At 43.8% G+C, this 72,089-nt stretch overlaps 1 protein-coding gene across 1 annotated transcript; it reads right to left on the bottom strand.

Annotated features, from left to right (window-relative positions):
- Nucleotides 1-12,095: 12,095 nt before the first annotated feature.
- Nucleotides 12,096-52,871, bottom strand: Eif4e3 (eukaryotic translation initiation factor 4E family member 3). The gene is made up of 7 exons (XM_051203465.1): nt 52,701-52,871; nt 36,979-37,051; nt 27,222-27,316; nt 25,814-25,874; nt 22,841-22,907; nt 18,796-18,951; nt 12,096-13,904 (listed from the first exon to the last, which is right to left on the bottom strand). The coding sequence occupies exons 1-7, from the start codon at nt 52,823-52,825 to the stop codon at nt 13,858-13,860; spliced, it is 624 nt and encodes a 207-aa protein (XP_051059422.1). The 5' UTR covers nt 52,826-52,871; the 3' UTR covers nt 12,096-13,857.
- Between the last annotated feature and the right edge of the window lie 19,218 nt (nt 52,872-72,089).

Genomic DNA, 72,089 nt, shown 5'->3' on the forward strand with positions numbered 1-72,089 from the left:
TAGGGCCACTGAGCCTCTCCCATCCCATGAGCAAAGAGACACAACAGCCTATTTAGCAGAACAAAAAGGGAGAGAGAGTGTGTGTGAGAGTGAGAGAGAAATCGAAGCTATTAACTCCCATTTTTCTACTCTTGGAATCTGACACATACTCAAGACCAAGCAAAAACTCCCTAATGTACCACTCTGCCACATCGACACAAAAATCAGAGGCCACTCTGTAGGACATGGGACAACATCAATAGGACTTCCCCAGGCTAAGCCTACTAGCCTCCAGCGAAGCTTCAGGAGCCACAGATTTCTGAACTTTGGTGGGAAGATGAAGAATGTGCCCTTATAAGGATGCTGGGTGACTTCATTACTCACAGGTGGAGCCTGGTCAGCCTTCTGGGTGTTTGGGACACCCCCACTTCCCGACAGGAAACAAATGGCTACCTTTCCAGTAAAGGATACCTCAAACACAGGGAGGAGACAGGTGTTGCTGAGCAACTATGTCTGCAGTCTCACTGGGACAAGGCTTCATCACCACCTCAGCCTAGTCCTTTATATTTATTCATTTTTGTCTTTAGTGTTTCCTCCTGCATCTCTTGCCTCACCCTGGCCCTTCCACATCTTTACAAATTCACAGGACTTGTTGCTTTCTATGAGTATCACTTGGTTTTAATTTTTTTTTCAATCTATTCTGATTTTTGAGCCATGATCTCCTCCTAGGTAGCCCAGATTGGCCTTGAACTTTCCACCCTCCTGCCTCAGTCTTCTGAACACTTGAATTTCAGTCACATAGATTGCAAGGGTCTAGGAATTAATTTTAACATGGGGGTGAGGTGGGGGAGTAAATGTGGTGCTAGCCATGGTTATGGATTACAATTGAGGAAACACACGAGTATGGTTCTTGCCCTCAAATAAGAATTTTTGCCAGAGAAGGGCCCTTCTGCTTCAAAATATGAGTTTAAAATAACAAGTTAAGAGGCTGGAGAGATGGCTCAGCAGTTAAGACCACTAGCTGCTCTTCCAGAGGTCCTGAGTTCAATTTGCAGCAACCATATGGTAGCTCACAACCATCTACAGTAGGATCTGATGCCCTCTTCTGGAATAAAGTCGATAGAGCACACATATCTTTAAAAAAATAAAAATAAAATAACCAGTCAAGTTGCTAATATGTAGGTAGACTGTGACCAGAGAACCAAGGTTTTGAATCTGAGACTTGCATGGCCATCTCAAAGGGGTTGGTTTAAGGGCTTCATGGGTTTAGTTAATTCTTCTCACCTTCCATAATGGCAATATTCCTTGTTCTTCATACAGATGGGTAAGTTGAGGCTTGGGAAGCCAGGCAGCATACCCCAGCCCTGGTCACACACCCTACAAGATAGGTTCTGGAGGAGATGGGAGGAACTGATCTCCTCAGTAGCTCAGTACTCTGCTTGCCTGGATGGGTTTCTCAAAGTAGATCTCTGAGGAGCTTGGGGAAGAAAGCTGGTACCTCTGTTCACCATCATCTAGCTCTGTGAAGAGCTGAGGATGAGCAGGACTGTGACTAAGGCCTGGGAACAATATGCTCAGGATCACATTGACAAAGTCATATACATTATGTAGAATAGGTCCGAGGCCTTGGTGGAGGCCACAGGAAATCCCAAGCTCCCTGTATTGTATGAAAGGAAAGATGCTTCCCGTTAGAAAGTGCAGGACAGGCTTGTTGTAAGAAGTTCTTGACTCTCCCCAGGATCTCCTTAAGGGCACACCGGGGTAGGGGTGGGATCCAGGCCAGGTGTCCAGAGGGACACAGGGCTTGGGGGGAGGGGTCACAGCACAGAGCACACATGTCAGAGAACCAGGCAAGATGGTGCTGGAGGAGTTCACAGGGAGAAGGAAGCAGAATCCATGTATTCTGTTCTTTGTTCGAATCTAAAACACAGCTTTAAGTTATTAAGTTTCATGGAATGGCACAAGCATTTTGGGCACTGCAGTCAGGAGCAGAAAGATACTTGGGGTTAGGATCTTCAAGATAAATGTCAGGAATGAAATGAGAAACAACAGATCTCTGTGGCCTCACTGCCTGCTTCAGGGTTCTCAGCCACCCATGGAGTGTCCCTGCAGTACTGCTGGTGCCTGCCCCTGGCAATGGTTTGGCTGCCCTCAAGTCAGTCCTACACAACAGGAACCCACCGTTACACAAACCAGTGCATTCTACCTGCTTATTAAAGGGACCATCTATGAAATCTTCACTGCCATGTGACATGAAGGTAGGAACCCCTTTTGCTAAAGTCTTTTGGGAAAGGGTATAAAGCACCCCCAGAACAGTCAGGGGACCATATTCTGTGCAGCAGCAATTCTTCTAAATATAGAACACAGAGCAATCACACGAAGGAGGCAAGAGATGTCCTTGGATGCTCCACAGAACAGGCGGATGGCAAAGCTGCTCAGAGGGTTTTGCGTTGAAATCCTGTGCTCCCCGATTTAGCAGAAGGCTTCCCTCTGCTCCCTCACGTGAGTGGGCTGCGATGATTGCATTCTGAGGCTTACCACTTCACCTTGTCCCAGGCCTGCCTTCACAGGTACATAAATAATCCCCTGGACTCTGGGAGTTTCTTTTTTTAACCCCCATGGAAGTAAATTTACTTATCCAAACTTGAGCTATCTCTAACATTTGCCAGATCTCCCAGGCCGATTTCTTTTCTTTTTTTAAACTCATCTTCACTGCAGGAACATAAAAGGGGGCGATCCATAAACATTTCAGACGCTTAATATACTGCTTCCTCTAGGTTGCTTGAAGCGGAAACACTGCTCTTGAGATGAGGTGGGCATCTCTCAGAGTCATCATGAGGGCTCGCCATGCACTTGGCCACAGCTGAAATGTGTTTTAACAAGGCCCTTCTCCTTTACAAGCCCTGGTGCCTTTCAGCTCCAGCCCTCAGCTCAGGCAGGGAGGAAGATGGCTCTCAGATATCCTTTTGTTACTCTAATAGGAGCCAGAAGGGCCGTATTGACTTTCGGGCCGTGGGGAGTTGTAGCTCTTTAGTACCTATCTCATCCAAGAAATCAAGTTTGATTAATTTGTCATCAAGCAAAATGTGTGACCCGCTCAGAGCCGAGCCTTTGAAGTGGAAGGACAGAGTTGGGCTAGAGGCCCAGGTCAGGAGGCGACTCAGCAGTGGTGTCCCCGGGAACAGTGCATGCATGTGGGCACAGCAACCCGCTCACACACACTGCTGCTTTTACTTTCAAAACCTTCTCTCGCAAGTGTTCTAAGTGGGCTCCTCCCTGGCTACACTCTATTTTAACAAAGATCAGGGCTAAAGAGCATGGGAGGCCTAGCAAACGTTAAGCCCCTTCACAAAGCCTTGGGGTAGGAGGATGTGACCTCCCGCCTCTCTGCAAAGCTGAGAGCTGAGGGCTGGAGAGCCACAGTGCCTAACTGGTATCAGCCCCTGCTTCCGGAATGAATATGGAAGGGGTCTCCCACTGGGTCATGTGGCAGATGCTCATTTATGATGCTCTGGTCTTGTTAACCCGCACTTAGCGGAGTTCCTGATTTGCTGAAAATGCCCTGAGATACTTCAGCCTGGACTTAGTGTCATATTTCTTGTTCAGATGCTATGTATGGTTTATAAGGAGTTATGGGGCTTTTACAAATTACAGAGTAAGCCATCTTGATACATTCCACAGTGTACGAACCCCACAGTTAACATGCTGGTGCATGGGCCCCTTTTATGACTGTTACCCCTCAGGTGTGTGCATGAAGACCTAGTGAATTAGGGAGCAAAAGTCAGGGGCTTGCTCGGGCTTTTAAAGAGGCCTGGGAAGTGCCAACAAATTACAAACAGCCTTTGTGGTTACTGACTCCAGTGTCTAAACTGTTATTAGAGAATTTTAAAATAATAAGGGGCTTAGTGAATTCCCTTGGCTCTAGAGAGCTAAGGATATTCTGATTGAAAACAAAAGTAAACTTTGCTTACTTATGACACCATTCAAACGTTGCAATGAGTCTGTACTGTGGGCCACATATGGGGAACACAAAGATGTCTGAGTTAATTGCTTCCCCCTTTTAGGCCCTATTTTAATAGTTTGTCTAAATTCTAAGCTCCATGAAGTAGCTAGGAGGATGTGCTATTTATGTTTGTGTCTTCTGGGCAGAGCACACTATAGCTAATCAGCAATTCCTTGATGGGAGAATGAGTCAATAGAGCATATAGAAATACACTATAGAAATACCCTTCAGCTTTCCTTTTAGCTGTTAGTGACTAAAATAAATACATGTGGGAGCCTGGGGATAGGTGGCTCAGTTGACAAAATACTTGTCATACATGCTTTCAGACCTCAGTTCCATCTCCGAGACGCACAACAAAGCCACATGTGGGAGTAGTTCATGTTGGGCAGGCAACAACTGGCATGTCCATGGGACTCACTGGCCAGTCTCATGTCCCAGTAAAAGACTCTGTCTCCCAAACACAAGGTGGACAGTTCCTGAGAACCACCCAAGGTGGTCATCTAACCTCCATATGCATACACACATACTCTCTCTCTCTCTCTCTCTCTCTCTCTCTCTCACACACACACACACACACACACACACAGATGATGATAATAAAACATTCACATAATACAAAGAACTCTTGAGCCTATCCAACAGTTATCTCACAGTTACACTGCTGGGTGTCTCTGATTCACAGTGGACAATGCCAGGCTTACATTTCAACCATGAATTTGTCCAGCCTAGAAAACCTTTTCATATAAACTGAACTTCCTCTGCATATTCCCAAGAAATGCCAATAATATTGTTGGAAAACAATTAATTAGAAAGTTCACAGGTCCATAGACTCTCATGGAACCCTAACCAGGTAAGCTGGGTCAGCACCTCCAATATCAAGTGAAGGGTCTCCCTGTATCAGCCACGCTGTACCACAGGAAAAAAAACCAGAGAAGTGTCTGCTGCTAATTCTCTACCCGATGCAAAGTTCCCAGCTGCACCCTTCCTATGTTGTTTTGAAGCAGCTGACTTCTCCCTCCTAATGATGAGGAAATTGTGACTCAGAGCAGTTGAGTAACTTGCTCTAGGCACCAGCTAATAGGATTTGAACCCAATAATTAAGCTCCCTGCATTACACCCAGTTTGCCTCTCTACCGTTCACAACTAAGGCACAACTAAGTTGTGCATCCCAGGTGGGTTCAATTCAGAGTGTCTCCTACAATCATCCTGTTGCCTCAAGTGGAAAAATTGCTAAAACTTTAATCAGGACACTGGGACTCTGGTCCAGCCGTAGTGTCTCCGTTCTTCTTTCCAGGCTCTGAGAGAAGCATTCACAAACACAAACAGCTAAAGGTCACCAGCAAGCAGTGGGAGAGTGAGTTTTGTCTAATCCATCTGTGCTGGGATAATCCAGAGTTGGCCGTGAATATGTTTAAGGGCCTACACGCTACAGCAGTAAATTCTTTTTCACCTGCCATCCCCAGCAGTCAAACGTGTTATTCTTGTACATTCTCCGGAGAAGAGTGTTAGGCATGTGTGTCTACAGATTGGGCACTCAATAAGTGAGACAGAACAGCAAGCTTCAAATGTAAGTGTTTTTAATTCCCCGTTAAAACCTTGAGAAAATAAGCAAGTGCATGGAGGGGGCCTGGGATGGAAACTATTTTCAAGACTGACTTGCTCACAGGATCTGCTGCTTAAAAAGCAGGTGAGAAAAATGTGTACTCTTTAGGGGTAAGGCTTCACTGCAAAGGCTGGGCCCTTGCTTTTCCGGCAGAAGGTTTGGGGATCCAGTTGTGACCCTTCCACAGACTACTTTACTTGTGTGACCTCCAGCAGGCAGAAGCTTCATGCCTCTGGGTCATTGCCCCTTCTGTAATGTGAATATTTTGGATGAGGCCAGCAATGTTCCATCTTTTTCTTAAAGCTACAGATCCTTAAAAATAAATAAAAAAAAAATAAGGGTTCATAAGCAATTTGCAACTTCTAGCCTTTGGAAATTTTCAATTTCTATCAGGCCCTCGAATTAGAACAAGCCAGACCCATAGTAACACAGGAGAATAAAAAAGCTCTGCAATGGACTCACTGTGTGACCTTGGGCAAGTTCCCTTGCCTGTCTTAGCTTCTGTTTCCACATACAGCAAATGGCAGTGATAACACATTGAAGTCATCTATGCGCTAAGATGGGCATGCTACTCAATACTTGTTAATATTACTATTGGCACTATGGTTATGAGCATAGGGACACAGCCACACTATAGTCAAAGCATGATGAACTTTGCCCAGACACTGACACACGGGATCAGCCAAGACTTGCAAGATACAAGCAGAATTTTGGGTGCAGTGTCTGAAAGAGCTGCCATTGAGTCAACCTCCTAGAACTTGCTCTTCAAAGCCCATAAACCTCTGCTAGCATTTTAGACCCTATGATGCTGGGTTTTTGTTTGTTTTAAGAAGACACGCTCACAATCCCAGCACCCTGTCCTTTGTAACTAGGGGGCTTTGGGGGAGTGAATCTTCACTCTCATCCCTCTTCGGTAGGAAAGGAGGATCATGTTAAACCTTGCTCTGGGTCCAAACTTTATAGAATCCTGTATGTGCAGTAAAACAAATGGTTTCAGTTCCCCAAGCTGCACAGGAAATTGGGGAGTAGGAGCCTGTCCACATCCTCACCATGGGGAGGGGTACAGAGTCAGCCACACCATCTGTACAAACTGTGCAGAGTTCACCATGCTTACAGTTAGAAAGGCTTATGATTTATGCTTGCTAGTTAAATATGCTTATGATTTAAACTTATTTTCTCTGGCAAGAAATAAGCCAGTCAAGCACAGTCGCCTAGCCAGATGATGGGAAATAGAAATATATTGCAATGATATATATTTGAACTTGCTGAGCCTTGTAAAAGCTACTGTTTTCTTTTCTTCCTATAACAAAAGGCCTATCAGCCTGTAGGATTCCAGAAATTTTTTAGTGCATTCACTAGCGAAAGCACTTAAAAGTTTCTTTTGTTTTGTTCTGTTTTCTTAACAGTAATCATCACATGGAAAGAATCACTGAGAAAGAAAAGGCATGCATGCATGGTCTTAGCCTCCCAAACAATGTACAGGAGGTGGGAAGGCAGAGCCTGGGCTAACAAAACAACCAACAGCACGTTCCAAAAGCACCTCAGTACCCACTAAATGATAACATCAACAGAGCATGCCTAACCACGGGAATCGAACTCCAATATAAGGATGCAGTATGACATTTTAAATTCTTCTGTGGCATGCCCTGCCCCCTCACAGATTTCATTAAAATCTGCTGTGTTAAAATTAATTGGGCATCACACTCATAATTTTGAATTGCTTGCTCCTACAGTAAGACAGGAAACCATAGAGATCAATGGAAGACACAAGAGTTTTCAGGTGTTTCTGTTTGCTCTGAGGGGATGTATTATGAGACCAGAAAGGAAGAATCAATTCATGTTGCTTGGTTAGGTGGGGGCAATTGAACCACATGGACACACTGTAGCACTCAAAGAGAAACGAAAGTAGTAGATGTAATGTACTTAAGCTATTCTGAATAAAAGGTTAAAAAAAGGAATTTGAATATGCAAAATGTTTTCCATGAAGCCAAGATGAGTCCTATGGCAACTGCATTCATTCCATAAACCAGAAACAAGCAGTCACATAGACCCTGCTACACTCCGGGCACTGTGAAGGAGCCCATGCACATTAGAGCCCTTTGGTAGAGAGTTGTGCTGTGTGTTGTGCTAGAATGAACTGGGTTACGACAACCACCATATATATTTGAAACATGCAGTTACAATTAAGATAATGCAACTGCATGAAACTTTAAACCCAGAAGATGAAAAAGTTTTTTTTTTTTTTTTAATGACATGAACCCAAATCCAGAGTTAGAATTAGTGGCGACAGACGAGCAAAGATCTCAAAATCAAGTCCTGAGAAACAGTAACTCTTAAGCACATTCTAAATGTTTTTCTTGAAAAAAAAAAAAGGAGGAATATAATAAATTCATAGCAATTGAGTCCCAGATGCAAAAACAGCAAAGACTCTGGTATGAATAAACATTTGCACCAAACATATAAATCACTACATTTCTGAATGAGAAGAACACAGGCTTGACTTACCTTATTGCTGCAAAAGGCTGGAATAAAAATTACTGGCTTATAGGAGCAACTTTCACATGTATCTGAACATCAAACACACACAGATATAAAATCAAAAATAACTAGAACAGAAAAAGTTTCCAGTCTGACCTTAAAAATACTGAGCAAATCACTAGATGAGACCAGATCAAAAGGAAGGGCATTGCACCAGCTTGTAGCCAGATGTGAAGGGGTCCCAGACTGCACAGGGCACAGATGGTATAAAATTGGGTGGTGGGGGAGGGGAGAGGGATGCAAGTACATCTGAAACATGAGGCAAGCAAACCTGGTTTGGCTTACACAGGTAAGAGGGCTTGAAAGAATGAATCACTTTCAAACCAACGTGGGACAAATGTTGCTTAGATGCCACCAGCTGAAGTGTGTGCAATGAGTTTAAATTTGAAATTCTCTTGGGTACTAATTCAGTGGAAACAGACAGACGCTCCCAGAGGGTACGTGCAAGGTCATGGTGACTTAGGGTTAGCGAACACCAAGGAGCCAGCCTCAACAGGGCTTAAACATACACACAGTGGATTAAAACCCCATTTCCTGGTTACCGTCAGAGAAATTTGAAAGGGATTTAATATTTGCTCACAAAACATCTCCACTTGAGAATAGCATGTTATATGTGTATTAACATTTTCAAAGTCAATAGTTCTCATTCATTCTATAATAATAAAAATCACACTCTGCTTTTCCTTTTCCACTTTTAGTTAAAAACTGCTTCTTTGCATGTAACAAAACAACAGATACATTAATTACCCACCAGAAACCCTGAAGCTTGATTTCAGTATCATTTTTGTAACACAGACATTGCCAGTTTAACAAATCCCAAATAAAACACTTCTTCCCAAACAGTTGTTCAAAAAAAAAAAAAAATCAAATCTTAATGTTCAGAGTTCAAACAGAAATTTGTTTCAGTAAATAAGTCAACTGTTTTTTGTTGTTGTTGTGGCAGCAACCGAAACTGTAACATGTAACACACATTCCTGCAAACCCATGATTTCAGAAGGACACAGAGCATAGAATATCCAAAGGACAGCTTATTGGATATTCTAATAAGCACATCTGACACACACAGATACAATGACACTATAAATTTCAGTAGCAATGATGGATGAAGAAGTATTGACTTCATGATGACCTTTGCTTACCATCCACATGCTTTGGGGAATGCCTGTTTGATTCTTTTTAACACTTGTATTAAAGACTCCCTCCAGTTTAGTAACAGCCTGGCTAAGCTACGTTTGGAAAGTGACAATTAATTTTAGTGGAAACTCATTCCCCGGCTACTCTGATAGTCCTCCGAACAGTTTTGAGGTATTTTACATGCGCTTTTATAGCTCTGTAACATTCATTTAATCTTGTTCAATGATGCTGAACCCCAGACGCCATAAGACATTATAGAAAAGTAGTTACTGCACATATGGAGTAGCTACTCTTTTCTGAACATTAATTTTTCTTCTCTTAACAGGCTGGAATGTTATTTAGAAAAGAGAAAAGCCATGGTTCTATATTAAAGGTTTATACTATGGACTTCCAGAAATGGGCTGCTTATGACTGCCGTGGTACTAGCCATAAACTTCTCTGTCTGAGCATATTCTATTTAAGTAGTAATGGTTTGCCCCAAGATTGTTGGTGTTCACCTTACCAGGGTATCTGGGATAGCTTGGGTTCCTCACCAGGCATATGTAGAAGTTGGACATAATCAGAGGTTCTCAAAGTGGGGTTTAAAGACCTGCATGGTGCTAGTTCAAAATGCAGATGCCCAAAGCTCCAAGGTGCAGCTGTGCAATGTGCTTGATAAGCTAGCGCCCCAGTGGTCCTTCTGTGTGCTAACCAGTCAGACACACCGCTGAATGATCTCGAAGGTCCCTTCCACTCTCAGATTCCATGTCTTTGGGTTTTCTTTTAAATCTTGAGTACTGTCAGCACCAGGAAGGATAATGACTTCTGGTCTCAGCAGATTAACTAAATGTAAGAAGTCTTCATAAAAACCAAACCAAACCAAAACAAAACAAAACAAAATACCCAGAAAGTCTAGTTAGATGGTTAAAGAATCCGTTCAGGTTTTTTTCCTTGAGGAAACCCATCTTACTTGCCCTAGCAGCTCATTTTTCAAGGGAATTTTTTCAATCATTCCCCTTTCCCACTTTTACTCTGTGACTCTTCCTGGCTCTTGAGATGCCCATCCAGGCTTTGCACAGCCCTGAGCCACCAAACTCTCAAGAGTAAGTTGAGGTGATCTCAATATTAAGAAATAAACCACATACATTCATGTAATACAGGGAAGGGGAAGGGAAGATTTGCATTCCTCAAAGAATTCTGTAATTATCTAAAAAGAAAGTAATCCTAATAGTTTGTCATCATTAGCCTTGCTAATCAAATATTGATAAAAAACTCCCTGTATTCTTATGTTTATTTTTTCTCTTCATAACTACTTAAAAGGCCAAGGAGAGGCTAGGAGCTGAGATTTTTAAATGCATGTCTGGAGCATTCTGTCTGTGATTCGTTTTTATTAGGTGTGTGAGAATTAAATGCCTATCGCTAAATATGATTTGTATGTAAAGGAAGTTTTTGTAATGTCCTTATAGCAGTATGCAGCAAGGTCTTACAGTAATCCCACACACATAGCAAGACTCATTCTGCCTCTGGTCCTGAAGAGTGGGCTGGAAGGCAGCGCCACCATGTGGTTATTGTGAGTGCTGTCAGCTTAGTGTAAGTAGCAAAGTTGGGGAGTGGAGCCTCTGACAGTAGAAATCCACTTCCTGTCACACTACAATGGTGTCTAGACCCCAAGTCTAATGTCATTCAGTCAGCAGAGTGAGTGGGAATAAATAAGTAGCTGTTGACATGGGAATGTCTGAGTTTATGTTGTTATTATAGCTAGAGTGGGTCAGAGGCTCAAACTGATCAGGGTGACTTGTTGGGAAGGATAGGCTGGCAGACACTATTGCCTCCCCTACATGGAAACCTGTGTAGATTATAGTTCACAGACTTCACTGCCCAGCTGTCCTGATGACTATATCTCCATCCTTCAAACTGGGATAAGTTCAGTCAAGGCTCAGCTACTATATTATATTTATCTGAAGTTTATGATTGTGTACAGTGTAGACATGCTAAAGCAAAGGAGAATCTAGAGAACTTAACCTTATGGTTTCTCAGAGTCTTGTTTTCCTTCTCATGTTTGTCCTCTGTCATGGGAATCATGAATTAAATTACAGCATTGTAGGTTTGCTGGGTCAATTCAGAAACAAGGGATAGATGAAGTGAAAGAACAAATCTTAAAAACATTCAGAAAATGTTTACACGTCATGGAAATGCTTTAAGGATGAGTCTTTCTTGGCTACTATGTGTCCTGATTCAGTGGGTGCATCTTTCCCAATGTAAGCAAGAGCCTTTAATACGGCAATTTAGGGGATAATGGGATGGTGAAGAAAACAGACCAGTTTTAACCAGATTTCCTGGCTCTGCCTCACGGACTGAAGGATTACTGGATACGGAAGCAAGCCTCTTGGCTTCTGTGTGGCTCTCTGCAGAGCAGACAGGGCTATACCTGGAGGACTTGGTTAAAGGACCAAGATTCTACTGGAATGACACTTGCCCCAGCAGTGGCCTGCATGGCTGAACTGCTCTGACACCAAGTCACATGTCCCCAAATGTTGCCTCTATCTCCCCAGAGCATCAAGTTCTTTAAGGAGGTAACTAAAGGCTTTAAACTGCTTAAGTCAGCTTAGTTCTCACAAAGTCAATTATGAGTAAATATTCAATTAAAACCATTTCCAAAGCAAAATTTGACAAAATCCACTCAAAGCAATCCAGATGACAGGTTCTGAACATTAGGCAGGCTAAATACTGCTCTTGTTTAGTGTTTTCCAAAGAGAAATAGTTGCAGAAGTTCACTGGGCTGAAAATCCACTTTGTGTGCTTGTCATGTTTCATGTTCATAAGCAATAGAAACTCGAAAGCATTAACATGAGCCTAACATTCCTATTTATTTTATTTTATTATTTTTACTCAAAAGCTACATACATGCAAAAAATTAAACATGTCACCACAAATGCTTTAAATAAAGTTCAAAAATAAAAATTCCTCAAAATTTATTTACTTAAGGAAATATATATATGACAATTATAATAAGGAAGTCAATTATATCCTTTTTGTTAATTTATAAGAAAATACTTATATTATAAAAAAAGGAATTTCAATTCATGTCCAGAATAAGTTTTAAATCCTTGAGTTATACTTTTTAAACAAGTTTAGAAATTGTTCAGAGAAGAACACGTCATTTAGACAAACACATCCTGGGATTTTTCTAGAAGTATCCAATCCCCTGATGAGTGAAACTGTTGAGGGACTTACGTTCAGAGAAATACCTCCTAAACATTGAGAGCTAAGTGTTTTGGCTGAGTGCTTACAAACAGATGCTACTGAGAGCCATTTGAAGTGTCTGAATGGAGAATTTTATTTACAAATCCATGTGGGAGGGTTAGAGAAGCCCCATCTCTCCACTGGACAGCAGTGCAAGGATAATGACAACTTCGCCATTTTGAGAAATACAGAAACCGCAATGGTCCTAGGCTCTACACCCAAGCCAAGGGAAGGCAGGGCCTCTCCCAGGGAACATTAATTACCAAGCGGGGGAGAGAGGGAGAGAGGAGCATTTGCCAGGAGTTGCAATACTCTGAAATGTTTTCTTCTACTGAAACCAGTATTTCTTTGGTAGTATAATCCAAGATCTAATAGCACAGTTATGCTCAAGTTCAACTGTGTGAGCGCCTGGGTGCTTCTTGCAACAGTGTGCAAATGACAGGAAAAGACAACCTCTGCTGGAAGGCCATCGATTTTCAGAAAGGACATATGACAGGGGCTGGAAAAAGGGATGGACCACTTAACACAAGGGGTGAGAATTGATGCGGAGAGTGGGTAAACCTGTGGGAACTTAGGAAGACGCTTCATTCTACACAATAAACATGGCCTCCTCTCTAAATCAGAAATAGCAGCTTTCCTCTCTGGACAAATCATGGGCTTCTGTCAAAAGGTTACATTGGGATTCTGATTCAAAATACTTGCACAGTGGGCCCCCAAATCCTAGAGTTTGATTTTGAGCCTGACACTCAATTGTGATTAAAGTTTTCATGCTAGGCAAACCAACAATTTCTTTTCCTCACACTGCTTTTTAAGAAGGTCTTAAGATGTGTGTGCTGTCAATGGGTATGGTTTCAATGGAGCACACACACAAAGGAAACAATGCCCGGCTCACAGTATGTAGGCAAGTGTCACAACAATTTATCAGAAAGGGGGTTTGGCTAGGCTAGGCTTCCTCCTGGTGCCCTGTGGCTTCACAGGCAGTCCTGTGGCAGGTGTCCCTTAACAAGGTACAGTGGAGCCACTGAAGGGGAAACCCCGTTCTTATGCCTCAGTGAAAGGGTGTGCAGAAAACAATAATTACTCCAAATCAGGAATCTTATGGGGAGGGGGAAGAGTGCAAAGAACAGAGAATTTAGAAGGCTAAAAAAAAAGAAAAAAAATCTTAAAAATCCCCAAGTGATATGATGGCAGAAACCCACACACTCTCCCCCAACTCCACCTGCCACTTGGAGTCCTAATGGCCCCGTCTGTAAGGACAGAAACCCACTCTAAATGGACCAGCATCGGGCTTCGGCAAGTCTTCTCTTCACTCTCCCTCCTGTTAAGACCGTTTCCAAAACCAATCAGCAAAGGATAAAGAATTCTTTACAGAGTGCAATTAGTGTTTTCCACGTCCACCTTCAAAAGCATGATGCTCTTCATGGGCTAAAGGACAGAAAAAAACAAAAAGGAAAAGAAGGAAAGAAAACTTTAAGCAAAGGATGGGCCAACCCCCCTCTAGGCATCTCATTCAGCTTCCCCAGATGTTGGCAAGAACTCAATTACCTTTTTTTTTTTTTTCTTTAATATTTATTTATTTATTTATTTATTTTGCCAGTAACTGTTAGCTAAGGCGTGCATTTCCTGAGAAACGTAATAATGAAAATTAAAATGAGGATAAACAAGCTATGGGCATGCTTCCTGCTTCTCCTTGCTGTGCCTTGGGGGGATGACTCATCCACACAAGTTGATGAGGAGAGGATGTTGGGCTCTAGGCAAATGCTACAGGGAAAATGAGCCTCACAAAAATGCATGGGAAGGGGGGAACCTATGACCCAAGATGAGCCATTCACAAGCCCACCTTCAAGAATAAAATAACACAAAACAAAACAGAACCACACGGGGTGTATATTATGCCCCCTGCTTCTCAACACCTGTGGAAAATGATGTTTCATAAAATGGATGGTTCTATTATTTTCTCCAACCCTCACCCACACTTCAGGGGTTTCCTAGTTTGTCTTGTAGAATTACTAACTAGGAAACTGACAACTGCTTTTTGAAGACTTAAACTGGAAGACAGGAAACGGAAATGTGCAATATTAGCTGCAATTCAAAGGGCCAAGTTTGAGTTGGGGGGTTTCTAGATGTCACTATGAGGCAAGGTCTAATATAGCCAGGGCTATTCAGCCCAAGTCCACTTACTCCTCCAGACAGTAACGGGAGACAGAGTTGAACACTCCACTCCCATATCCCCTCCTATTCTTGGGAGGACACCTGGGTTAGCTGTCCTTCAAGATCATCTCAGTTAGCTAATCCAAGCACCAGTTCATCTAGAGAAAACCACTGGGAAAGATGCACCTTGTAACTCCCAGGGTGACAGAATTGATGACCTAATATCTGCCCAAGTTTAACTACACATCTCTCATCACTTCAATTTCCTAAGTATTTAATTTTTACAACATTTTCTTTATTTGGGTATGTGTAGGTAAACATGCATGTGTAGGAAGTAGTGTACATGTGTGGGGGAGGGAAAAGGGAAGGAGGGAGAGGGGGGAGGGAGGTAGACTGTCAGGATGGGGGGGCAGAGAATAATCTCTGTTGTTCCCTGATGCTTTTTATCTTATGTTTTGAGACAGGATCTCTCACTGCCCTGGCCAGCAAGGCCCAGAGATCACCTGCCTCTACCTCCTCAGTGCTGGGATTGTAAGTAGATACCACCACACTCCGCTTTCTGTATGTGTAACTGTGTGTGTGTGTGTGTGTGTGTGTGTGTGTATCGTGCCTATGTGTGTGTTATGTACATGTATATGCTGTGTGTGGTACGTGTACATGCTGTATGTACCCCAGATTGTATTGGTGCATGTAACTATGCCTCATGTCTAGAGGCTGAGGAAGGACACTGGGTGTCCTGCTTTGTCACTTCTAACATACTCCTTTGAGGCAAGCTTTCTCACTGAACTTGGGACAGGCTTAGGGTCAGAAAGTATTGGTGAGCCTCCTGTTTCTGCCTGTATAATGCTGGGGTTACAGTGTGTATGGCAATGCTGAGCTTTTTACACAGATGCAGGGATATGAACTCAGGTCATCAGGCTTATGTAGCAAGGGCTGTTACCAACTGAGTCATCTCTCCAGCCCTAGCTATTTTCTTTAGCAATTGACTTTTCAATTATATGTATTTATATGGTGGTATGTACATGAGTGTGGGTACCTATAGAGTCCAGAACTGAGAGTCAGATTTCCTAGATCTGGCGTTGTTTCATACAGTTGTAAACTGCCTGTCATGGTGTTGGGAACTGAACTTAGATCGTTTGCAAGAGTACTGTACCATCCTGACTGCTGAGCCTCTCCTCAGGCCCTACTCCAAGCTATTTTTAAATGTGAATTTTGGGGATTGAATGCAGGTTCCCTTGCTGAGCTAGATCCCCAACCCTAGTTCCTATTTTTAACAAAGATGTTATAGGGCAGACCCCAAATAATGTATAGATTAGTCTTCAGTGACATATACTATGTTTCAGGGCCAATTTAAGGAGCCATAAAATGACAGCAATGCTGATATGGAAATTATAAGTTCAAAGACAGTGATGATATCAAGATTTTCCTTATCTCTAGGTGTGCTCAGTCACGGCAGCAACAACTGTTCCACTGAAGTGTCAGGTGTCAGAAGTTAACAGCAGATACACTGCACTACTGTGACAAGCTGGGCACTAAGGGTCATTTGTCACTGGGGAGATGGACTTCTCAGATCTGGGAGCCAGCAGACGTTTTAGCAGTAACCCATGCAATCCCTGATTACTGAAGAATCTACAGAAAACATGGACACAAATGAGTGCTTCTTTATGCAACCAAGCTACTGAAACTTGGTATGATAGAACTTTCATGTGTCACAGTACAGGTTTGCCTCTTCCCAATCGTGAAGATGTAAGGACTGCTCTCTGCTTCACTCACATGGAATGACTGAGGTGGGGGTGGGGGCGAGAGGCTGGCTAAGCTTCAGTTCCCGGCTTTCCTATCCCGGTTCTACACAGTGCTCACGCCAGATAAAGGCCTTTGCCTTTCAGCTTCCCAAGGAACTTATTGGAACCAGGGAGGGTATGTGTAAATCTTGTTTCTCCTTTAAATCTTCAATCTTGGCTAGAAATCACATTAAGTGCCAATGTCCAGTTCCTCGTCAGCCCACTGGAGGCCAGGACTGGATGTACTGGATTCTTCTGGCATTCCAGTCATCTAGCCAGCTAGCTTCTACAAACTCCAGAGCACCAGGATCCCATTAAGACAAAGGTGGCGTGAAAAGGCCACTTCCAGCCTCGCTCACCCAGGACCGTCCCTCACCCTGAGAACTAGTTTCCGTCCAGACCTCATCTTTTTCCAGATCACTTCTATAACTTGGCAACAGTGCCAAGTAACGGACAGCCCGCTTCATGTCAAATACTGGGGATTCCAATTTTTAAACCGCACACTCTGAGCTTTTAAATGGTACAGTGTGTCATTAAAGAGCAGTTTTCTGCTTACAGCTGTAGCTAGTTACTACTCACACACCTGACAATGTCAACTACCTTCAGGGCGTCTGTTCAGCTTTCACTCAGTCTGGGTGCCCTTCCTTTCTCCTGGCTCGGTGTATCCCCACTTCCCCCCAACCTTGCCTCCTGCCATCCACTCTAACAGCTAAGCAGTGAATCCCCTACTCTTGGTCATTCTTATGTGGCTATGCCTTGGCCCTAAAGCTGGAGCCTAGTTACCTAAGTTGATACTGACTTCATGCTGAGCTGCTGACCAGTTTGTCACCTGTCAATTTGTTCACGGAATTGTAAAGAAGAAGGAACCTTGGAGATCATTTGAGACCAACCTTCTGGACACAAGTGAGAAAGTGAGACTGCTAAGGGTCACACTGGTGAAGTGTGGTCAAAACCCAATGACTCTCAACCACTTTCTCCTCCTCGGAGTCAAGGGTTGGGCAGACTCAAGTTCGAGCCCACTTGAACTTGGCACTAAATCACATTTCCTTTTGTAGATTTTTCTAGTTATTCTTATGACTGGGAATGAGAAAACACTTTGGAGACCTTTTGATATCTTGAGTGAACTACAGTTGACATGTCCCTGTGGAACATTAATGGTATCCGTATGCCTGTCCTGTCTCCACACTGCGCAGCCAAGCTCTTCAGGGTGCATTTTCAGGCTCTTTCATCTTGAGCTTTCTATTATAATTCAGAGGATCAGCACCCCCTAAGTCCACAGAGTGAGGGATCCCTTTCCCTGTGTGGACCCTGATTCTTTGATGATGGCTACAGGACTCTTCTCGGGAGGCCTGAGTTTTCATATATGCTCTAACACAAGGGCAATCACACAATTTGAATTTGTTTAGCCTCTTGACAAGGACCAGGACTAGTGAGACAATGATGGAGTATATTTCAGAGATTCTAAGATGCCCCCTGCTCTGCCCCTGCAAATCTCAAAACCTCTAGAGTCAACAATGCATCCTGGTTTAATTGAAAACCTTTTCTTATTTTTTTTTTTCTTCCTTTAAATACTATGATACTAGGGTGTTCTACGTTCAAGAGCACCTTAGAGACAATGAAATATAATAGTAAGAAAAAATGGTGAGTGACTCCCTGAATGGTTTGGGACATAGAAAGTCCATCACCAATGTATGTGGGACTGTCAATCATTTCCTTTAACTCACTCCTGAATGTGTAACCCACCATTTGAACTATCAAACACCAGTTCAAAGGTGTTAAGATGCTTTAATTATGAAAAAGATGACTGGTTTATAGAGAGCACACAAGAACAACAAACACAAAATCACAATGGAAACAATGGGTCCACACACCTGTTCACACCAAGAGATGTATGTACCACTGCATGTAAATTCTTGGTGACTCTGCCACAGTCACCATAATGAGGGAGTGGAAGCATTTTAGTAGAACTGTCAATCATACCTGAACTCCCCCATAAGTCCAGATGTTAGACATTATAAATTTCTGTGTAGGAAGGATTGATTGACCATCTGCCTGGCAGCTCACTGATTTTTTGTTTGTTATTATTATTTTCAATAGAATATAATTTTCTCTGACAAATTTAAGTTTAAATTTGTGAAATAACAAATACAATGTGTATTTGCTTTTCTGATCCATGTACTTAGGAAAGAGAAAAAATCTCATTTTAATTTCTGAAACTAAACTTGATTTAAAAAAAAACACTTAAAAGGAGTATTGTGTCGAATTGTTTTCTGCATTAATAGAGTTTCGAGTAATTCTGCCTTCATCTCATTTGCAACGTGCTTCTATCTCTACAAGTCCGATAAAAGAACCTTGAAAACAGTGATTGGAAATGAAGCACTCACGTTTATAAAACACGGCTTTAAAAGATACGTGGGGCAGGAGTTCATGGATCTTCTGCAGCACAGTAGCTTCACTCACTAATGAGGCATTGACATTCCAGACCTGGATGACATCCTCTCGGTCCCGAACGCTCACACTGACCCCTATCACTTCGTCATCTGAAGGGAACAGGAGGAAAAGGTAAGAATGAGGAAGCCACAAGCCAGCCTGGCCACATCTAAGCACTATCACTTTAGCTGAGAGTCACTCGCGACATGGGGACTTGTGACTGCTTCTGTGGGAGACTGATGGGGAAAGTCAAGTCGGCACAGATGCCGTGAGACCACAAGAACTGCATCACTTTTAGCCAGAGACTCGATAAACAGAGTGTTCAAGCCAAATGAATTTTCCAGATAAGTAATTTTACCCTTTTTTAACATGTTACTCAAAGCTTTCTGTCAATTTCTGACTCTGTTTTGATGAGACTTTTTCTAAAATAGGTTGCATAATTCTCTGCCCTCTGAAAGCCAAGTGAACTCGGATGAACTTTTTTTTTTTTCTTTTCTTCTTTTTTTTTTTTTTTTTTTTTTTTTTTTTTTTTTGCTTGAAGCTTGGCCCTCTCTATTAAGAGCAGTAAGACTTATTGTGACTTCCTGCTAAGCCTTTGGAGGCCTTAGGGCTGTTAGTGCCATTTGATCTGAAACCTGCAGGACCCAGACTCTGTGTGTCCAGTGGCTCCTCTACTTTGCATGATTTGTCTGTCTGCTCTCTTCCTATTCTCTCTGCCCTCTGGTGATTCATTCTAGCAATCACAACCCCCCCACCATGGGTTGAACCATGGGTTAAAGAGCTCACAGCCACCTGTTAACACTACAAAGTAAAGTCAGAGTGTCTCCCCAGTGACACTCCACCATGGCCACCAATGAATGGTCAATAGGATCAACCTACACTGATTACTGTAGACTCTCTCCAACATGGGGTTGGCATGGAAACACTGGGGCATGGTGGCTGGATGATGGGCCTATTGCACCATTGGTCCCATGCAATAATCACTCTGTCCACACTAACTGGCAGCAAAATGAGAGAAGTGGCAGCTTTTGATGCCAGATTTTGCATGTTCATGACACATTCATGAAGCAGAGTCATTTCTCTGTACTTATATGCTCTGTGACAATAAGCAACACGAAAGGGAGAGGCATTGCAGCAGTTAGAGAGTCTTATGTTAGCTCATACATGCTGCTAATTTGCCATCCCCTGAAAGTTGAAACGTTCAAGCCATCGATTTTTCTACTTGTCCCCTGGACATTTGAACATGTTGGTATTTAATGTGGTTTATATAGTGGCATACCCAGTCTACCTAAAGAAATCATTTTCTGTGAAATAATTCCCCCCTCTCCTCCATTTCCTTCTTCCCTTCCTTCCTCTCTGCCTGTTTTCCTTTATGAATGAACTTGATCATGGCTATGGGTGCATGATCTGAAACCTTGTGAACATGGATGTAACTGTTCAAAACTGGCAAAATGAAACCATGGTGCTCAAAGTTGCATTGACAGCATCCTATGAAGAAGAGAAAAAAGCCTTCTTGCCAACCAACCTTCTCTCATTTTTCTTCATGAGAGAAGGTTGGTTGGCAAGAAGGCTTTTATGTCCTGCTTCTTAATTTATAATCTCACTAAAGGGACATGTTCACTTTGTGACTTGTTGCCAGGCTCCACGGCTGTAATGTTGGGATTTTTCTGCACATGCATCACATTGAAACACAAGTTAAAACAAAAGCAAGACTGCATCTTCTCATGTAGTCTCAGAATCTCTCATTTCAAGAAAAGTACTGCTCCATTTTTTGTTCATGGATTTAAAATAATATAGTTGTCAGAACTCAATGATAAATTTCATGTAAAAAATAAAATTACTGCACAAAGAAAGAGATGGTTCAGCATTTCACCCTCAAGAAGGGTCAGGACACTATGAACCCAGTTTGTGGGGAGATATGAGTGTCCTCAATCTCTTGGGATTATCCTTTCTACACTACTGGTAGTTGGTAAGATGCCAAACAGGGCAGCAGTCACTGTTCCGGTTTGGCTTGGCTTTTGGCAGACAGGAATAGCTGAGCATAGCCCTTTTGCCCACAGCTCTTAGGAGAAGGCAGGTCCATGGTGAAATACACAAAGCTCACATGGAGAATCAGCCAGCAACACCTGCACTGTGGCAGAGCCCTGGCAGCAGAAGACAGTGGGGCCAGGAGAAGCCATTGTTTAAAGATGTTCTCTAAGTGAGGCTGAGAAAGACGAGCTGGTTGCCTCAAGTGACAGAGCTGGTTAACAGAAGTGCTGAACGTTAATAGTGAATAGTATCCTCCCTTCTGGTCAGGCGCAGAATTGGCCTTCTTTGCTCACTATTGGGTATTTGCTATCACTTATCAACTGTTCAGGGACTTCTGTGTTTACAGCTCTCACAGGGCACACTGTGGGCTGTGCAGTATAAAGCGGTTGGTTAGCTTTCCTCCACCAGAACAGAAGAAACCTGCACTTGTACAACCATTTCATCTTAGCACACATTTTGCTTGAAGTGAGCAAAGGTGGTGTGACAGGCAGTACAGAATGGCAGAATGACCGAGCACATCCCTCCCCCTGCTGAAGTGAATGTGAGATTGGTCATAGGAGTGTCAAGGTGACAAGAGCTCTCAGAGACAGCCTAAGTCTGATCCAACACAGTTCACAAAAACACAATAACAAAGCAGCAAATAAAACCCAGAGCCAAAAGTAGCATGGAAGAAAAAAAGAAACCATAAAACAAAAACAACAATAACAAACCCCCAAATCAGTAACAACAAAATAAAAAAAATTTTTAAAAAGAACCCACAACACTTTAATTTAAATGTATCCTCAGAAGTTTTGGGGAAGAGTGTCCCAGGAAGAAAAGAGATCCTGATAGAAGCAGTGAACCCCTCTCTGAATGGTGAACTAAGAAGGCTCACAGAGGGGAGGAGGTGTGGCTGTGGCGTAGCTCACGGCTAGATGCATAAAGTTCAGGGTTCCAGTCGTAACACACACACACACACACACACACACACACACACACACACAATCACTGTGCTCAGAGGGGTTCTCTGAAAGCCACTCAGCATGTCAAAGCCTTCTCCAAAGGTAAGTCCCTGAAGCTCTTGTTTCAACCTTAGCTGAGAGATTGTGGGCAGGAACAGTGAGACAGCTTTGCCTCCCATTGTCTGTCTTTCTGAACAAGGGAAGGGAATAAGCTGAGAGAGAAGGAAAGGACTGTCCCTATCCACCTATAGCTTCCACTAGGCATGGCAGACACTTTCCCTCTACAGGAGATGAGGCAGCCACAGGAAACCTACTACAAATCATACTGGTCCATTGATGAAGATTTTTCTTTTCTTTCTGACTATTTATAATGAATGAATGGCTATAACTGTCCTTTTACATATATGCCTACATTATTTCATAGATACATATATTCACATGTATTTTTATAGATGCAATATATATCTAGCCCTTGATATTTATGAAGGATAAGTTCTTGACCCCCTCCATACCATGGATGCTTAAGTTTTTTATGTAATAGGTCATTCGCATGTAATATTTAGGCATTTATTTTGCAGCAGTTTTTTTTTGTTTGTTTGTTTTTACACACCAGATAGTGTTCTACCCAGAGGGATACTGCCAGGCCAAACTTACTTTCAATCATCTCTTTTTTACTTGTAACTTGCAAATACTGTGCAAGTTGTTTGCATTACATTATTTCTTGAATAACAAGGGGGAATGTATATATTGTTTTGTTCATGCTTTCTACTATTTTTGATCTGTGAACCCATGGATGCAAGATCTGAGAACAGGAAGGACTGACTGTACACACATGTAAATATGCAATGTGCTTAAATACACAAAGCCCACACCAAACATCATTCACAAGTCTAAATGACATCACAACTACAAAATCAACACCCTGCAGGCAGGTAGAAAGATTAACACATGAAGACAGAGTTCCGTGAGCAGCAAACAGGAACCAAGCATACCAGGGTGTGGATAAACTGGGCTGTGGCCTCCTTACCTGCTGCCACAGAGTCTGTGAACTGCTCTCCAATGGTCGCTAACAACAACTCTTTCCAAACTATGGACTGAGGTAGGAGAGAATAGAAATAAAAACAAGACAATGTTTAGGCAGTTACCATCAGGTGTGAAAGAAACACAAGCTCCCCACCCACATCTGGAACCTACAAACACCCCCAGATTACAAAAGTGAACATGTGCAATCATGCAGGTATGGGAGCAGCCTGCAGATGACTGCCCACACGAATAACAAGTGTTCCGGGGGCTCGACTACTAGTGAAGTCCCCATGAACTCCAGGGGAACTGGGGTGGGGGGGAACACCACCTTCAACTCACCTCATTGCCTGGTGTCTTTAACTCTTACTGATTGAGAGTGTACCAACCCATTACATTTGAGTGCTGTTAGTACAATCCTTGTTTCTCTCTCACAGTTGATGGAGTACTTAAAATGTAACCACTTAAGATGTTACTCAAGTCAAGAATGTTAATAAACATTGTTATTTACTGAATGCTAGAGACTTGCAAAATTCCATCGGCTGCTGACAGGTTGTTTGCACGGAATGATAAATTTATGTATTATTGTACACACACACAATTTCCCTGGAAGTAATGATTAGCCTGAATGACAATCTGCCTCCTTCCCATGGGAAGTGCCAGAGCTCCTTCTATAGGGCAAGTACTAATGCTGTCAAGTAGATAGAATCCACTCACAGGACACTGAAGACACAATGGCTCTCCAGTTTTTTTCCTGGAAAAGATCTAGGCTCCCCCTTGACATGGTTCCTAGGCTTTGAAGCTTCCCAGAGTCCAGTCTGAATGCCCACTTCACTCTTTGTGACCTGGGCCATCAGCTTCTCTAGTTCCCATCTTGGAGGGGATAACTGATCTCATGGGGTTGTTGCAAGTATAGCATTTGTCAATAATTGCAAGAGGGCTCAAGATTTAAGACAGCACCATAAACAGCTGCATGCATCATATGCCAGGCGCTCAGTACACATTAACTGTAACAATGCTTATTATTGCGTTCTAATGAGCTTGTAGCAGCTGCTTTCCTTTCGATCAAGGCAACAGCATTTACGGAGGGAGCTGAAAGTGAACGCTTACTTCTAGAAAGGATGGTGTCTTGGTGTCTTCTTTCCTAGCCCCTCCCTTCTATCTGTCCATGGGTGGTGACGCTGGGGAGGGAGAGGACAGCAGGGCAACGGAGCCTTTGTGCTTCTGTTTTGAACACAGGCAGCTCTAGCCTTTCAGACTTTTAGTAGGGGACTGAGACATACGAGCCCAGGCACCTGTCCAAACAAGAAAATGTAATGGGGCCTAAATTCAGCCAAGTGAGCCCACAAGGTAGGATGGGACAATTATATGGGTGTGGGCATCATGAGGGCTTCCACTACAGTTCTGAGTCTAGGGTGATTCCTAGTCTAATTCCAAATAATGCACATGAATCAAAAGTAAGCAAGCAAATAAGTGCAGTAACATACATGAAAGGGGGAAACATTCTTGAAACTGAATAAAATCTTTCCTATTTGCTGCTTGTTCTCTCTTAGCAGAGCAGAGGGGTTCATACACATCATCTGGCTCCCACTTAGCTGTGTATCTCTCTCTGTGTGTGTGTCTCTGTCTCTCTCTCTCTCTCTCTCTCTCTCTCTCTCTCTCTCTGTGTGTGTGTGTGTGTGTGTGTGTGTGTGTGTGTGTGTGTGTGAGAGAGAGAGAGAGAGAGAGAGAGAGAGAGAGAGAGATGGTAGCCAGAGGTTGATCTCTGGTATCTTCTTTAATCATGCCTCTACTTTATTTTTTGAGAGTAAGGAGAGCTTTTCTTTTATCTTTTTTGGCTTTTCAAGATGGGGTCTCTGTGTGTAACAGCCCTGGCTGTGTGTGGACCAGGCTGGCCTCGGATTCACAGAGATCCACCTGCCTCTGCCACCACCTGACTGAGTGAGGGTCTTTTCATTGAACTGGGGGCTCACTGTCTTGGTTAGACCAGCTGGCTGGAAAGCCCAAAGACTCCTTCTATTTCTGCCTCCCAGGGCTCCATGACAGGTGTGCACAGCCACTTTTTTCACATGGGCTTGGGGATTGGAACCCAGGTCCCTATGCTTCCAGGGCAAGCACTTTACCAACTGAGCTATCTTCCCTGGCCCCCATTTTGTTTTTTATCACAAGGTCTCACTGAAAAACATAGGTAAGACTTGAACTCATGAATCTCCTACCTCTATTTTTAGCCTCTGAGATCCCAGGGATGCCTTTCCATTTTGTTTATTTCCAAAGGAGTTTTGTGTTTCCCAGGGCTTAATGTATGTATGGTAACTTTTAAGTCTTACACATGAACGTAAGTGGTAAGAGTCTAGACTGCTGAAACTTACTCAGCTCCATGAACCCCAATAAATGGGGAACCCTGATGTTTCCCATTTACCATGTCATGGTCCTTCTGGAGGTTCCTCTGGAGGCAGAAGGACAGAGTCTTTGGTGGGAAGGACCCTGATCTCCTGTGGAAGATCAGCTTGCATATGTCAGGCATGTCTGATGAGGAAATAGCTACCATGAAGATCTTTGGTTTTGTTCTAAAGTTTATAGGCTCTAGACCTCATGGCTACATAATACAGGGATAATATTGCATGAACTTTTGTAGAGTCACAATTACACATTTCCTTTCTTTCTTTTGTTCTATCTTTCTTCCTTCTTTTCTTTTCTTTTCTTTTTTGAGAGAGAGGTTTCTCTTTGTAGCCCTGATTGTCATGGAACTCACTCTGTAGATCAGGCCTAGAACTCAAAGAGATCCTCCTGCCTCTGCCTCCTGAGTACTGAGATGAAAGGTATGCACCACAATATCCAGCATTTTCAATTATACATCTTAAGTGACTATCACTAATGATGGAAATGGATTTCTTAAACCAGCGCTGCTGCCAGCAGACTTCTTCTGTAAAGCACAACACGCTCAACCCCATTCCCAGACAGATGTTCAGCAGAGACATACCGTGCTGTCCTTGGGAACTTTCATCTTCCACACGCCACCCTTTGCATTACTCTCCTCCTCCCTAAATCAAAGAACAACATTTAAAGTTTCACTCCATGATGAAGGGGCACTCCTCTTTCCATTTAACAATAGCTGACATGAAAAACAAAAGTACACAGGTATTTTTCAGTAAATATTCACCAGCCCTATGATTGGGAACAAAAGCAGAAGACTGAAAAAGGGAGGGAATGGAAGTGAGAGGGAGCAACTTGGAATTAGCTGTGATGGGGATGAGGATGGGTGCAGGGTTCTCATTCTCAAGGAAGTGGTACCCAGGGGCTCCCTAACTCTCTGAGGATGGACAACTGATACACCAACTTTGCAAGTGGGAAGACCTATACATTCCAAAGCATATTCCAGATACTGTCTCATTTAATTAACATGTAACTTGGATCACAGATTTAACAAGTGTTGCTGTGGTGGACCATGATTTAATAGCCACTTCCCAATTTCCCTGTAAAAGGCATTCTTGTAGGCCTGATTCCATATCCACACTCACATCTCAGGTTTGTTTATGAGACCATTTCTTCCTCATCTCTTGATTGCCCAGGCCTAGAAAGCTGATCCAAGGTGAGCCAATGGTGGTGAGTCCTAGATTTTTTTTTTTTTTTTTTTTTTTTTTTTTTTTTGCCAGACAGGGTTTCTTTGTATAGCTTCATAGACCGGGCTGGCCTCAAACTCACAGAGCTGCACTTGCCTCTGTCTCCCCGAGTGCTGGGATTAAAGGCATGTGCCACCACCACCAGGCTGAGCCCCAGCTATTTAGGAGACTGAAGCAGAGGAATGGCAAGTTTAAGGTTTACCGAGTTTAAAAAGTGAGTTCACGGCCAGACTGAGCAACTCTGTCCAACCTTGTTTCAAAAAAAAAAAAAAAAAAAAAAAAAAAAAAAAAGGGGGTGGGTGGGAGATGGTTTGGGTGTGGCAAGGATGTGGCTGTAGCTCTATGGTAGGATGTTTGCCTAGCTTGTGGAACTTGAGAGATCTATTTTCCAAGTCCTAACTGTGGGTGCCTTATCACAGGCTCCAGCAAAATTCAACGTTGTTTTTCTTCAATTTACATTTCTCCCATTCACTGAGAAATGAGCTGAGACAGACTTTTATTTTATTTGTGAGTAAGTAACTGTGAAAGTTTAATGGATATAAAGATTTACTGGTATTAGAGGCCCAGCCCAGGCAAACTAACTGTCAAATACCCTCACTACTATACCAAGTGATTAAGGAAGCTAAATCAGGCTCCTCTGAGGACCTGGGCCTGGATAAGCAGGGCACACTTTTTGGTAAGAGGCACGCCACAGGTGACTAGAGTCCTCATGAGGTTCACAGGTGTTTCCCGCCCACCTTGACCTCCAAGTGAACCATACACACTTACCAAAGTGGTCGCCTCTCCCCTCTCATTAAGTGATAACTACATCTCAAAGGCAGGCTGGTCACAGGAGGGATGTTATTGTACACACTCCAGAATATCTTTAAAAGAAAAACACTTTGTTTAATATACCCAGTATTGATTAACAATGTCAGTACATTTTATAATTAATGTGTTAAAGAAAAATATTGATTTGCATTGAGTCCTAGCCATTTGAAGTAGATTTTTCTCTCATTAGCTCTTCAAAAATTTTAATGCAGTACATTAAAACATTGTTCCTTATAGATGTAGGTTCTATTTCTTCTTTTTTTAAAAAGAAAGTTATTGTTATGAAGGAAGTATTACTAAGCAACATGTATCATAAAACCAGAAAGGTAATAATGTACACTTCCAGGACTGGAGTTAATGTTTTCACATTGATCTTCTTTTGTGTACTATGACTCTTTTACTATGCATGTATGTATGCCTGGTGCCTGCAGCAGTCAGAAGTAGGTGTCAGATCCCCTGGAATTGAAGTTATGAATGTCTGAGCCACCATGTGGGTGCAGGAGCAACAAGTGCTCTTAACGACTAAGCCATCGCTCTAGCCAAGGACTGATGCTGATAAAAGTTGATTTTCAATAGGAAATTTTGTCAAATGTGTAGATTTCAGTGGCTCTTGTCACAAGAGCATGCGAGATGGATGTGTTAATTCACTAACCTTAATATATATATGGGGCCAAGACCTTTTGTTTTTTGAAGATTTGATTAGAAAGATTACAGAAAAACCATGCTTTGTGTTTTACATTTCAACATAATCTTATCCTAAGACCCTCATTACGGTGTTGGAGAAATAGCTCAGTGGCTAAGAACACTTGCTACTCTTGCACAGGACCTGGGTTCTGTTCCCAGCACCCATATCAGGTGGCTCACAGTGACCTGTGACTTTAGTTTCAGGGGTTCTGATACCCTCTGTGACCTCTGTGGACATGTGAATACACATGGTGCATAAACAGACAGGCAGGAGTGCACATATACACATGCACAAAATAAATTAAAAGATCCCCACCAGTTCTGATTTCATCACCAGTAGAGACTCATCATAAACAAGTTGGCCCTGTAAAACTCGGTATCTTGAAACTGTGGGTCATGACCTCATATAGGAGTTGCAAAGCAACTGGTAGCAGGACAAGGTTTCTAATAGGCAGCAACAAAATTAATTCAAAATTAAATAAGTAATCAATCCGGGGTGTTTCTTGAAGCATTTGCCTGTGTTGCTCATGTAACTTCTCTACAGTCTTGTTTCTGAACACACAACAAGTGCACTTTGCACTGGACTTTCTGTCACAAATGCAACACTAGTGAGCATGCCTGGGACACATCCACTCAGATTTGGGAAGACTGCATGCTATCGATGCAGTATTTTTACTGTACATATGAAACAGTCTGTTACAATAGAAGCATAATGTTTAACTATTGACTTTTAACCCTTTCCTACCACCATTCCTCAACATGTAAGTATTAAGTTAGTATATACTTGGATTGGATAAGAAAGTTTGCCTTGAGGGCTAGAGAAAGAGAGCTTAGTTAAGAGCACTTGATGATTTTATAGAGGACCCAGGTTCAATTCCTAGCACCTATATGGCAGCTCACAACCACCCCAACTTCAGTTCCACAGGATATGATGCCCTCTCCTCTGACCTCTGTGGATGCCAGGTACATATATGATATACACGAAGACAAACAAAACAAAACACCACATACCCAGAAATAAAAAATGTTATAATGTTAATTTTTAAAAATTACTATTTGAATTGCTTGCTTATATTTCACTGGGAAAAAAAGCAAAATGAATTATGACTTGGAATCGATTAGGACAGAATTTCCAATGACTTTTGAAATGGCTGTAAAAACACTTTTGCCATTTTGTGGTACATGTTTATATAAAGTGACATTCTCAGCATTATTATAAAATCAAATGTCTATGAACTCTGAAACATGTTGAACACTCTATGTTCTGCAATATCAAATATTCAGCTAAGGTATATTCCTTTAGATAAAAATTAAGCATTTCCATCTCATTAGTATGTACATGTCCTTTTGTCTTTAATAAATGATACACACATACATACACATGTGCCAAATAATTGTTTTAAGATAAATAGTCTTATGGTCCATTATCAGTAAATTTTTTAATGTACATACTTAGTTTATATTCCTATATACCAGGTCCACATAAAACTCTTGTTAGATACAAAGGTTCAAGGGTGGAGACAGTTCTAGAAACCCTGTTCTAAAGCACACACATTCGCAAGCAAAAGGATCTGGCTAACAGATACTCTACAGGCATGGTTTAGCAGAACCTTTAGAGTGATTACCAAATCACATTTCCTTTAGCAGACTCTTCCAGAAAGAAGTCTGTGGTGCTTTGCCTGGGGCTGAGGGCGGAAAGGAAGGCAGGAGGAGGCACATTAGATCCTACTGCCCTCCCTTGCTCTTCCTAATGGGATCAGAGAACAGCTCAGCAGCCAGGCCATAAGGTACCAAGATGCAGTATATATGGACTTCGGAACTGTGTCTTGTTCAAGGCAGTCCTCTGGCCTTCATACACATGCACGCAAGACACAGCTGGATGGACTGCAGAGATGGTAATGATGGACTGAAAGAAAATCAAAGGCCATATATAAAGTATGCATTGGCAGACTACTTATCAGTGGGGAATCTACTTCAAAAATTTTCTACTTAAGTGGTGCTAATTTGGGCAATCACAACATTAGCACGGCATGGCAGTAGATCCTCTTACAGATGTGTGTCCCTGTGGAGGGGCTGATGCCCTCTCTGTTAGTGCAAACAGTAAGATCTCTGCAATACTTCAGTTTCCGTCTGTGCTGCTACTGTGAGTAGGCAGAGCTGGAACTTGATCCCCACGCCCTTAATCTTTAAAAACTACTAACCTATTTTCTTTGATGATACCACTATAAGTTTTGTGCATATCTTTTTCCAGTTTTAGAAGTCACAGACAAGTCATGTGTAGTTAGAGTCACAGAAGGAGGGGCACCTGTTGACATCTTCCAACTGGGCAGATACCCTTACCTCCACTTAATTCTAGCCCAAGACTTGGCTATGGCATGGCAATGATCTCTGCAGAATCCATGGATAAAATGATGCAAAACCAAAAAGCCCTGTCTAAGGGAAAGCCAGGAGGATGCTGTTGATAGCAAACTTCAGCTCTGAAGGTCAACCCTCTCAAAGCTCCTCCCCTGACACCCCCGCCAGTCTTCCACAGCCCTGACCTTTTGTATAGCATTTGAAGTACTTAGAGAATGACACACAGCACACATTTGTCTTATCTCAAAACTGAGAAAAGGCCAAAGGACCCTGTTCAGGGTTGTAGCCTTAGAAGAATAAAAACAAGAACATCCCGGAGCTTGTTTACTTTGATAAACCTGGCAGGAAGAAGACAGACCAGCAAGATGCAATGGTGGCCTGAACCGGAAAGTTGTTTATCACTGCACGCACTTGTGCTTGAACACAGAATGGGAGCAAAAGATCCAGGTGTGCCAGTGGGAAGGGACCCGTTCAGAAAGCATATGGCACTGAACTGCTGTTTCTGTGTTGCTGCAAACCTCCCTCCTCTGTTGTCTACTTGTCAGTATGTCTGGATAGAAAAGGAGCCTGAGGGAGGAACTAGCATTGGACACTCCTGGAACCCTGCTCTTCCCTGCAGGACACAAAGGGCTGACATAGGGCAAGCTCAATGATTCACGATGACTGTTTCAGTAACACCTAAATGTTACTACAGCTTCAACTTTGCAAGTACATTTCCAGAGGCATCAGGCTTATAATTAATCCTCTTTGGCCTTCAACAGAGCACTGAATACAGCTAAGCCTGATGCTTCTTAATGATAGTTAAGTGCTCCCCGACCCTACAAAGCCTCAATGATTACCCAAGGGCCAGCACAGGTATCGATTGATGTTGGCACCACTCATTCAATTGGCATTTGGGGATGTTAGCTATGCTAGCATGTATCCTGCACCGGGATGGAGCTAAGCTAATGTAGAAGGACAGCTGTGGCACGGGCATGCATGCTGACTGATGGTTTTTTTTTTTTTTTTTTTAACATCGTTGTTGTTCTACTTGAGGAACTAAGGCAGAGCAGAACCTTGTCCAATGTAGTCTAACACCTGGACTTAAGGGATTGCCTCTCAGAAAACATCACACAGCCATCAAAAGCCCCACAGCCCCATGCATGTGCAGTAGGAGTACCACACAGATCTCCATGGATAAATCATTGACAGTGCACTGAAAGCAATTGGAAAGCCTACATGAGGTTGGCAGACAGGATCAGACATCAAATATGGAGGGCACACCTGTAAGAGACTTTTTGCTTAGTTTGAAATAGGTGAATCCACTTCCAGTCCAGACCTTTGAGGTGGGAAGCCACACCTTCAATCTGGGCCACACCTGCTGCTGTTAGCTTATATAAGGACAAGGAAGAAGGAAGCTTTTGCTCTTTGCCTACTTGTCATTGCCTTGCTGGCCAACCCATTCCTTCACTGGCATTGGAGCCTACTTCTTTGGGTTGCCAGCGTACACTAAAGACCAACTAAGACATCTAGTTTTGTGGACTGAGAAACTATTGGATGCTTGGACTTTACATTCACAGTCAGCCATTGTTTGATTAGCTGGACTGGAGCCCGGAAGTCATTCTAATAAATTTTCTTTACACACACACACACACACACACACACACACACAGGTAGGGAGTGGAGAAAAAGAGAGAGAGAGATCCATTTTAAAAATTCTGTTATTCTAGAGAACCCTGACTAATATAGGAGGGAATGAGAAAAAGGGGAAGAAGACACACTGGCCAGGGAAATTATTAAATAATTTTTAAGATTTGTTTATTTGTATTTAATGTGCACTGGTGTTTTGCCTGTATGTATGCCTATGTACCACATGAGTGGAAAGACCGCCAGAAGAGAGCATAAGATCCCCTAGAATCGGGAGTTACAGATGGTTGTGAACCATCATGTAGGTGCTAGGATTTGAACCTAGGTCCTCTGGGAGAGCAGCCAGTGTTCTTAACCACTGAGCCATCAGACCAAGGGGGTATTCTTACTTCGGGGGACTGCCACAGCCTCAAAGCTCCTCTTGCTCTGGGAAGGTAAAGTAAGGACAGACAACATTTCTACCCATCCCCCCACTCTGGAGCCTGAGATTGATAAAAAGCATATGGGCAGTGGGACCTAAAGTCTGGATGGGAGTGTACCCAATAGAGGCCATCATGATCTGAGGCCATGACAGGGTCAAAGGCAGCAGGTAAGTGACAAGTGCCAGGTGTTCTACAGTTCATAAGTAAAAGAGAAAAAGGCAGACAGGTACTCCCCAAAGATTTAACATGGGAAGACCCCAAGTTTTACATGAGAAGTGACTAAATCATTTGTAGTTCGTAATGTAAAACCTCATCACTTTCCAGCTCCTACTCCTGCAACACACACAGGACCATGAGCAATCTGACTTAGTTCTAGTTCCGGTTGTGACTATAGATGCTGATTTCATTGTGCATACAGTATATAAATTAAATTATGAGTGACAAATCCTCAGTAATGGAACAGTCTTCATTCCTCCAGCTTTGGAAAGCAATCTGCTGCCCTGATTCCATGACCTTTAACAGAGCAGCACAATCAGGCAGTCTAGCCTCCAGATAAGGGACATACACTGCTATTTTTTAAAAAAATACATGTATGTGTGTCTATGTGTGTTCCTGTGTGTATATACAACCTGCACATATGGAGTTCAGAGGACAACTTGTGGGAGTTGGTTCTCTCCTTCCATCCTGTGGGTTCCGGGGATTGAACTCAGATGGTCAGGCTTGGTGGCAAAGGCCTTTACCTGTTGAGCCATCTCCTAGGCCCATATTCTCCTACTATTGCACTACCCAGGTTGCTCACATTTTTCAACTTTAATAGGTTACACATACTGTTTATGAGGATGTTCTGATTATGAGGAATGATACAGAAATTTCACTTGCAGAAAAATACAGTTTCTATTCTCTGAAAATTTCAGTACTAGGTTGTCTATGGGATGTCCTGGGTAGAATACAGGCAAGGTAGGGTTGGAGGGGCAATTCATGAAGCTGATAACCCAAACAACTGAGGGCTGGGGTGGAACTCTGTAAAGGAATGCTTACAGAAGTGGAGTTAAAAGTCTACAGGCAGGCAATGCTGGAAATCATGCTACGAACCAGCACTCCCTTGCAAATCACACTGGACTGGTAGCTCTTCATTTTGCCCCAGCATATATCAGGCAAGCCCAGAAGCCATGTTTTGTTCTGAACTTGGCTCACTGAGGATGCAGAGATGGGCAAAACCTGTATATGTCCAAAAAGTAGGAAACACACTGAAGTGAAAAGTGGGGTGCTCTAAGAAAGACAGAAAGCAATTGATAAATTTATCTCTCACACAGAATTACCGTAGCTGCAGCAAGTATTGTGAGCAGAGGTCATGGGGCCCTGTGGGTGCCTCTCCTGCTCCATTCCTCACACAGAGAAGGAAAACAGGGCTGGCCCAGAAGCAGAGGCACTTCGGCCTTAGAGAGTCAATGAGCAGCTGTTTCCACTGCAACTTTGGGTTATGTGCCTCAGTTTCCCTAGCTCATAAAAGAGGATAAATAATTTTCTACTATTCTTCCCCCTACTCCCATCCTGAGACTTGGATTTGCAGAAAGTCCCTAGGGTAATAAAAGAGATGGTGTCTGATGTTACAGCACTTGGTTCTTAAAAACTTCATCAAAACATAACGAGGAAGGGTGTAGACACCATTAGGCAAGTGTTCAAATACATGCTATGGTAGCAGAGTGAATTTACATCAAGATACAGACAAGGAATAAAGAAAGCAGGAGGAAAGCCTGTCATTATGTGCTCAAATGCTCTTGCCCCTGCTAGTTCCTCGGCACTAAGAACCATTCCCGAGATGCTAAAGACAACCACAGCCGAGTAACCAAAAGTTACAGACAAGTCAAATTTGTTTTTTATAAATAAAGGGTTTTAGTAGTGCCATCTGAGAGCATCTGCTTGGCAGGAGCGACTGTGAAGCTGCGGTGTATAATAATCTTGCATGAACTATGACAGAGGGTATTCACAGTAAGGTTGCAGCGCAGGAGATAGGGGATGAAAGCCACACTATTGGGCACAGCATACTATTGGCATCAGCCACAAACTGGGCATTTTTACTTTACCATCCCATCCTCATCTCAGCATGATAAAATCCGTCACGATTGCTCCTGCTTGGAAGACGAGTAAATAAGATATAGAGAAGTTTAAAAGTGAATAAGAAATGTGTGCATGTTACTGAGTGCCAGCTATGACACTCAGTGTGACTTCTCTGAATCCCAATCCACATCTATCCAGCAAAGGGGCAGGCTCCAGTAAACTAGTAACACTTGGCAACATATTACAAGGGCTTATAAACACAAGACTCATGGAGAGCTGCATACGGTCTCACCCCCAGTCGGCCTTATGGAACAGATGCCATTCTCATATTATTGTACAAATAAGGAACTTGAGGTATTTCACTGCCTCTTTTTCATCACTGTCCCCTCCCACCATCTCAAAGGAACCCTGAAAAAAAATTTCCAACCACAGGGAAACCCTGTGTTTATCTAAAGCACATGTATCTGTGCTTCAGATACATCAAGACTAAAGTTTGACCATGGACCTCCCAAGAACCACATTTCTGTCCCACTGAGAATGTGCAGCCGCCACTGGGTACAGCTTTATGAGAACAGTGTTCAGGGAACAGAAAAATCCATGCACGAATTCATTTCCCATTCATGCATTCTAGCCTTCAGCACTGACTGCCTGCAAAGAGGTCAGATACAGCAGAGAACGGTACTGCTTGCTTTCACTTGACTCAAGTCTCAGATGGAAAGGCTAACACTAACAGAACAGGAATGGTGGTTGCAACCTCAAAGTCTGATGGGAAAGCACTGTGAAGGAAGACATGCAGGTGAGGGGCACATGCACCTCAGCTTTTAAAAAGTCAAACTTGGAGAATCTGGATCCTGCTAATTATCTCGGTACACTAGAGCAAAGTCTGTCCTGATGCGTCTCAGTCCCGGGTCTTTAAATTGGTACTGAAGGATACTAACAGCATATGCTGTTACCATGCTGTGGTGGGAAGATAACTCTCTAGCTTCCCATTCTAAGGCTCTCAAGTCACAACAGAGGAAGAAGGAATCCCTCAAAACCCCAGCAGGGTGGACGAGTATCCTCAGGCAAGCAGGCCTTAAAATCAAGTGCTCTGAGCTTTATAAAGCAGCTCCTTGGAAGAGCAACAAAAATCTACAAATTCACAAATTCACCAAACAGAAGCAAAGGGGAGGTCTCCCAGAGACCCTGGGTTGGGGGGGTCTAGTTTTGGGGGGAGCAGCCCCTGTGCCCTTCCACATTATTGCATTCAGCACTGAACGATGACCCTAGGGCAACAATGTTAGTTTGTTTTTCATGTGTATGCCACTTTCCCAAGAAGATGAGAAAAGGCTGGTGGTTGCGCCTGTCCTTACACCATTCTGTTGTGTTCACAGGGGCCACTCATGCTGCTTGACAGCAGGCACCTGGGGCTGTGTAAGTATGAAAGTGCAATCTGTTAAGCCTGATGCTGGCAGCAGGGTCTTAAAGAGAAAGAGAAGTCTGTGCTCTGCATAGGATACAATCAGGATGCTTATAAAACTGTGCCTTGTAGAAAATCCAGGACATGCAGCCAGCATGACTTTTTATGCAGCCCCAAAAGCCTTGTTGTATGTGCAGCTAGAAAGGACACTGGGGAAGAGAAACTTGGTAGAGTTTGCTTGAGAATGGAATTTACAAAATTAATCATGGTTTGAGAACTGTCTTCAGGAACAAGTCTGGGGAAATGCCTAAACCAATCTTATAAAGGTTTGATCAACCAGCATTGTTTGCTTTCCAAAGTTTCTCTGTGTAGCCCTGGCTGTCCTGGACTCAATCTGTAGACTAGGCTGGCTTTGAACTCATAGAGATCCCCTGCCTCTGTCTCCCAAGTGCTGGGATTAAAGGCATGTGCTACCACTACCTGTCTGGCCAGCACTGATATTTCAAAATGTAGGTATAGTGGTGTCCCTTTCTACTCCTGATAACGGTGAGCTGTGGATAGAAACAAATGGGTCCTTGCTAGGTGGCCTAATCTACCAGGCATGTTCTGAGCCAATAAAAGACCCTGTACTTTAGGAATGACATCGAATGTTAGACCTTTACATGCTTGCTTGCGCATGCGCGCGCACACACACACACACACACACACACACACACGTGACAGAGACCGACAGAGATGAGGTCAAATAGAATTACGAACTTGTTGGGGGGGGTCTCTTGAACACCAAGTATCCTGCCATATACAGTGGAAACATGATCATACTTAGTCTTCACAGTGACTGATGGAGGTAGATGCCAGTTACACACCAGTTACACAGAAACTTAAAGGCGCAAAGGCAGGACAGAGTGTGGTTGACACAAGGAGCATGGATGAACATCTTAAAAATCTTCACTCTTGCTTCCCCTGTACATCACTGTCCAATTTTGGTGATGGAATTCCAGGTAGGGCCAGAGAAAGCCTGCCTCTGGTGTGGATGGATAAACAGTTGCCATGAAAATTACTCCATAGCGGAAATCTAAGCAAGGGCTGCCAAAGCCATAGACAATTTCACGTTGGGTGACACAGTGTCTAATATACCTGAGTGACCCAGTATGTCCCTTCCCACTCTCACCTGTACTGTTTGCACAGTGTAGAGTTTCTTCAGATTCGAGGCACACTCAGCTGCTGTGGCACCAGGGAGTGATCTAATACCAGCAAAACAACAAAAACCAAACAAATCCAGTCAGTGATTAGAAGATATTCCACAATACAACCTACAATGTAGGTTTTCCTAGCACACATGTTTAAAGCCTCCAAACAGGACATTTGTAGGTGCTGGGCTAGAATTTGAACCTTTTTTTGTGAAGGCATGTGCATGCTTCTCCTAATAAGTTTTTGTTTTTGTTTTTTGAGACAGGGTTTCCCTATAGCTTTCAAGCCTGTCCTGGGACTCACTTTGTAGAACAGGCTGGCCTCCAACTCACAGAGATTCTCTTGTCTTTGCCTCTTGAGTGCTGGGATTAAAGGTGTGCACCACCATCTCCTGGCTTCCTAATAGAAACTTTATTTTGAGGCAACTAAACTAAAATAAATTAAAATAAAAAGTAAAGTACACAAGAAAGGTATTGGATACTTAAAAAGCACATAGTGAAAGGTATGAAAATATCCTATGAACATGAAGGCATTCATTATTCCGGACTTCAGATAAAAACAAACGACAAACAAATAAACAAACAAAAAACCCACAAAAAACCTGTCTGCTGTGCCAATGGCAATGAGAATGCATCCTCCTCTTGATGATCAGTTTAGAACCCCATAACCCTTGGTGGTAAATGCCCACACACCCCTGGAAAACAGTATGATTCACTTATTTCAGAGAATACTATTAACAATCAGTCTTGGTTTCACCCCTGAATTTCTTGCCAAAACAAAACAAACAAACAAACAAACAACAACAAAGCCTTTCAGTAGTTTGTTGAGCAGTTCTTGTGAACTGCATGGCCATAATACAGTAATCTCTAGTTTCTATATGTTCCACTAGATGGCAACACACTACAGGCTTATTCTCTGGGAGGAAAAAAAAAATGCACTTTGGCTTTCTAGTACATTTCCTGGGATTGGGGTGTGTTGATCTATAGGTATTCAGACATTCTGTTACAACAACTGTTTCTCTTTCTTCCTGCTGTCTTAGCAGTCTGTGCTCAAAGGAACTGGGATCCTTATTAGAATCAGATTTATGATGATACTTTACCACACAAATGATGCTCAAAAGTCATGTCTGGCTGTGGGTGAGGAATCAAGGGCTTGCTAAAAGAGGAAACACCCTGCTCACAACTGACACACTGGGACCTAGAATCTATAAAAGGACACTCTTTACCAGCCACTGACCCTAACTAACCTAAGAGACACAGTCCCAAGAGTTATCAACATGGAACACTTTCCAGAGAGTTGTTATCTGCTGTATCCTAAAGAAGCAGAGAAGACCCATGGCATCTCTGAAGCAGAGATGATGAGATGACCATGGGGACAGGGCTCCATTGCCCACATTCTGGAACCATGGACCAATGAAAACGTTAGAGCTGGGGTGATAACTCAGTGAGGGATGTGCTTGCCATATAAACATGAGGATCAGAGTTCAGACTTTCAGCAGCCATGTGAAAGCCACAGGTAGTGACAGACACTGTAACCCCAGTGCTGGAGAAGAGGGGACAGGTGAGTCCCAAGGACTTGCTAGTCAGCCATCTTGCTGAAATGGCAACCTCAGGTTCAGTGAGAGACCACCCTGTCTCTAAATACTAGGTACAGAGCAATAGAGGAAGATATAGATCAATCTCTGGCCTTCACACATGCACACGTGGGCTTGTGCAATGGTATACACATATATACATCATGTATATACACATATAAATACTAAAGTGCATTTTTGGACATAGTCCCTTTGTCGAGAAGTAACTAAGGAAGCAATTAAGGACTAGTTTAGGGGCAACAATATCTTGTTACCAACGAGGCAGGTAAACGCTAATAAAAAATCATGAGCGTATAATTATTTCCTAACTGTTTGCAAATCTTATGACCTTTATTTTTTAAAAGCAAACCCACAACCACAAACATGGCTGCCTTTTTGTATCAGGTATCACCTAAGCTGCTCTGAGTGAATAGTGACCATGAACACACAGGGACCAACATGCTGGTGACAACAGCAGCTGCCTGGACCTCAAAGAACCCATCAGGCAGTATGGACAGTCTGGGCTGTGGTCACTAAGGCTTCTACTTGGACAAAGATACATGCTACACAAAGCAGGTTATTGTGCCCACAATTATAAAACATTAGGAAAAAAAACTGAAGACTCAACCTCTTTTATTTATTTATTTATTTATTTATTTATTTATTTATTTATTTTTGCTGGGGATGAATTATTTGAAAGTCTATTGCTTTTACATGAAAATTAACTGGCACTTAATCCAACTAACTTTTCTTTTTTTGTATAGCTTGGTGAACTACTCTAGCAAGAACACCAGCAAATGTATCCCCAGACCCTACAAGCACTTTAGACAGGACTCCTTCCCTTGCTGCAGGAAGAGGGCAGGTGAATTCTGCAGGTTTTTAATCTGCAGAATAAAATTATATATTTGAAAATTTTCACTGATTTTCAAAACCACTTTTCAATTTAAAATAGCTTAGAGTGAGTATTATGCGAGTATTCACCGGACATTATCATCTGGAATTATATAAATCCAACATGCAGGCAGTAGCTACCATTCATTTATCAGTGGAAAGTCACTGATGAACACTTGGTCTCTGGGGCTCTTTCATGGCCTGTTTCTAGTTTGATATCCTCCCAATAACTGTAGGAGACAATTGTTCAAGTCACTTAAGGAAGGTCTCTGTTTCTCTGTCCAAGTGTTCAGAGACGCTGAGTTTCCAGAGTTCAGGAAGGCAGCAGAGTCAGCAGCCAGTGTGAGGTGACTGCTGCTGAATGACACAGTCCTGAGGACCCTGTATGCTGAGTGACACAGGGGCCTGTATGCTGAGTGACACAGTCCTGAGGACCCTGTATGCTGAGTGACACAGTCCTGAGGACCCTGTATGCTGAGTGACACAGTCCTGCGGACCCTGTATGCTGAGTGACACAGTCCTGCGGACCCTGTATGCTGAGTGACACAGTCCTGAGGATCCTGTATGCTGAGTGACACAGTCCTGTGGACCCTGTAAGCTGAGTGACACAGGGGCCTGTATGCTGAATGACACAGTCCTGCGGACCCTGTATGCTGAGTGACACAATCCTGTGGGCCTGTATGCTGAGTGACACAGTCCTGAGGACCCTGTATGCTGAGTGACACAGTCCTGTGGTCCCTGTATGCTGAGTGACACAGTCCTGCGGACCCTGTATGCTGAGTGGCACAGTCCTGTGGACCCTGTATGCTGAGTGACACAGTCCTGTGGACCCTGTATGCTGAGTGACACAGTCCTGTGGACCCTGTATGCTGAGTGACACAGTCCTGTGGACCCTGTATGCTGAGTGACACAGTCCTGTGGGCCTGTATGCTGAGTGACACAGTCCTGAGGGCCTGTATGCTGAGTGACACAGTCCTGTGGACCCTGTATGCTGAGTGACACAGTCCTGCGGACCCTGTATGCTGAGTGACACAGGGGCCTGTATGCTGAGTGACACAGTCCTGAGGGCCTGTATGCTGAGTGACACAGTCCTGTGGACCCTGTATGCTGAGTGACACAGTCCTGCGGACCCTGTATGCTGAGTGACACAGTCCTGTGGACCCTGTATGCTGAGTGACACAGTCCTGTGGGCCTGTATGCTGAGTGACACAGTCCTGTGGCCCTGTATGCTGAGTGACACAGTCCTGTGGCCCTGTATGCTGAGTGACACAGTCCTGCGGCCCTGTATGCTGAGTGACACAGTCCTGTGGGCCTGTATGCTGAGTGACACAGTCCTGCGGACCCTGTATGCTGAGTGACACAGGGCCCTGTATGCTGAATGACACAGTCCTGTGGACCCTGTATGCTGAGTGACACAGTCCTGTGGACCCTGCATGTTGAGTGATACAGTCCTGCGGCCCTGTATGCTGAGTGACACAGGGGCCTGTATGCTGAGTGACACAGGGGCCTGTATGCTGAGTGACACAGTCCTGCCAGGCCTGCAGCTGACAGTGGCGCTTGTGACCACTTTCCAGTGAGCCCTGCTGGGCTCAGACAGGGATTGCAACTGTCCCAAGGACACACACATTTAATGAAAGCAGATGATGAGCTTCCAATGGCTGCTCATCATCCCACACTGTGGAGCTGCCCGGTCAAGTCACAGCAATGACAAAACCTGGGTCTCATACATGCTAAGCATGCATTCTACAACTGAGCTCCCCCAGTTCCACACTTCCTTTTCCATGGATGCCCTTGTGTGTGGATGAGTGTGCCAGGGTATCTCCATTAATCACTCTCTAATGTAGTTTTGAAGACATGGTCTCTCACTATACCTGGAGCTCACCAAGGACCAGGCTGGCTGATCAACAAGCATCTGGAATCCTCCTGTGTCCAGTGCTGCAATGGGAAGGCAGGTGTTGTCAGCACACTGGGCTCCTTACATGAGAGCTGGGGACCAGCACCCAAGTCCTCATGCTTGCATAGCAAGGACTAACTCTCCTCTCCCACCCACACTTGTATTTCTAAAAGAAAACAAAAGCTACCTATTTTCTGATTGTAAGTGGTGTGTGTGTGTGTGTGTGTGTGTGTGTGTGTGTGTGTGTGCGTGTGTATACACTACTCTCAACCATATGTGCACGTGTGGAGGTCAAAGGTTGATGTAGGATGTCTTCCTCTATAATTGTACACTTTGTTTATTCTTCTGAAATAGTCTTTCACTGAACCTGGAGATTGCTGTTAGGGCTACATTAGTTGGCCAGAAAATCTTCAGAGTTTTCCTGTTTCAGTCCTCAGTGCCGGGTGGGGTGGTGGCTGGGCGTTACAAGCATACCATGACAGGTGTTGAGAATCCAAGTTCAAACCCTCATCGTGCACAGCAAGAACTTTAGCCACTGGGCTACCCTCTCAGCCCACTCGTGCTCATGTCCTAAGGAATCTTGGTGTGTTCTCAACAAGGCCATCGCTTTTGCTCAATCTTATTTTTAATTCAAAAGTGTGTCTGTGGGGATTGGAAGGCATGGTTTAAAATAGCCTTTCCAATGAAACAAGGCAGGGAAGGTCCTCGAAACACGGTCAGCCATAGCTGTCCTTTGACAGGCTAACAGTTAGCTACCAATGCATCAGGTCTAGGAAGGAAATATCAGGCTCCACAGGAACTCAGTGTGGTAGTTAGCATGAAAACATTCCCATCTGAAGAAATGTCCCTAAGCAGTGGCACTGTCTGGGGGTAGGTCAGGGAAGCTTAAGGAGGTAGAGCCTTGCTAGATAAAGTGTGGCCCTGGGGATGGGCTTTCAAAACTTATTGCCTTGCCCCTCTTCCTGTTTTCTCTGTTCACTGCGTACCGATGGCATGTGATCACCCAGCTTCTTACTCCTGTCACCATGCCATGCCTTGCCCTGCCATGATGGACTCTAGCTTTCGGGAACTCTAAGCAAAAATAAACCCTTTCTCCCCCAGGCTACATTTGATCATGGTATTGTTCTCAGCAACTTTAGAGAGTCAGATTCCCAGTTACTTCATGAAGGAAGCTGTGACTCTGAGCTCAGAGGTCTCACTTAGCTCCTGGGTGGTTTTATAAATATCAGTCTTGCCAATGAACAACAGTGTTGTCAGGACAATGTTAGCTTGGTTGGTCAGTGCAGGTTTGGTGTTCAAGTCACCAAACTTGATCCCAATAGTCACTGAAACACACCATTATGTCTCAACCTCATCCCAGAACCTCAGGTTTCCTTAACCAGCAAGACTGGACCACAGCCACAGAGCCCATTTTAGATGGGCAAAGCAGTCAAGGTTTTCAAGTGACCTGCTTCGTAAGCAGGCCGATGTACACTGGATTTGCTGATTCAAGGTGTTTTGTCTGCTCTCATCTACTGTGACTGCTTTTCTCTTCATTACTGACGACTGACCCACAGCCTCACACATACTAGGCAACTGAGCTACATTCTTAGCATTGGGGTTTTTTTGTTTTTTTTTTTTTGTTTTTTTTTTTTTTGTAGAGATGTATTTTGAGACAGGGTCTCATTATGTTGTTCATGCTGGCCTTGAACTTAAGATGCTTCTGCCTCGGCCTAATGAGTAGCTGGGACTACAGGTCTGTGGCTGTTTCATGAAAAGGCAATGCAGACTGGGTAAGGCTGCTGCCACATAACCAACTGAAGGGCAAAGATGTGTAATAGCTTTCAAATGAGAGACATTCTTACTGAAACCATATATGCAACATATGTGCTTATTTATTTTTACCTTACTAATATCAGAGATCTCGTCCTCTATACAGAATCCTATAATACTAATACTAACCAGAGCCCTCTGCCTGCAAACCAGGGTGCACATCTGGAGTGGTAGTGACCCAAATGACCAAAGGCAATACTGGGAGGCATTTTGTGTTGCTCTACATAATGCACAAGACATGATACCCACAACACAGAAGCTACTGGATCAAAATCCATAGTGCAGAGAGCCCTGGTATAGACATGAAGAGTCTCGGAGAATTTAACATTGAATCACACTACAAAGAATCATTACTATCTCTTTTGGAGCAGGGGACACAGTGATGATCATTCCAGGCACAACGCTTGTCCTGTGGAGTGTATGTTCTACAGATGGCAGCTCTTGCTTTCTAAATACCCCCAGCCTCACCTACAGGCTCCTGGAGGCAAAGGAACAAAGTTTGTACTGGTTTTTATTTTCTCAGGAGAGAAGAGATGGGGAGAAAGCTGACAAGGGAATGCACATGCCAATGGTGGCAGAAGACCACACATGTGGGCCATCATACAAACAGAGATCAGGCCCATATTCCAGTTCTCTGGAATCTACAGGACCCTCATTGCAACACAGTGCTAGATATGAGAACACAGGAATGGAGAGATAATGGAGACTCTAGGGGTCAGAGTCTGGATTTTGGATTGTTCTATCCAAGTCTGGCTCCTACTTAACAGTTGTAACATAATCACAGCCTCCTTTTATTGAGCATGTATTAGCTTTGATTCATAAAGCAATTCTGCCAAACTGGTACCATAGTCCATACTTACAACTCAGGAAACAGAGATTCTGCATGCTTGCTTTGAAGTAACAGATCTGGATTCCTCATCTGCTACCTCTAATGCCATGGTCTTCCTGGCTTTCTCCTAGGGCTATACTACCTCTCAATAGAGACCAAGGCATCAGTCCCTCCCTCCTTCTCCATTACCTGCTCTCCTAGGGTCCACCACTGCTCCTGCCCTTCTCTGTCCTTTGCTACACTGAGGCAAGCAAGATACTGATGCCTGGCAATACAAGTAGCATAGCTTTGGAAGAAGAACATTTTAGATTATTTCTAAGGGATGGATACAGGAGGAAGACAACACACCCAACAAAGGCCAGTGAGGGACTGGAGCAGGAAAGTTACAGAGATTAATTGCCCCCTGCAATCAACAGCTCCCAGGTCAAGCCCAATTCTGCCACCAGCCTCACTCCCTGCTTTTCCCCTCTAGAAATAGCCTGTACCTCCTTCGTTGCTGCCTGGACACATGAGCTAGAGCTAGGTAGAAGTCTCTTACACAGTACATCTAAAGTGGATCTAATCAGCAATAGTTAACCGATGTTACCGTCTGCAGAGATATGGACAGAACAGGACACAGATGACGACAAAGCCACCAGTACAGAGACTCCAACCAAACAAAGGGAGAAGGCCACACAAATAGCTTAGAGCCTCTGTGTTCACCTGCATAGAGGACACCCACCAGACTCTCCCAGCCTTAGACTGCAGCCATGGTGGAGGCAGTCTCCTTGTGAAGTTAGTTAATTAAGAAACCATTGGTTAAGGACCAAGGGCCTGCCAAGTCAGTGATTAATGTGAAGATGTCAGTGAGCTGTTTATGCTACTTAAGACTGAATTCCAAGCTCCCTTTTTATATTACTCCGGTGTCTCTGGCTTAGCAGGATAACACAGAAGAGATCTTAAGATTCTCTTCTATAAAACTGGTGAAAACTGCTTTTGATTTGGAGAGTCAGGAGCATACAGGGAACCCAGTAATACTGGACCAACTGTTCTACTTAAATGGTTCCCAATCGCCAAAGCACCACTTGCATATACAACTTTAGCATGCTATTTACAAACCACATTTGCTCATTAAAATAAATCCCTGGGGCCCTTTCACGAGAATATGCTCTCTTCACTGATGTCTCAAATGTCTGAAATTGTGTTGCCCTCCTCACTTCTTTTTGAGATGTCATGTGCCAGTCATGTGCCAGATCACACGTCTTCTCCTCTGCACATGCACATGGTGCAGATAAGATCACTAAGGCTGGGCTGGTACAGGAACTCACTAAATGACACATAGCTGGCAGTGGCAGAGCTGATGTCTTGAGTCAGTGGTGACCTGAGAAGGAATCTACCCAACTGCCACACCTTGCAATCCTCAGCTTGGACATTCCAGATGAACCCCACCCCCTACCCCGTGAAAGGGCACCTCTAAAGATATGGCCACCAAAGGTGGAGCCTGGAGTCAGTTCCTGCCCAGACAATCTTACCATGGCCAAGGCACCACTCACCAGCCAGCTGTACTTGGTGAAGCTTCTCACAAAGCAAAAGTGCTGTCAAGGTTTCCCACACTCTACCTGCACCTTGGCGACCTGAGATGTGATCAGGCCACAAGCACCACCACCTGGGAGCTTGTTAAGGCAGGCACAGTCTAGGTCCCAGACATGCTAAGTCCCTGGGGTTTCCAGTACTCCTTCTAGTCAAGCTGGCCCTGTATCATCTGAATAAATCATCATAAAAAATTCAAACACCTTATATGGTAAAGTTCAGTGAGTAGCACATCATTAGCAAAATGTAAAAACCACTGTTATTATGGAGTCCTCATCCCCACCCAAAGGCCCCCACCAGGATCACTGTTTATGAAGGATATGAAGCCCTGTCCAGGGGCTTAGATGTGGGGTTTGGACAGGGCTCTCTATTCTCTGCATCTCTCTCTCTCTCTCTCTGTCCCCCTCCCTCCTTCTCTCTCTCCCTCCCTTTCCTCTCTCTGAGTGTGTGTGTGTGTGTGTGTGTGTGTGTGTGTGTGATATGTGAGTATGGAGCCAAATGTGAGATGGTTGTGTGTTTGTCTTTGTTGGCTCTTTGCCTTCCTCTTTGAGGCTAGCTGGCCTGAAAGTTCCTAGGGATTCTCTCGTCTCTGCCTCCTATCTCCCTGTGGGAGTGATAAGATCACAGAGGCATGCTCTTGCTGCTTAGCATGGAGTGAGCCCTGGAGACTCACACTCAGGGCCTCATGCCTACGCAGTAATTATTTTACTCAGTGAGTTCTCCCCCAGCTATCTCAGGGGGTCCTTGGCTTAATCATCTTCCATGAAAGCAGGTGGCTGTTTCCCCATCTTTGAAGTTAAATGGTTGAAAGTAAGAGATTACCAAGACATGAAAGAAGGAAGTCCTAAGCCCAGGGATGCAATGGTCAGGGGCTCACAATCACCATGTGCTCTATTCCAATCTTGCTTCTCCCCTGCGCAGCTATATGACCTCAGGCAGGGTACTTCTCTTGACCTCATCATTTTCACCTGTTAGATGTTACTGGGACATCCACTGCAATATCATGAGAACTTTGTACTGGAGTGTATACAGCAGTTGGGCCACTGTTTAACACACAGGAGTACTATTATGTCATATTAACAGGCTGAGATGGGGAAAGACAATTTATAGCTTTGCATAGTATGATGTCTCCAATTACATGCCCAGTGCACATACACTTTGTGAAAACATAAATGATGACAATATTCCACATCCTAGAGGAGATGATTTCATTTTAGCCAAGAGAACAAATCTGAAGGGGAAAGGCTTCAAAGGCAGGGATGTGTCTGCTAAAATCCACCCTTCCTGAGCAATTTACATCAACATCAGGCTCAGCTGTCAGAGGGAAAACACACACAAGCCCAGGACCATGATTAAGTATGCCCCTCATACATCATTCACTCCATTAAAGATGAATTCATTTTAATCACTTTTAGATAGATCTGTGGCTTGCGGCTACACCAGTTTCCTATCTGAGAGTCACATATAAAAAAGGGGCTGGGTTGTTGTTGACAGCAATGCATCTGCTGAACTTGTCTGCATAACCCAAGCACTCTGCATGTTTCTCGGGCTTTGATTTCTTCCTGCCTCCAAATGGTGTCACTCCTGTTGTACAGTAGCCATGGGGCTCTTTTCCTCTTGACTTACAATTAATCCTCTGAGACCAGATGTCAGATGCAGAGGGACTACACAAGTTCACAGACCCCGATAAGGCTAAGACTGACTCCTGAGACATCACTCAACAATGCCGTCGCTATTCTTGCCTGCTGCCTTGAGTTTAAGCATAAGTCAATAGCCTTTATACTATGAAAAGCTGGAAGATAGCTTTTTTTTTTTTTTTTTTAAGTCACTACCACCAAGGGTGAGTAACTTTTCAAAGTGAGGATGCTGATACTGAAGGTCCTAGGCCATTCTGCAAGAAGAATCCACTTGTCCACATGTGGAGAGGCCATGCATCCCCTGGGGAAGGGCATTAACTGCCAGACAGATCAATACCAAAACCGTCCACAAAAATAAAACCCGCAGCCACTCAGAGTGTCTATGGAGACATAAGGGCAAGAACAGAAGTGTCAATGTCTGGTTCTCTCTTCCTGTGTCCTCTGCTGACCTCATCCATGCAAGCCACTCAATGAAGAGAGATTATGTGGGGCCCTCTCCTTTTACAAGCCTGGCCCACCTCCAGGTGACAACTTTGTGGTTATGGAGCACACTATGAGAAGTAGGTCCCTTAGAATTTCATACCCCTTAAGCATGTGGCAGGCATGTGAGATGGTCCAGTAGGAGGGAAGGCCACCCTGTGGCCATGGCTTCACTCTTATCTATCAGTGACTCACTTCAATATGTTCAGTTCATAAAATCCATGCATGCAGAAGTAACATTCCAGTTCAGAAACAAGAGGGCATTTGTGACAAGTTCATCATTTTCTATACTCAGAGGTCTAATTGAGTGGTCCTGGGCAGGGTAGAAACTAACATTCTGATAAGTGAGTGAGTGAGTGACAGAGGGAAAGAGAGAGAGGGAGAGAGGAAGAGGAAGAGAGGAAGAGGAAGAGGGAGAAGGAGAGGGAGAGTGGGAGGGAGGAAGGGAAGGAAGGAGGGGAGGGAGGGAGACAGAGGAAGGGGGAGAAGGGGAGAGAGGGGGAGAGAGAACTACCCCTCAGACACACAAACTTGGTGCAGTGAAGATGGGCGGGGTGCTACTCCACAGCACCTGGGTTCCAGTCCCAGCACTCACATTGCAGTGCATAGCAGTCTTTAATTCCAGTACTAGGGGATTTGATAAACTCTCTGGTCCCTGTGGGCACTAGACATTCATGCGCTCTACAGACATACAAGAATTAAGTAAAACACTCATACATATAACAACAATAATAATAATAACAACAACGAACTAAGTCCACAAATACAAAGCACCGGCTATGTGCCAGGCACTCCCTTGGGTCACAGACCTGTAGACATTAGCATCTTACCATCAAGAGTAAGAGACAGTAGCACACAATTTTAATCCCAGCAGTTGGGAGGCAGAGGCAGGTGGATCTCTGTGAGTTCGAGGCCAGCCTGTTCTATAGAGCTAGATCCAGGACAGGCTCCAAAGCTACTGAGAAACTATGTCTCAAAAAAAAAAAAAAAAAAAAAAAAAAGAGTAAGAGACAAAAGATCAACTATCCATAATAGAATGCTTGCCTAGAAAGAAATTCTGTGGGGAACCAAAGGGTAACAGAAGCTACAAACAGAAGCTACTATGGCTGGTATCTAAAATACCACCTGACATACCTCACAACTGAGAGCCTCTTTGTGGGAAGTATGGGGTAGAAACCTAGAACCTGGCATCATCTGGACCACATGCAGCTCTGTGGTAATGAGAGATGTAAGTGAACTCTGCTGCATGGTAAGAAAGAGGCCAGAAGGACCAGATCAGGTATATGCTCAGAAGGGTTCCCTCTCAGACAGGGCATTGGAGAGAGAGCAGATTGGGAATCAGCAGGTACCTCACAAGCTACTGTGCTCCTGGAGCTGCAGATGACCAGGGCCTGCAGAAAGAGTGAGGGGGGCACATGGGGAGGGAGGAGGGGATGTCTTAGACTTTAGTAAGTTTGCTAACAGTCACTAAGACTACAGAAGTGTATATATGGATGGGCAGCATACCTAGAAGAGAAGATTCTAGGATCAGACAGACATGACAACTTTGAAATACTGACAGCAGGATGGGGATGTGAAGCAACATGGCTGAGCAGAGGAGACGATGCTGGAGAGACATATCTCCATTTGGAGTAATCAGGAAAGCATCCACACTTCAGACCTCCTGGCTCTTGGCTGTACGTGTCTAGATGTGAGAACAGAGCTACAGGTTACAGACAGGCATGTGAAAGAGTGCAACGAGCCACCACAAGAAAGAAAGCACAGTTGCTATGGGAGGAATTCAAAGCCACCACTATGCCAGGCCTAGAAGCTGAGAAGTGAGCAACAGGATCAGAGCTCTGCCCTCATAGACTTGCATTCTGTACTGAGACCAGCCAAAGGTGAAGATTCTAAAGACAAATGTAACACATCAGGGACTTGGGGTGCACATGCGGAGGCTCGTGTGTCCTTCCACATCAATGGCCAGGGAAGGTCTCACCTGGAAGGTAACACAAGAAGGAACAGAAATTGGAAGGATACAAAGAGCAGACTTGGGAAAGTAGTCAGACAGTGACAGCGGCAGCATGGGCAAAGGATGCTTGGGACATTGGAGAAACAGCAAGGAGGCCTATGAGTTGTTGGGCAGAGGCAGGACAGCAGCACAGTGAGAAGTTCTCAGTGGGAGATGCTTTAGTTTCTATGCTGGGCAAAGAAGGTTACAGATACCTCCAGGATTTGGGAACTGAGAAACTGGAAGGATAGAGATGGCATTAACTATTAACTGCTCATGTCTAGGCTCAGAAGACATTAGGGGACAGCTGGAAAAGTGGCATGGTGCATGGGAAGTGGAGACAGTTGCAGGATCTGCCTCTGGTGTTGTCATCTGCTTCAGTGGGAGCTGCAAGCCTGCCTTGTGCCTGGGTGGCAGCCCTGCCTGCCCTGTGCAGGACAGGCCCAAGAGCTGGATCTTGTGAGAAACAGAAGGAAGGAGGTCACCACACAATGACCAGGAAACACGCATAGACACCAGTGGGAATGCAGGCAAGAACGAAGGGACAGAGGAGAGGGCCTGAATACCCAGCGAAGGGGAAGACGTCTGTTCACCTGGTGTCCTGACCTACATACTTACTTTTTAGTCATACAGCCGACTGATTTCCAACCAAGTAAGGATTTTTACAGTTGACTACTTAAAGTGCAAATAACTTCTGAAAGGTCCTTCAATTCGCCTAGTGGGGAAATGAACGTAGGATGCTGACTTCCCATTACTGAATTTGTATCAGCTACTCTGTGATGCATGTATGTGCACATGGAGGCCAGGGGTCAACCTCGGGGGTCTTTCTTCAGTGATGCTGTCTTCTGCCTTGGTCTTTTCCAGACAGGGCCTCTCACTAGGCTGAGCATATACCAAGTAAGGATAGACTGGCTGGCCAATGACCGGTCTCTGCCTCCCCAGTGCTGAGGCTCTAACTACTGAGGGGTAGTTATGAGTACTGTACACTATGCCTGGCTTTTGACTTGGGTGCTGGGGAGAGGCAGCGGAATGTGGTCCTCCTGTGTACACAGCAATTTACCAACCTAATTAGCTGCTCTGCCCCACCAAATGATACTTCTTAAGCTGTTACTCCATGCCAGGCATCTGTAGGTACTTTACATCCACAGCTCACAATAGCCCTGTGTGACAAATGCCACCGTTATGCTTACTTAACAATGGAGTGTGGCTAGATAAGCCTGGGCAAGGTGATCATGGGACTTCCTAAGAGGTAGGTACCAAAAGGAAGCTCCAAGTGGCAGGGGGCCTTTGGATGCTGTGGATCTCCAGACTGAGGGATGGCTAGGCTTCCTGCAGGGCTCTCATGAGAACCTCAACGCTCTCTGCAGTTGCTTTTCTGGGGAAAATTCTGTTAACCTTTAGAACCTGAGATGTTCACAACCTGAGTGTGCCTTGGGGTGAGCAGGGCCTCTATAAACACGCAGATTCTCAGAGAAGTAAAATCAAGTTCAATAAAAATTATGAGATGATGGATCAGGCACAATGCTGAAACTAGTTATAATTTCTAAATGAACACAGCATCTCTATTAAAGGCTTAGACACTATAGAAATAACACCGTCCATGTATTTACTTTTTAGGGGGGGACAAAGTGCAAATCAATATAAGGAAGACATAATTTTATTAGCGCTACCTATTCTTAGGGCTCGTCTCTCCGCCCTAGGGCTAGGAACTGAACCCAGGGCCTGCGTCATGATGCATCTACCACTGAGCTATACCACCAGCCTACATATTCCTGTGTTAAAAGACATTGATACCTTAGAATAGTCCTAAAATGTGCCATTCTATAGACTAAATCTGCTGAAAGTGGAGTTCTCCCCATCCTGTTTCTACTGTCAGCAGGTGTGCGGTTTGGACCACGGACAGGGTGTAATAAAGCAAATGCCAGATAACTACACAGTAAGAGGACACCTTTGGGGGGGGGCATACAACTTCTCTTTGTTAATGACTGCTAAACCCCAAAGCCACTCCTGTTATGACAGTCAAATGCTGGAATCTCAGAATGAAAGTGAAAATGTTTTGCAAGTGAGACTCACACCATCCCCCTACCCCCCCCAACTTCTCTGTGTCCCAGGGGGGAAAAAACTGGCTCCTGGTGTGCCCATTCTTAGGGAAAGAACTGTCTTCACTTAAAACAGAAGTATCCCTTTAAAACAAAACTTGCAGCCACTTGGTACTAGCTAGGCAAAAAAAAAAAATCAGTGTAGACTGTAAGACTAAGTCTCTCCGGAAACTATCGCATACATTTCCTCCTAACCATGGTAGACACAGTTTTCATCAAAACTTCCCACACACTTCTGGAAACAACTTGGGCTATCATTACCCACACAGGTGACAGGTGTTAAGATGACAGGATATCCATGCATCTATACATGCATCAAAACTAGGTGTTCTACGCAGGCACAGTTCTAGGCGAGGGACTCTGACATACATCCAAAGCCTGCCCCTGCTCTGTGAATCTCGTTCAGGGCCAGCAATGAAGGGCCTGGGGACAAACTGAAAAATAAGTTCACACGGGAAGAACTCAGTGGCGTTGAGCATTGTGAAGAAAAACAAGGCAGGATGGAGACCCAGCATGGTGTGAGAAGTTTCTGTTTTAGACAAGGGATGCCGCTGAGGCCTCTCAGAGGAAAGGGCACCAGAGCTGTCCCCGGAAAGCTGCTGTCCTGGATCACAGAAGCCCCAGCTCACCAGACCCGCTGCCTGGGCCAGAGGCGCAGGTGCCCGCAGCGAAGTCCCAACTGGGACCCACACGCTTCCCTGCCGCTGGCCGACTTTTCCGACTGCTGTCGCCGCGAAGGTCGCAGCCAGCCCAGTGCCCCAGGGACACGCAGGGCAGCCTCTTCCAGCCCACCGCGACTCCCGGCCAGGCTGGCTGGCCGCTGTCCGGGGACGCGCGGAACTCTGGCTGCGCCCGCGCGAGACCCCCGGCCGCAGCGCGCGTGGGGCGAGGACGCGGCCGAGACAAAGCGGCGGGGCGCAGCCCTCACCTGTCCAGCCAGAAGGTCCAGGGCGAGTGCAGCGGGACGCCGACCGGCTCTGGCTGCAGCGCCGACAGCGGCAGGCCGAGAGGCTCACCAGCCCCGGGGGGCGCGGCGGCCGGGGGCAGCGCCATGTTCTTCGCCGGCCAGGCCGCGGACGCGCGGACCCGGGCGCCTAGTAGTCTCACGGCGCCAGCCCCGCCCCGCCCGCGCCCCGCCCCGACCGGCCTCGGCCCTGCCCCAGCCCAACAAAGGCCTGCCGGCCCGCGCCTGGAGCAGGGGACCAGAGTCACCCAGCTGGCCCCACAGCTGGGGCCAAGGACAAATAGAAGGTCCGGCCAATGGATCAGTGTGGTTGGAATCTCAAAGTCCAACAGTGCCAGGGAGGAAGGAGAGATAGATTGACATACCAGCAATCTGAAGGCTGGATGGATGGGAAGGCAGGCAGATGGCTGGAGGAGGGACAGAGGGATGGAAGGGCAGATGGAAGCACAGTTGGATGTGACAGAGAGATGGAGAGAGGACCAATGGCCGAGCAGATAAAGAGGCTCCAATGTCTGAGAGTGCAGAAACAAGGTATTAGACAAGGATAGAATCTGGCAACACTGAGGCCAGGGAGTATGGAAGCTTTGCATGCCTAGTGGTGAGAATAAAGTTGCCTAACTCAGTGTATTTAAGGGACCAGGGCTATCTTCCTTTTCTCTCTAGATGTGCCCACAGAATGCCCAGCTTCCAAGAGAGTCCTCAGAGTCAGCCAAAGTTCTGCAGGTCGACCTCCAGGTATGGCAGAGGAAGAGGGGAGGAAGCTGCAGTTCTGTACACACAGCCTACATGTGTGAAAATCCAGGAAGTCACTGTAGCTGTGAGACTTCTGAGTTCACAATAAGAGGAACCCTCTAGCAAGGCTCCTCCTAGGCCTCTGTTACTCTCTTCATGAGAAAGGCAAAGGTCTGGAGGCATGCTGGGAGCCCTGGAAACAACCCTCTTTAACCCACATTTCGAGGTAGTACCTTTCTGGCCTCCAACAACTGGGGACATGGAGCTGGTCACCTAGGTCATTTTCTACCTGACAGCACTCATTTTGCTTTCTCCTTGAGGGAGAAGACCTGGTGAACACGATGGGATGGGGGCTTTATAGGCTCATAGTGGGTTGTCCCTCAGGACTGCTGTCTTCCCTATGAACCAGCCAAGGTAAGATAAAATGACAATAAAACAATGTCTACTTTATGATCCAACAGAACAAGATTCTGGAAATGTGACTGTTTGGTGGAATGTTCCAGCACTGAGGTATTAGGATCCATCCATCTGGTCAGATGCATTTGTTGTTTAATCTTTCTTTAACCCTTTCAAAAACACATAAATGGCTTTGTTCTGAGAGCTCCACCTTATTAGCTCGTGCACCCCTTAAATAATGTGATGCGGAAGATACTATCCACCCATCTTGCAGATACAGGGCAGAGTAGGCAGGTTAACCCTAGGGCACATGACTAGTACATGGCAAAGCTGGGGTTTGGACAGGTGTGTTGAAACTCTAGGGTTTCCACCGCCAGACTCTCCTGCCCATCTGAATGAAAAATGAAGGTTCAGAGAGTAAAAATAAGTCATCAAGGAGAGGTCTCTCTCCCTCCCAAGATGATCAGTCTGCTTCCCAGAGGAAACTGCTACTAACAGCTTCTGAAAAATTACACATCTGTGCATACAAACATACATCTCAATTTATAAACTGTATCTCCCAATCTTTTTATAGAAGAAACAGATGTATTGAACATCGACGCTGCACTTTCTTATCTTATTGAACATTCATTATGTCTCTGAACATTTTTCCATGTCAAAACACACAGCTCTACTTCACCACAAGGGTGTCAAGAGGACTCACTGTAAAGACGCAGCCACCAACAGTATGTACTTTCTAGTTTCCTTTATAAGTAAATCCATCGTGGGCATCTTTGTAACTGCTTCCTCATCTGTATAGGCTAACTTCCGAAGGAGTTTGGTGGACAAGAACAGCTTCCTCAATTTAAAAGTCTAGTACATGTTGCCAAGTTGTACAAGATAAGCACATATCCATGTATGTGAGTTATTAATATCTCCTGGCTCTGAGGACTCAGATTTACTAAGTGACATTTATCTGTAAGAAATTCTAAGGCATCGGTAGAAAGGATGGCTGCTTTCTAATGACAACAACTAGCCAAACTGTGGCAGTTTGAATCTTCCTCACACCCTGTGACAATCACTCAGCAAGGAAGGTCTAGTTTTAAATTTCTATCTGCAGTTCCTATAAATAAAAAGTCACACAGCAAATTCCTTCTAGGATTTAGGATCAGAAGAAGTCTGAAAGTTTTTCTGCATTATATATCACTCTTTTGCTTTAGCTTCTATTAGCCTCAAGATCATAACATGGATATTAATCGATGAAGGAGCTCCTATATTTTTTATGTTTATTTCTACTTATATTTTAATGGCCTAACTGAATCTTATACTGTGAAGGCCTGAAATCTATTTGGGAAGTTGGTGATATATAATGAGTAAAATATAAATGCCCTCAGGTTAATAAAGAATTCAGGCAACATGACTAAAGCAAGGAGAGGCAACTGCGAACTCCTCTGTCCTCTTCCCACCGAACACATGTTGATTCTCATTATGCTTCAAAATTACACTTCACTGACAACACATCAGGCACATTTCACTTGTATTCCTCACGTCACAAGTAGATGGCAGGAGCCAGAACCTCTGGGTAGATGGGGCACTTAGTGTTCCCCTAAACAAACACATGGCTATAGGAAAGAGGAAACTCAAGGCCTGGAGAGGTGAGCTGACTTACCTGAGGCCACTGCTCTAGGACAGGACATTACAGAGGCAGAACTAGGACGTGGGTTGCTTGAGGTCCAGGCCAAGGTGCTCTCTCATTGCATAACACACAATGCAGATGCCTTGGGGTGGCAGGCGAGAGGAGAAGGTGACCCCACAGCCCCTAGCAACAAAAACAACAGAAAGGACTTGAGGCACTCATAAATAATTAAGCAATTAGCTACAGCAGTGACTCCCTCCCCTCCGGTATCCAGTCACCAAGGCAACTTGGGCAGGGTGCCTGCTGGTTGCCTGGTAACAGTGTGGTCTGTTCCCCTGACATGCTCCCTAGGCATCAAAGGATTTGAGAGCTAGGAAGAACCTTCAGCAGGGATCAGCATTCTAACCCCTTCATTTTCCAAATGAGGAAACGGAGGCCCAGAGAAGCTGGGTAACTTGCCCAAGGTCACACAGCTACTCAGTGTCACAGCCAGACTCCATTTCCACTGGCTTTCCATTAGTGTACCAGGGATGCCCCAGGAGGACTACAGATGAGAGAGAGGCTCTCTATGGTTCCTAGAAGAACAAGAGAGTCGAAGCCAGTGAGCAAGCAAGAAAAAGACAGAGACCTTGAGTGCTCATGTGCAATTAGCAGAAGCTGGTAATCCCATCAGCCCAACTTTCATCATCACCATGGCAACATGGGTGAGGCAAGTACTGGTTGCCTAGTAACAAGTAGTCCTCTCTTCCACTCATATCCGGCTCCCTGGGAGGCACAGAAACAGTAGAATGTTGGAGTTGGAAGGGAAGGAAAGACAAGGATGCTAACTCAGTTCTATCCTTTAAACAATGAAGGATGCATGGAGAGTCTGTGCAGGTCATACAGCTCAGGGCAAGCTAGTGACATTCCCTTCATTTACACACTCTGCCACAGCATGGGAAGGTAAACCTCCTACTCCAAAGTCAGAATGTGAGTGTAAACGTCTAGGTGTTTCTTTGAGAGGAGACAGCTCTACCATGTGTCTACATAATGGGAATGCTACATTCAAAACTCAGCATAGAGTAGATCCCAGCAGTTCAACTTTGAGTCTCTGAGGCCAGAAAGTCTGAGTCACACGTGTCAAGATTCCACATATGAGCAATGGGCATCCCAAGCCGCAGATCCCATAGGCCATCATTAAACGAGACAACGTACACATTGCGGGGCAATCACAAAGATATGGCCAATGTTCCAATCCGTGAATGCTCGCATATCCACTATGCCCACGAGATCACCAGGGAACAATACAGACAGGAGAAACCCATGTCACTGTCTATGACCAGGGTGTGTGCAAGTATATAGCTATATGTGTAGTAACATGTTAAGTGTTTGTTGGATGGGTCCAGGCCCTCGTTGGCAATGTGCTGTTTACATTGCTGGGCTCCTTCCCTGAGGCTGAGAAGTTTCCTGTTTACAGCTTGTGGTGCTATAAATACCCAGGCCCTGCCTGCTTCCACCTAGACTCTCCAAAGAAAAAGGACGTCTGTGACCACTAGGTGGCGCACCCCAGACTCTCTAGACACAAAGTAAAAGACATATAAACAAGACTGGGGCATAGACCTGCATAGAACTTCCAGCAAAGCCAGTTTCTTGGTCCTAAAGCCATGGCTTGAGGGGTGGGGATGGGGGCAGGAAACTAGTCTGGGACTCTAACAGGGTGAAGGCAGACTATAGTATACTTTAACAACAATTACTTTGCCTGGATTTGGACTAGGCTTTGACTGCAATCCATGAACATTAAACTTGCTGGGCCCCCTATTTCTCACTCAAGAAAAAGATGCTAACATAAGCTCCCATTGGTATGAGTGTCCTCTTTTATAAGCTGCACACAGTAAAAGCTCAACCAGTGTTAACTGACCTCAACCAGTGTTACAGGTTCTAATGACCCTTGAGGGTCTGGTTCTTGAGCAGCAAATGAAAAGAGGTGTAAAGGAAATTGCACTGGACTTTTAGAGTGCAGTCTTTTGATCACTGAGCCTGGAGAAATGTGGCAACCAGGCCAGGGAATTCTAAACTCCATAGCTACCCGTGTGCCAGTGTGGGCCATGTCCTGTCTTTTCTACACTTCCTGTGTTGGCCTTCCTTCCTTTCCAAGGAAGCCACCCACTCCTGCTCCTCATTTCTTGAGTTTCAGCAAAGGACATCAAGGGCAGCTACTACACCCTCTTGGCCAGCCTTTCTGGCCTCCAACCCATGTCTTCTGAACAGTTGACACAACAGCCTAGGTCAAGCCTCCAAACACCCATTCCATGACAGAGCTGTCCTCTTTCCTGTCCTTAGGACTTCTTTAGGGCTGCTAGGCACCTGTGTGTCCATCCCTCTATTGACCCTCCAGGCCCTCTCCTCCTCATAGCTTGTCCTGTGTCTAGCCCCAAGCCTCCACTTAAATATAGAGTGCCCCCTGCTGGTTATTTCTTTCAGAGCCCATGTCACAAGCTTCCTGAATCTACAGTCCACCTATCACCCTGAAGTATCTGGTCCCACAGGGGAAGACTGAGACCCTCTTCTTCATGTTCATCCCAGCACACTGCACAGGTAAGGAACTGAAAAGGCTACATAAAGCATGTTGACTGCCTTGCTCTCACTGTCCACTCCTCCTCCTGTCCAATGTGCTTTGTTTTATTCCTTCTTTGTTCAAGGCCCCAAATGGCTGTCTCTTGCAGACTGAAGTCTGAATTCTCCAGTCTAGCATCTGAATCCTCCACACTTCCTCCTACCTTTCCAAACAAAGTTGGAAGTCTATTTCTAAATGTATGTGGATATATATCATGTGTGTATATAAAAAGAGGTGTGTACACATACCTTTATTTACATATTCTTGGAACTATATATATATATATATTGAATATACTTGAAAATATATGCAATCCAAGCAAGCTTGCCCCTATTCCCTTGGTGTGTGTAAGCTTAGCTTTAGCATGAGCTCATGGGGGGACAGGCTTGGGCTCTCCCTACTCTTGCATCCCAGTTTTCAGCATCTGCCTGGTTCATGGGAGAATCATATCTAATGATCGTGTTTCCCCAATCTACCTTGGTCCCCACAATGCAGTGCTTACATCTCCTCCATACTATCTGAGACTTTTCCTTTCTGCCATTCACAATCTCTATCCTCTGAGTGTCATGGAAAGTTCCATTGTGTGAGACAGAGAGAGATGCAGAGTACCCAACTTAGGACCACTGACTCTGGCAAAAGGGATGCTGTTTTAGTTGTTGCTGTAGAAATAATGGTCATGTGCCTAGCCTTAGGAACTCCTCGCTGTGACTGCCTGGCAGGCTGTCACTGTTCCCTTAGGCAGTTCTTGCTGGGCCAGTCTTCATAGTTTGGTGGATGGGATAGAAGTGTTCTCCTTTCCCTGTTGGAGGAGTTGGTGAAGGCTGAGTAGCATGAACAACCCTACTTGCCTAGGACTGTCCTGATTTGAGCACTGAATGGTATGTCCTAGCATCCTGCCCTGGAAAACTCGACAAACTGGAGTGGCTGGTCAGTTAGAAGCAGACCTGCAGGTCAGTTAGCCAAAGCCCCTAGGGTGAAGTCCTCTTAAGACTAAATAAATAAATAAATAAATAAATAAATAAATAAATAAAAATAAAAAATAAAAATACTATAAAGTCATATTGATGGTGTGGGCACTTGACTAATGTCTGAATAGTGACCCCTGCAGGAGGAAGATGCCTTCATCAACGCACCTGTTGAAATATTCTGTTAAATCATGTATCTTCTTTTTTCCTTTAGTGTTGTGGTAGTAGTAACATGTGTGTATTATATGAGTATGTATGTGTTTATGTGTGTATGTGTGTGTGTAAGTATAGGCCACAGGCCCACACCTGCTGCCCTCAGTCCAGTCTGCCTTTTGGAGATAGGGTCCCTCACTGGTCTCATGGATTGGGCTAGGTTGGGAGGCCAGTGACATCCAGTAACCCTCTTCCTCTTCAGAGGTGGGAGCACACCTCCATGCACAGATGTTTATATAGAAGCTGAGGATTCAGGACTTGTGCTTATGTGGGCAGGCACTTAACTGACCAAGCCATCGCTCCAGACCAGTCATTTACTTCTAAAGAGCTGAGTACACTAAAGCTTGAGAATTCACCATCAACTGATGGGCAGTCAATATGTAAAGAAAAATAAAGCAGGATTTAAAATAATGTAACATTTTAAAAAATAATGTAATGGTGTAACATTTTCAGGACTGTAACTTCCTCCCTAAGTGCTAATTAGGAATCATAAAGATGCTGGCAGACAAAGAGCCTCTGTTGTTATTGGGGGAACCTCTATAGTTATTAAGTCTCCTGACCTGGGACAAATATCAGCAGGAATGATAAATACAGAGCTGTCTGGTGGTGTCTCACTTGTTTTTATTTTCATTTGTTACACAGCATACACATACTGTTACATTGTGTATTATACCATTGCTTTAAAAGTTTCTTAGTATCACACTCTCAGAGAGACTATGGCTATGTACCTACTGATGCAGGAGGTCTGTTACCAAATAGGGGTCTGATAGCCAATGAGATACCTGGTGGCCCTCTGATGACTTTGTATTGAGTGTTTCAAGCCATAAATAACTGTTATGGTTGACAATGATTTGAAATAATCACTGTGTCCTCCCAAACCCAGTAGATACCCCCCCCCCAGAATTAGACTGACTGCTCCCATAGTTTTGTTCAGTTCCCTGTCATTACTAAAATGCCCAAGGGTCATGTTTTCTTACCATATTGGACTTAAATATTTTATGTTACATTAAACATAATCTTGTCGATAAAATGTAGGGTCATTATTTCTCAAATTTTGAAAAAGCACAGTTAATGATGCAAATAATTCCCTATTTTTCATTTTTGAGAGAAAATCATTAACAGCACTCTCTTTTTTTTTTTTTTCCTTCAAGAACAGAATGTAGCTGTAAGAGGACACAGACCATCCATGAGTACAAGATATAAATTAGTAGTGGAGAGGAGCTTCCCATTTAGAGAGTCGGGATAGAAATGAACAGAAGAATCATTCCTCCACAGATCAAACAGTGTCTTAATAAGTCGGGACACTGTGCCTGTTGATTTAATTTAATGGGGAGATACCAGAAAATGACTGTGACCTGACCGGTGACAATGCCCTAATTTCCTGTGTTCTTCAGCATTTGATGGGGAGGCCTCTCCTTTCACTCTGAAGGAAATTTACCCCTAAAATGGGCTCGAGACCCTAACTCTCAGAAGCAGCCCATGTTAAAGCAGGGAGAAGACCCCACATAGAATTAAATTGTCAGAGTGAAGAAAGTGGTCAAGTCCTTTATCAAAGACCGAATCAAAATACTTCTTTTACCAGGCAATCTGGTAAGTACAGGTTGTCATGGAAACAGGATGTATTCCGATTATAGAAGGAATGACATTGTTCATCTAACTAGGTGTTCATCTCTTCTAAATGAGGGGAAATTGTTGTAGCTGAAATCCATTATATTTCCTTCAAATCTGCATTAAAAACAATCATTTTCTTTCTTTTATATAAGAATGTACAGACACAGAGCCCCTCTCTCATAAAACAGAGAATTAAAATTACTTCCAAAAGAATTGGTGTGTAAATAAAAAGACATAAAATGAAAATGAGTCCTGTAATATAAACCTATCACTGTGAAGCTGGAAGAGTAGGAGCCAGAGAGTTTAATACAAAGCCTCCTACTCAGGGCAAGCTTTTCTTCAGTAGCATTAGTAACTAGTTTGAATAGAGTGGTCCAGGCCAGAATAGCTGTCCATAAGTTAAGGTGCCTTGCTAATAGGTTTGATGTTAGCCCTGGTTTCCTAGTGGATCCAGAGAAGGGAAGGGATGCTGAGCTGATCGGCAATTTCCACTCCTCACCAAAGGCTGAGAAACATGGAGTGCAGGCTGTCTATATCTTTCTGGATCAAAACACAGAAAAACAACCTTTCTTTCCTTTTTCTTATCCAGGCAAAAAAATAATTTCTCTCTCTCTCTCTCTCTCTCTCTCTCTCTCTCTCTCTCTCTCTTTCTCTCTCTTTCTCTCTCTCTCTCTCTCTCACACACAAAAAGAGAGATTTTTTTTCAGCTATTTTTGAGGTCTCAAAAGATCCCTTGTGCAGAAACTTAGGACAATAATATAAGGCAAAAATAGGAACAGCTCCAACACATGAAACATGTAAAGAACACTTTAAACTCAACAAATCATTAATGACCTCACTAGAAAAACAAAACAAAAACCAAAAAAAAAAAAAAAAAAAAAAAAAAACAAAACGGACATCTCACTGAAGATATATAAGCAACAAAGAGCATATAGATGCATGATCAACACCTTCCATCATTGAGAAATTGCAAATTCAAACAACAATGACATAACTTATTAGAATGACGCAAACCTCAAACCCGACACCTGATACAAACAAACACTGGCAAATGTGTGGAGCAGCGGAGGCTCACATTAATTACTGGGAATGCCAAAAGGTACAACCACATTGAAAGAACCTCCCAGCACCCTACAAAGCAAGGATTCCTCTTCCAAGAAGGCCCAGCAATAGCACCCCAGTTCTTCACCTGAGTTACCAAGTCATAGACAAACGTTTACAGCAGCTACACTCATGGCTGCCCCAAGTCAGATGAAATCAAGGCGGCCTTTAGTGGGTGAATTGACAGTGGAATAGTACTGACCGTAAAAGGAAGTGTGCCTGTTATTAAAACATTGGGCACACTTTATTTGTTGAAAGAAACCAATCTGAAAAGGTTTCATACCATGTGAACCCAAGTCCATAACACATTGGAAGAGAAAACTATGGGGGCAGTTAAACAGCAGTGGGCCTGGGGCTCATGGAAGGAAGAAAGAGGTGAACAAGCAGAACATGGGAACTTTTAAAGCAATGAAACTATTCTCTGTGTTACTGGAATGGTGGACACATGTCATTCTGTATCTGCCAAAACTAACAGAAGTTAAAGCCAAGAGAAAAGCTTAAGGTGATGATATGGCCGTTATTTCAGAAGCTGCACTCTGGTGTAGGACAAGGCATTAAGGAAGGGGAGGGAAGCATGTGGGAAATCCATGTACTTTCTGCCCAATTTTGCCATGAAGCTCGAACTAACATGGCAGTGGATTCCAGAGGGATGTTCTGAAGAAGCAGAGGCTGGAGGATCATGAGTGGAGGCCAGCCTGGTCTACACCATTAGAGATCCTGTCGAGTGACACAGTGGGTAAAAGAGTACTCGCCACACAAGCATGAAAACCTGAGTTTGGAGTCCCGGGTAAATTCTGGCGTGACTTAGCACTGCTACCTCAGCACGGAGGGTTACAGACAGACAAGTGGGTCCTGGGAGCATGTTGTTCAGGAAGCCTAGTCTGCCAGCCTGAAAATCCAAGGTTCAGAAAGAGACCTAATCTCAAGGGAATATGGCAAGGCACCCAATGTCCTCCTCCTGCATTCACATGAGTATGCATACGTGTGTGAACACACACACACACTCTCTGTTTTTATCAGTACTTAAACATGTCTTGCCCTCCCTTATGTAATCTAAGTATGGACTTTATGAGGCAGGTAATATTACCCTCCCTGTCTGATATCCTGAACTCTCCAAACTATAAAAACATTCCTAACATGAAGTTGCAAGATGTGGCCTTCAAACTCAACTCCCTGCTTCCAAGCCTGTGCTCTAGCCCCTGCCCATTCCTCCACATGCTGCCTTCCTCCCCTCAAAGCAACTCCAAGTCTTCTGAGAAATGAGGTAGGATCCTGACCTGGGCACATACTCCACATACTCAAATTGTGTCTCTGAGCATTTGAAACAGCATGGTGGAGGGTAGCAACTTTAGCTGATGAATGTGGACATGCTGATGAATGTGGACACCCACCCACTAAATAAACAGTAGAGGAACCAGCACACATCAGGCTACAAGTTAAAGCAAGTTGATATTTATATAAACTCAGTTGAGTCGACTGCTGTTAGAGAAGTATTGTTTACATGTCTTAAGCCCACAGATACAATCTCAATTAGGACTTGATGGTATGGCTCAGGGCTTGCCTGGCATAAAATGGGAGTGGGGAAATATATTCAGAGCTCCTTTATAGATCTGTATGAAAATTACATTGTTTTCAGAATATTAAAAATCAATCAATTAATTTTTAAAAATCTCAATGAAGCCCAAGCACAAACAAATGAAGAAAAACAAAATCACACCAAAACAGAATAATCAAGTAGCTCAATACCAGACAAATTATGTGGAAAAGAATAAGAGCAAAGTTAGAGAGTTCTTTTCACAGAAAATAATTCAGGAGCAAAGATGGTCGAATAGTAGAACAATGTCTGCAACTTAATGAGACGATAGAGCAAGACTGTCCATCTGGGACTCCGCACCAAGTGAAGCACTGTTCAATTGCAAAAGCGAGGGAATCTCTACCAGAAAGATGGAGTAAGTGAACATGCTTTCCTGATCCTTCCCATCCAGCATACTGAAAGCCCCTAACTGTCGTCATAAATAAACCACAAGATGACAGAGAGGAGGGGCAGAAAGCAGCCACCAGCTGGGGGCCTCCACACATGGGGCTGATATGGCAGGATGCTCCCTAGGTTTTCCTTTGCTTCCCACTGCCCACACATGGTGCTGGAGACACTGGAACCCAGAAATGCCCACGAACACAGAGAGAAGAGTCATAAGAAAGGGCTCTCTCTCTAGACTGAGGACCGGGAAGGGAGGAGCTGGCAGGAGAGGAAGCTCACAGACAACAACACCAGCCAAACACAAAGGACACAGCTGTCACTGTGCAGCTACCCAAGCCAGCAACACCAGGAGCGAGCTGTGTACTGAATCCCAGCAAGCAGCAGCTCGCGTGAAGCAAAAAGCAGGGCTGAGAGAACTGCAGTCTGTAAAGGTCTGTAAAGTGGTGTTAAGCGTGCCTGCTAGTGTGAGTTCAACCCCCGGCGCCCAGGTAGGAAGGAGAAAGGAGCAGCAGCCTGTTTGTAATCCCAGTGCAGGGAGGGAGCATGCAGATATCTGGAATATTGGCCAATCATCCTAGAGGTGGAGACAGGTAGACACAGGGACTGTGTGGACCAGACAGCTTAGCCCACCTGTGAGTTCCATGCCAGCAAGGCACTCCATGTCAAGAAACCAAGATGGACAGTGCCTGGGAAGTAATGACACCCAAGATGGATCTTTGACTCCCACAGGCACGCACGCACGCGCGCGCGCACACACACACACACAAATAATCACAACCCAACAAATGTTATTTACAAGACATACTTCCAACGTAGCAATGCAAAAGGAAAAGCAAAGGAAGATGTTTCACTGAAGTCAGGGAATGCAGAGCATCATCAGCAACAAGGAAGGGAAGAGCACACCAGGAAGACCCCCCTGCCAGGACAAGGTCTCAACCTAAACCCCTGTGCCCCAAACTGTGGGTGGAGCAAGGGAGCCCACAAAGCCCTTAAGATACATGAAGCATGAAGCATGAAGGGAAACAGGCCACCTACACTTGCAGTGGGGATTTAGGCCTCCCCACCCTGGCAATAGGAAGGAAATCAAAGTATAGAAGGAAAGAACAATAAAACCAGTCAATGCAACCTAGCTGCCATATGTAGCATTTTCACAGAATAGACAATATTTCCAATGGCTGACAAAGAGAAAGTATGCACTAAACAATACAACAAGCATTACAACATTTAAAAGAAACCAGTAACAGAAAGGCGGTGATAAAATTTGGGAGCTGGGGAGGCAGCTCAATTGGTACATGATGCACAGGCATAAGGATCTGATGGCTGGCATAAAACAGGCAGGGTTCAGACCACATGTAACGCTAGCTGATCCCTAGGTCCACTGACTTGCCAGCCCAGCCAAATTGATGAACTCCAGGTTCATCAAGACATCCTGTCTCCCAAAAGACTGGAGAACAACTGAGAAAGACATAGGCTGTCGACTGCCTGCCTTCATGTGCACACATGCATGTGCACCCCTCCCACATGTACTTTCCCACATCACTATGTATATATGTCACATATATACACATGCATACACACAGACAGAGTATTTCCAAATGCTTGAAAATTAGACAGTTTTCATGTAGAGAAAAACAGCAAAGAAATTAAAATATACATACACCTGAATTAACGTAAGATGAGAAAAATCTGCCAAAGCAGCCAAATTGCTCCTGAGGGGGATTTATAGCATTAGATACCTACACTAGAGAAGAGAAAAGGTCTCCATCAACAGCATAAATCTTTACATCATGGAACTGCAAGCCGGGCATGGTGTCTCACACCTATTATCCTAGCACACGGAAGACCAATAGGCAGAGGGATCAATATACAACAACCAGGCCAGTCTCAGGCCCTGCCTCATAAAAATAAGGATGAATGGGAGGACGGGAGGGAAGGAGGGAGGAAAAGAAGAAGGAAACAGGGATCAACCCAAAGCAGACAAAAGAAAAAATAAATCAAAAGCATAAAAAGAATAGAGAAAGATCAACAAAAACAATGTGTCATCCCTAGAGAAATAATTATGAGTGAGATTTAAAAAAAATCAAGTAACAAAATGTATGAGAAACAAAGATAATTTGAAGTATGTCACAGCTTTAAAAGGTATCATCCCCAGAAGAAGAGCACTATGAGAAATGCCACAGAGCCCCTCCAAGGAAATGGGACACAAGCCCACAATTTGTATTTAGAGCATCTCTGGAATATTAATGGGTTGTGAGTTTCATAATGTATGTAACAGAAACCTGTGACAGACACATGCGGAAGATGCTTGGGGAACACTGTGGGTTCTTAGGCAGTGCGAGAGGAGTCTGAATAGCATCTCAGGGTAGGTTGTGGTAAGTTACAGATGCATGCTGTGACTCTAAAGTTATCACTAAAATGACAACAAAGTACAGCAAATAATCCAACCAAGGCTCTAAAAACAAACCAAAATGAATAAAGAACTTCAGAACAGGAGAGCAAGCAAAGCAAGCAGAAAATAAACAACAAGGAAATGGATTTAAATATCAGTATTCTCATTAATGTAAACAGACCATATGCCAACTGCATGTTAGTGACTGGTAAACTGGATAACAAGCAAGACTCAAGTAGAAAGCTACCTATCAGATGTCATTAAGCACACACACACACACACACACACACAGTTAAAAGATTACCATAGTTTCCAATTGTATAGACATGAGTCTTTTCTGCGTCATAGTTATTATAAAATAATTTTATTGCAGGATATGCTCAGGAAATGATCATAAAAACAAGATACAAATCAATGTAAGTTCCACTTTTGCCCACAATTTAGGCCTGGGATCTCTCTCTCTCTCTCTCTCTCTCTCTCTCTCTCTCTTTCTCTCTCTCTCTCCTGACAATGCATGCACAGTTATTTTGTCCTAGCAATAGTTTCTCTCATGTAATGCAACATTAAGAAAGTGTGAGAACAAAGGATGCTTATTTTTAATACCAGCAGTGAAGACTCATTAGTGACAGAAGTGCAATTGCAGCAAGGATACAACAATTTCAACCTCGGGCCCTGACAGCAGCACTCTAGGATACACAACCAAATGATCATCAGCTCAAGAAGAAATATGGAAATCCAGCATTACAATTAAGGCTCTAACACCCCTCTCACAGTAATCAATAAAGCAGACAAACAAACAGATTTTAACAATCACCTTGATCTGTCTGACAACCATGCAGCATTCCACTCAATACACACACAATACATTCTTATCAAGTGCAAGTGAAGTTTATTTTTTTTAAAACCAAGACTCAGGGTATTCCAGGCCATAAACCTAGTGCCAACAAATTTAACGGAATTTCAGTCACATAGGTATGTTCTCTCATGAGTAGAATTATCACAATGGAAATTAGAAGCATTCTGAAATGCGTGGATATGAAAATACATACACTAAACTCATGGGACACTGCTGAAACAATCAAGGACAGTATATGGCACATGTATGAGAACAAAGGCCTCAAGGCAAGGGATTCAGCTCCCACGTTAAATAGGAAACAAAAGTGAACACAAATTAAGGAGGAAGGTAACTAAGGTCAGAGCAGAAAACAATAAAACAAAAACACCACCAGCAAAAAAAAGAAAAAAAAATCAATGAAACCAATATGTGATTCTTCAAGGTTTTAAAAATGGATTCTAGTTACAGCACTTGGAAAAAGCAAGAAGACACAAATTACTGATGTCATAGTTGAGGCAGCTGGCACCAATGTTGTTTTAAAAGATACACAGAAGGGAATGCCACCAAGCTATTAAAACAGGATGAGAACTCCTTGAAAGTTACATCATTTACTCAGAAAGAAACCAATAATTAGAACAGCTATGTATCTCCCATATATATATATATATATATATATATATATATATACACACACATATATATATATATATATATATATATATATATATATATATATAGTCATCCCTCAAAGAAAATTCTCAGCCCAAATGGCTTCACACACACTGATTCTATACAATACACAAGGAAGGAAACAAACAAACAAAACTAACCTCATGTGAACTTTAGAAGAGAGACACAGAGAGAGAGAAGAGAGAGAGAGAGAGAATGTATGTGCATATGCATGTCAGTATGTAAGTACTTCCCTATTAGGTCATCTTCACTCTGAAGAAAAACAGTTACTCTCATGAATATAAATGCAAAATTCTAAACAAAATGTTAACAAGGGCAACACATGCATATCTTAAGTGAGAATACTTCACAGCAAAGTGGAGTTTATCTTGGAAATGCACGGTTTACATAACATGTAAGGGCCAAATAATACACTTCACAACACACTAGGAACGTAGATGTGGGGCTAGTGAGACGGCTAAGTGGTTTGGAGTGCCTGCTGCTCTTGCATAGGACAGGGGTTGGATTCCAGTACCCACATGGTGACTCACAAACACCTATGACTCTAGTTCAAGGGAACCGACACTGTATCTGATCCCTTCATACACTGCACATAGATACGTGCAGGTAAACACTCACGCACATAAAGTAAATAAATGTAAAAAGTCTTCAAGTAAATCCACAACACTACTGATAGATGAATAGAAGTATCTGTCATAATCTATTTTATTTATATCAAACTTTAAAAAATGGAGGAACTCCCAGCAAAGTTAGGGAGCTTCCTCTCATACGGGCATTTACAACATAGTTAAATTATACTCTACTGTGACAGATCATTTTCCCATTAAAATAAGGGGGAGGCCACTGGGGCCTGCCCTCATCACTTGTTCAATATAATGTTGGAGCCTATTACCAAGGCAATAAGGTTAAGAAAAAGAAAAAAAAAATTCTAGATTGGAAAAGAAGTTAAGATCATGTTCAGTCACAGACAGTAATCTATATAGAGTGAACTTGATGGGACTTCCCCAAAGGGCTACTAGAATGGGTAAGTTTAGCAAAGTTTCACAGTACAGAAAAAGTTTACAAAATTCAGTCCATTTTATATATATATATATACACACACACACACACACACACACACACACACACACACACACACACACTGGAAGGAGACAGTTCTTGAAATGCTATTTATAATTGTTTAAAAACATGAAATGTTGGCAAATAAATCTGACAAACAATATACATGGACAAATATAGATCTTTGAAAAGAAACTAAGGGAGACACAAATGTTCTGGTTTCATTTCTGTTGCTGTGGTAAAATATGTGGATAGAAGTCAGCTTATGGGAGGAAGGACTTATCTGGCTCAGAGTTCTAAGTTATAGTCCATCAGTGCAAGGAAGTCCAGGCAGGAACTAGTTTCACAACCACAGTCTAACAGAGAGAGGAAATGCACGGCCCCTTGCTTTCTGTAGCATGGTGGAAAGTGAGAAATCACTTCCACAAGGTGTTTTCTAACCTCCACACATATGCTGTGGCACTTGCAGTACACAAATGTACACACATAAATACACACACACACACACACACACACACATGCACACATGCACACACACACATACATACACACAAATGAAATTTGTCAAAAACAATAAAGAACCATGAGACTCATACAATGACAAAATATGTGCACTTTTTTTTTTTTTACATGAAGTGTATTTATTAGGAAAAACACTCCTAAGACTCCTAGGTCATTGTCCTGTACACTTAGTCTTAGGTCAGGGGCATTTGGTGATTGCACAGAAAAAGGACACTGTGACAGTACGCACTGGGTTCCCTCAAAAGGAGCTTTAAGGCAGTTTAATTTCAAGCCACAAAAGCTATATCTATGACATAAGTAGCATTTAAAAGCACGATGGCCCTCAAGAATACCGACTATTAAAAGTCAGTTATAATACACAGCCTAATGAAAGATATGGGCAAAAGAATGGGTAAATTCATCAGCAAAGGATATATAAAAATGGCAGATAAGCATCTGAGAAATTGCCTATGTCAGTTATTTCCAGCCTAGTAGAATTCTGTTGGCTATGCTGTCAGCAACAATGGCAAAATACAACATTTCCCCATGTCTAAAATCTCACAATGTTGACCTCCTAAGCATCTTTCTCAGGAATTGCCTTGCATACATATATAGAGAACATGAATATGAGGATAACAGGGGGGGGGGAAAGATGTTAGCTGCACTGTGTGGTAGCTCTGACACAGGGAATGCTACAGAGGGGGTGAGGCAGCAGCAGAGCAGAGTGGTCCAGACTATACAGGGATAATGGAAGGAAGGTGGCATCAGGAGGCTTTCTAAGAGAAGCTAAAGCTTAACACCTGTAACGCAGAATCAGACCTTGTATGATCTTTGGTAGGTCAGGCAGAAACAAGCCAAAGTGTCATCAGTAACCTGAGTAGTTCCACCTCCTAAAGCCTCTACTCCATTTCCCATGCAACACACTATGCTTCCAACACAAACGATATCCAAAACCACAGCAACAAACTAGAAAAGCCAACAAATTAGTGGGTGTGTCCCAAATGATGGCCCCTTGGTTCCATAGCTTAAAGCACTATAAAGGAATGTGCCTCAAAAGCCACATCTTAGAAAATATGGACTGATGGGGGAATGTCCTTTCATATGCTGTGGATATGTTTCTCTTTATTGGTTGGTTAATAAATATTGGCTGACCAGTAGCCAGGGAGGAAGTATAGGCTACAAGACTAGGAATGCTGGGAATGCGGAGACATGTGAAAGTGTGTGCACGTGGGGGATGGAGGACAACCTTGGATGCCATGCCTCAGGCCCTCTCTATCTTGTTTCTTGAGATATCTTCTCTCATTGGCTTGGAGTTGTCAAGTTCGTCTAGGCTGGGTTGGCCAGCCAGTGAGCCCGTTGGCTTCTCCAGCTCTGTGACCATAAAGCACACATCACCAGGCCTGGCTTTTTGACATGGATTCTTGAGCTCAGTTCAGGTCTGCTTGCTTTCGAGACAATCACTGTGCCAACCATGTTATCTCCCCAGCTCCTGGTTGGCTTATGAGTGAAGAGAGGAAGTAGAGGTGATGATGAAGTGGCAGGACATGAGGTCTTATCCATGGCTAGCTCCAAGCACCACAGGAGGACTGATAGGCAGAGTTTGGTGTGTTATTCTTCTAACCTCAGGGCAGCACCCACATCCTGTTAGATCCTCCAGAAGGAAGTGAGGATCACAACACTAGTTAGTTTAACCACTAGTGGGCACCCACTCAAATGGAAGGGTCACAGAAAAGGAGGCTCCAAGCTCTGAATCTTCCAATGTGAGCACATAACCCCAGGTAACTGCAGACACCAGAAAAGTAAAAGGGGAGCATTGGGGGGCAGGATGAGCAACAGAGAAGGAATAGCAAGATACATGTGATCTGATGGAGGAAATGAGAAATATGGGGAGAGACAAATACAGATGGAGGAAGGCAAAATAACTGTAATGATGGCTGAAACACCATAAGAAAGAACAATATTAACTATCTACCTAAAAATATCTATAATATGTGCATCAGTGAATACATAGACAAATATAATTTAAATGAAATGTTTCCATCCTGGCTGGCAATACTCTCCTCAAAAGTCATGAACTAACAAAGATCCTGGTATGAAGCATGAGAAGCTGTCTTTTGTGAGGTCCTCTTTGAGATGTTAGTCAAGGTTTTCTAAGAGACTCCCAAAACATTATAGGTTATTGCCTCTGGTTATCCCCCAGATGTGGAAGAGAAATCACGATTGCTAAAGACACCATATAACTTCAAAAGGCAATGCTCAGAGGACCCAAAGTGGATATGAGCCAAAAGCCTCCTCCATGAGGATTAGCTCTCATGATACCAGAAAGTACCATGCAAACTTCCAAAGGAGCAAAGCAACCAATAGTCTCACCCACCTATGCCACCTAAGAATCACAACAATGACCAGCATGGCAAACTGCAACAGCTGCACTAATGGCACATGTAACTTGGTGGTAACCAACAGCTCTTTAATTGGACTTAAGATCTGCTCAATAAAAGGAAAATAATACCTAGTACCAAAAATCTAGCCAACTAATTTGCAGCTAGGGAAGCTATAGATCATGGAGGAAAAGCTACAAACCACTACTCTACAAAACCAACATAATCTCTAACTATATTCTAAATATTATCCTTATACCTACAGATAAGTCTAGTTCCCATCCCACCTCTTCAAGG

The sequence above is a fragment of the Phodopus roborovskii genome, unplaced genomic scaffold (assembly GCF_943737965.1).
Source record: "Phodopus roborovskii unplaced genomic scaffold, PHOROB, whole genome shotgun sequence".
Lineage (NCBI taxonomy): Eukaryota > Metazoa > Chordata > Mammalia > Rodentia > Cricetidae > Phodopus > Phodopus roborovskii.

Excerpts from the sequence above, each read along its gene's own strand:
- Eif4e3 (XM_051203465.1), bottom strand. The coding sequence starts at position 52,825 with ATGGCGCTGCCCCCGGCCGCCGCGCCCCCCGGGGCTGGTGAGCCTCTC. Across the intron at positions 25,875-27,221 it reads GGGGAGAGGCGACCACTTTG|GGAGGAGGAGAGTAATGCAA; the intron begins GTAAGTGTGTAT and ends TCTTTGATTTAG. Across the intron at positions 18,952-22,840 it reads CACAGACTCTGTGGCAGCAG|ATGACGAAGTGATAGGGGTC; the intron begins GTAAGGAGGCCA and ends TGTTCCCTTCAG.